This window comes from Chenopodium quinoa, unplaced genomic scaffold, assembly GCF_001683475.1.
Source record: "Chenopodium quinoa cultivar QQ74 unplaced genomic scaffold, ASM168347v1, whole genome shotgun sequence".
Classification (NCBI taxonomy): Eukaryota; Viridiplantae; Streptophyta; class Magnoliopsida; order Caryophyllales; family Amaranthaceae; genus Chenopodium; species Chenopodium quinoa.
In genome coordinates this window covers 2,239,658-2,311,746 of record NW_018744633.1, presented here as the reverse complement: position 1 = coordinate 2,311,746, position 72,089 = coordinate 2,239,658, and the positions used below count along the sequence as shown (strand labels likewise).

Below are 72,089 nucleotides of genomic sequence, written 5' to 3'. Positions count from 1 at the left end.
CTAGAGTGCGAAAAAATTAAGAGTATTAGTAAATAGAAGGTAAGCTTTCTATGTTTTAATGTGACTTATAAGAATACATGTGCACATAACTCGTATTTGGTTTCTTGCAAAAGTTGCAAGGGAAGGGAGTGCCAACAGGAATGACAGTGCGTTTTCCACAACCAGAGCATCCAATATATGCATGAACCCTATCTAAATCAGGTTCTGGTATTGTCAATTGTATCCAAGAAAATTCTTCATGCATAGTGGTTGTTGGCTGTAATATACAATAATATTAATGATTTAGCCTGAGTTTGCTATAATGTGTATAGAGAATTAATGTTTTGATTGTTATAGTTTTTAATTTAGGTAAAGTAAATGAATGTATACCTTTTTAGACTGTAGGTCTGCAATCGTAACAATCTTTTTCTCAGTTCTTAGATAACGAATGTTAAGAACTCTCTCTTGTCGCTCAAGTAGCAGTTGTGGATTCATCTTGGCCCTGGAATAGCAGTATATTGAAGGTGAGTGTAATACTCTGTAAAGTGTTTGATTGGGTAGTAATAAACGAGGCTATTTACCATTCATGAAGTGCATCAGCTTTTTCTCCTTGTGGTTCATGAATTAATCGAGTGGACATGGTAGTATTTAGAAAGAATACTGGGAAAATCAGACATTTGGTGAGTTAGGCAATGTATAAATATTTATCGTTTTGTGTGAATTGTGAAAGTAAAAGGTTTACCTTTTGTTAGCCGACTTTTCAGAGCGGTGAACCCTACGATATGGAATTTTTCAGCCTAATTAGTTAGAGGCTCACATGGTTTCCCCGCGAGATCATTCCATGTCGAAAATGTAATGGGTCGTTCTTAGCTAAGTCACAAAAAAAAGGTGTTTAGTTAATATAAAGGGCATTAGTGCATGAACAAGATATATTTAGAGGGTATATGTAATACTGCACCTAGTATCAGTGATCATGATTTCACGGACTAGGCTTTCTCGTCCATGAATGTTAGGAACCATGTGAGGTTAGTCTTCCACAAAGAGCACAACAACAACCACATCTAACACAGAGACAAGGTGGTTCATTTAAAATTAAACACTGAAGAGTAAGCAAAGACCATGTAAAATTTGTTGTAGCGCAAAGCATTTATTGGTGCACGTAGTTTAGTTGTATACCATATATGTTGTCTGGTTCAATCGCTCTTGGAATAGTAGCCAAGGACTGATATTTAGGCAGAACATGACCAATTTGTGGGTATAATCGTTGCACAACAGTTTGCTACCCAATGGTCATTTGATATGGACGTTCTTCTAAGTTGAATTTGTATTGATCTTCAACAACAGTTATGGGTGCTTTGGAAATTTTGTAGTTGGCATCTTTAGCAAAGACATGCTTGTAAGCTTGAATCTGGTCTCCAAATAGGACATAACGCAACTTGTTTTTCTGATATATCAAAGTGGTAAGATTAAGTGTAAGTAAGTGTATCCATACACCATACATAAGATATTAACAAATTTTATATAAAATTAATATATCATATGATCATTTACCTAGAAAGTGATCTTTTTACTTGGAAATTAGAGTTGTATAGAATTTTTGTTGGAAGTTAGCTGTTGCTCATTAGCTATTTTTTTTGAATTTACATGACTTATTTATTTAACTTAGTTGTAGTACTATCAATTGTGACACTGCATATTTCCATGGCAAATTCTATAATCAATATTTTTAAGTTTTAAAGAAAAAACTACATGTGAAACAAAGATGTGCACTTATTTATTTATTTTTTTTATCAAATTTATAGTGCATTGTAATTTTTTTTAGTAATCATGTTAGTGGGAGTGTGATATGATTTAAAGCATATTGTATAAGCAAACAGCAGCAAATGTACTGTATATAGGTTTTTTTTTGTTTTTTTTTTTGTTTTTTTAACAGTTGGGGATTACATGACCGTAAAATAAGTATAGTTGTTGTTATTAAAGGCATCAACTTGGTTTACTTAAGTATGAAATGGAGAGTTAAGTGTATTAAGTAAATGTATGTAAGGTAATATAGCATGGATATGAAACACACAAACCTTCTCATCTTCGAGGATGATAGACTAAAAGGTTACACCAGGTTTCTTAGGCGGAGGCTGAGCACGCCTTTTTTAGCCACTTTGACTTTTACTTTGCAGTCTTTACTTTGAGTCGTAAGTTCATCCAGAGTAACAGGTTCGATTTTCATTGTTCGTGTGTTTGCTACAACAATGTGAGTTGATAGTAAAGAAGTCAAGGCTAAGATAAATGATGAGTAGAAAAGTTTGATGGTTTCCAAGAGATAAAAAAAACCATAGCAATAGTACATGAATAAATTTGTCAAGGCTAATCTGATGCTAAATATTTTTTTATCTGCTTTAATCCTTTTCAGATTGACATGTATAAATGGAGTGGTTTTTTCCATTGTATTTTTTTTTCCCTTTTATGCCTTTCTTAAATGGTAAATTAAAGTATTAAGATAAAATCTTTTTGAAATGGGAATATTCTATAAAGTGTAAAGGTGTTTTACTTGTAGTCATGTATAGAAATGCATTTATATCAGGAATTGTAATAAAAAGCAGATTCTAACTGAAAGTGAAGTTTTGTTATTTGACATGGGACATAACAGAGAAAAGAATGTAGATCGAAAAGCTAACAAACAAAGTATTCATAAAATCTTGAATATAAGTCAGTGTAGATGCATACATAATAAAAGGCTAGTAAAAAAAATTCTCTACTCTATAATTGCATTAAAGAGAAATAAATACAAGAAGTGCAGTGCAGTAGAAGAATAAAATGCCAATTTGAAGGAGTAAATGCTAGTTGTAGAGAAGGGATATACCTTTTAGAAGAAGTATATTGCTGAGCTTGAACGTTGGTGCAGAATGAAGAATTGCCAGGGTATTTATAAGCAGAAACAAGTGTAATACAGGCCACAATTTTTTGCTATTTTTTTTAAGATATATAAAAAAATGCATACAGGGTAGGAAAATCTACACTTAATAGTGCAGTAAAAAAGCTAAGTATGGGCAGGTAGAACTCCAGTACAATTTTTATAATAAATTATATACGTTTAGTTTGTGTGTTCAATTTAGTTTTGCTTAGTCATTAAGAATAGAGGACTTAAACCCCATATTTTGTGGTAGAGAAAGTATTATATAACCATGAAAAAAGGTAGACCACTTGTCAAGCAAGCCTATAGTACATAATTTAACTGTTCAAGTAACAATTTTTCTGACCATTAAATACTTTGCTTAAGCAAAAAAGGAAACACTATATTTGTTGTAGTGAATGAGTTTGCAGGTTACATAGAAGTGAATTCTTTTTATTTTAAGCGTTACAAAATACACTTTATTAATGCAGTCCAATTGGTAAAGGCCTAAGAATAAACCCAATTTGCTAATTACATGTAAGCCATATTTTTAATAGAAGGGCATTGTGAATTTATTGGTTGTTGTAGATCTTCTGAAAATTAATTCTGTCTAATCAGAATATATAATGAACTTTAAAGTCCATGATGAAAAGGAATTCATTAAAGAGTATAAGTTTCAGTAGCTCTTCATTGTAACAAAACTAACTTAGGAAGGCTAAAAGATTTGTTCATTATATTATTTGCAAAGTGCTTGTAGTATCTAAGTACCAACTGATTTAAACAAAATGTCAGTTTGTTACCAATAGGTGTATAACCTTAGTCACACTTCTAAGTACATTTACATTGTTATAATTCACTTATTACTATATAAAATTAACAGGAATAATACCTTTATCTCATTCTTGGTATTAATGCCTTAATCTCGTATATGGCACTACTAGCAAAAATATCCATGATCTTGCTGAATATTGCTGAAAAGGCAGTCTGCATAATGAATTCAGAACATTTGTTGTGATTAATACATAAATGTCAAATAAAATCAAAGTAATAGTTCTAATATTTTTTTTAAAATAGGCATGCAGTTAGAACCTTACTATCAATTGCGGGATTCCTTAGACCTGATCTTGTATAGGCTCTGAAATGATACCTGCTAACTGTAAAACTTCATAGGAGACAACATTCTTGACAGCGGTAGGTGAATATTGATCTGGTGGTTTTACAGAGAGAACGTAAATATCTTTTTCTTTCTTGGCTCGAGACAGTGCGACATATAATTGTCCATGAGAAAAACATGGTCGAGGAAGATAAATAGATACTTGATTTAGAGTTTTCCCTTAAGATTTATTAATGGTCATTGCAAAACTTAATTTAATTGGGAACTGCTTCCTTTCAAATTGGAATGGGTAATTAACTGAGCTTAAAGGCCTGAGATTAAACCTGTGTATGAAAACCTCATCTCTTTTGTAATGTCTAGTAGGTATGACACATTGAATGACATTTGGGAAATTTTTTTTGCAAATAAGACGGGTTCCATTGCATAAACCTGCTGAAGGAAGTAAATTCCTTAATAATATTACTGGGTAATTTTTTTTTAAGAACGAGCTCATGAGGACTCATGCCTCCTGGACATAAGCTATTTTTGAATTCTGTAGGATATATATTGCATGTATCATTTAGCATGATATCAAAGCTTTTGTAGGTTACAGGATCCCCATCAAAATTTTCAATCATGAATAAGTTGATAAATCCACATCGTCCCGGGGGAATTCCTATCGATTTTCGATGGACAACACATCGGTGTTGAAATTGCCCTCTTTGTGAAGATGTTAGGGTAAAGGTTACCTTGAATCATTTCAAGAAATGTTGATGCAGTCAAATTACAGATTAAATCTGTTCAGTTTCAGATGAGTGTGTAACTGTACTTGGCAACTGCACATAAGCAGATTCAGTGTCTTGTAATTCACCATTGCCTAAGGCAAGCAGATTTGTAGAATACGGTGTATCTTCTCCAGCTCTAATGTTTTTTGTCAACTTAAATTTGATGAATTTCGACCACATATATGATGTAACAATACTTTTTTGTACTGCTTCTTTCATTGTTCGGTGAGGGACAACTAGTAGAAACCTGTTTGAAATCACCTCCGAAGACCACAATTTTACCTCCAAACATGCTTTCATTGCCACATAAGTCTTGCAACAACAGATCTAAGGATTCAATGTTTTGTTTCTTTTCCATCGAAGCTTCATCCCATATTATTAATGTGGCTCCCCTAAGAAGTGTTTCCAAGCTACCCTGCTTAAGGACATCACATGCTAAAGAAGCTTCACTGTCAATCGGGATTTGAAATCTTGAATGAGCTGTGCGACCTGATGGGATATTTATTGCAGCAATACTTGATGTTGTTGTAGGAAGCAAAATCTTGTTCATGAGACAGATTTCTGCATATAAAGCATTGTACAGAAATGTTTTGTCGGTGCCTCCAGGGCCATCAATGAAGAATGCTCCTGATTTATGTTCCATAACATGTTGCATTATACTTGTGAATGCAACGTTTTGAGCATCATATAATTTGGAACTACAAGAAAGACACTCTTCTGGAATATGTGCATCAAGAGAAACAATAATGTCTTTGGTCCGCCTGAACTCATCATCAAATTGGCTATTTAAATGGTCTAAGCCAAAGGTTGATAATGATTTCTCCATTGCTTCTAGATGTTGTTCTATTGCTCTGACAGTAATCTTGTGGACTTTTTTTGAGTTGTTTGGAAACTTATGGTGGAAATATTCAGACAAAAAAGGATAAAACTTATGCCATAGAGATTCAGGATAAGGTGTCTGGCAGAATAGTAATACGGTTGCAAATAGGTGGCGCAAAGTAACAAGTATTTGCACAGAAGATGCTTCAGACAATGTTAAATTTGGTATGTCATCATCTTCTAGCATCCCTAGCTTCCAAGCAGCATCATGAAAGGTTGAATATATTTGGCCATTGACAGTTCAAAGGTCTTCAAACGATGTAGGACTTCTGACATTCAATAACAACAGCCTTAGGAAGAACCTTTCACCTTCAGCAGGGAAGACAAATGCTAACCGGCCTATAGAAACCCGATCATAAACTCTTTCTTTCCATTCTTTACTTCTCTGATCCCACCTAAAATGTTCACATAATTCCCCATAGAGATAACCTGTTCCTCCTTCCATTGTTGCATTCATTACGAAGAACTCAGTCAATTGAGTACGTGAACGCTAAGAATTAGAAACAACAGCCTGAAGCCTTTCATGTGGATGTAGATGCACAGTCTACATGTTAGGAAAATGTATTTGTAGAGGAAGAACAAGAGGATTCATTTCAAATAAATCAAAGTTAAAGATTCTCCATGCAGCTTCACAAGGAGACACCCATCTTCCTAATTGATATTGTTTAATCTCATCCATAGTATTCTTGTCACTGGCTAATACACTATATGCAATTTTATCATGACCTTTGTATACGTATTTATATAGATATTTAAGTGCTTTGATTGTGGAACAAACTTCAACATTTATATGACAGTCAAATAACAAAGAAAAGTAAGGGTTATAAGGAATAACCCATCTGTTATCCAGCTCTGCACCTCGTATTTTCACCGTCTCCCCAGTCTCCCGCCTTCTATATATAGGGTAGCCATCTTTGTTGGTTGTTGTTTTGGGTTCATATTATCATGGAAATTTACTCTTGCAAGAGAATTTCAATCCATCTGGCCGCATGCATGAGCATTTTGGGTTTAAATCACCACAAGGACCATGCATCATATATGAAAGTATGATTTTTCGAAGGCTCATATTATTGGCAGGAGGTATTTCAGCACACACGAACTTATCATAGTCAGCTAGGCATTTCATTTTGAATTCTGGTTTGAGAACTATTAAGAAGTGAGCATGAGGTAAACCTCTTTTTTGAAATTCGACAACGTAGACCATTGCAGCAACCTCCCCAAACACCTTTTTCTCCATGATTTCTTTTTTTAGTGCAAGTAACTTTGTTCTAAAGATTCTTTCTACTAAATCCGGTTGATCTTGTGCCAATTCACCAACACCAAGCTCTGCTTTTATATCAGGCCAATTAGCATTGCAAGTGATGGTGACAAATAAATCTGGTTTGCCAAATACCTAAACTAAGGCCATAGCATTAAGGTAACATTTCTTCATATCCCGGGGACCTCCAATGAAAGTTAGAGGTAAGATTACTTTACGACCCACGTTGTAAGCAATAGATTCTCCATAATCCAATGAATCCAAAATACCTTGATACAGATCAACTATAATGCTTTGCTGGTTATTGTGAAAAAAATCGAGCCTTGTGTTTTCAATCTTTACATACATATCAACAATATATTTTTGAAAACATCGACCAGCTCTCAACAACATATTGTTTGTCCGCATTTATAACTTATAAGCGTAATACTCCCTTAGTGAAATGAATCTGTCCGATCGTGTATTTTTCTTACATGCACCTACACAGTCAAACAATAATCAGGTTAAATATCTGAATTGCAAGATAAAGAAAGTAGTACTACACATTATAATGTAAGGCAAGTGGCATTCATATGTTTCCCTTCTTCATCCAATAATTCTTCAGCAGTGTGTACATCACACGATCTAATAGGATTTGGTTGTGGGATTGCCTTTCTGGAATCACATTTTGAAATAAAAAAGGATACTGAAGTGGATCATAGAAACCATAGTTATGGTACATGCGATGAGATGTAGCTGATTTTCCAGAGACCATAATGTGAGGACTCAAGCTTTCGCTAGATGAACTACTATCTGACAAAATTACAGCAACATTATCTACAACAAGAGCATTGTAAACACGCTGATCAAGGACAATGTTCTTATGAAGAAGATGAAGGAATTATGTATTTGATAAGTGAAATTACTAGATATATCAAGGATCACGATTATGGAAATAATTAGTTCATTCTATAAGGTCGTCAATGTTTGGTGCTAGATATGACAATTGATCTTTGGGCTAGCTTAATGGTCCAAATCCTTATAAATTGGATCCTAAAAGGTCACACATAAGAGTATTGGGTTAAACAAGTTAGAGGCCCATTATTAGGCCTCATGAGTTTATGACATACCAAGTTGATAGTTGGGCTTGGATGGTTAGAAGAGTCTAATGGGTTTTGGACTTGACATGGTTTTATTTCTAGATATGATCTATAAATATAAACCATGCGTAGGATTGCATGATATAACAATAGAAATACAGTGAATTGTCACACAAGTAACCAAGTTTCCCAAAAACCCTAACTCTCTTTCTCTCTACTCGGCCCTCTCTCTCTCCTCCCTGTCCGTACGACCCTCCTCCTTGGGTGGCGCGTGTGGTGGCGCGTGGGTGGTGTTGTGGTGTGTTCGTGACTCAAATCTCCGTAGAAGGTTGATTGAAGTATTCAATCACAACTAACTAGCATTAGTGGAGGTTTAATCCGTGCTCGTGGACTAAGTAGAGGAATCACACGTGGGGTTATTTATCTCCCATTGTTCTTGCTCGATCGCACGTGGAATCACGCTTCAAAGGTACGATTATATGTTCTTTATGTGTTATGCATTAGATCTTGGGATTAGGTACTGTATGAATATGATTCATGTTTTCCGCTGCGTAATACCTATAATTATGTTTTTAATTTTTTTTTCTATTTTTTTCAACCAATTACATGTTGACACGTGTGCAAAAAAAAAATCAGAAATGTTTACCTGATTTACCAGTTGCAGGTCATTTGGGTGCAACGAAAATTAATACCCCCCAAAGTTGGGTGCAATAGATAATAAACGAAAGTTGGGATTATTTTCGGCGGACGAGGCAAAGTTCAGATTAATGGGAGCAATTTATTAAAAAATATGAGATATTTTGGTGTCATGTTTCCTTAATTGTGAACATTCGGTGTTGTAGTTTAGGAAAGCATGATGAGTGATTTATTATGTGGCAATTTTATAATATATGATGTTTATTGCTATATAATGACTAGTATGGCCCAGTAGATTGCTAAATACGATCTACGCATCGTGATGTATTTTTGTAATCTTAGTACGGTCTACGTACCGATAAAGTTTTTTTGTAATTTTATTTCATTTTACTTTAGTAGATAAAATAGAGTAAAATTACAGGTTGAAGTTAATCCAAGAAGCCCATGAAGTGAAGGCCCAAAGGAGTAAGGTGGATGAGATCCATGATGATCCAAGTAGGAGCATTTACTTTGTTAGTTTTCTTAGGAGAAGGGGCCATGCTATGTCTTTTTTATGCATTCAGTTTATTATGCATGTTAGATTTTATTGATGTTTTGTGATGATGCGCTAGAGTTCACTATTTAATCACAACATAATAAATCTAGGTCCCAGTAATATTGAGGTTTATTTTCCAATTAAAAACCCGATGAAACCTTTGATATTTATGATGGGTCATGCCTCAGCTGGGTGTCATATTATATCTTTGGGGAGTGGGGTAGATCACGTTCTACACTTTTGATTGGTTATACTCAACAAGGTTACCTAAAGAGTTTAGAACCTTGAAACTAAGGGTGATAATTAAACATGTGATGATTAACTATTCAACCAAGATTTACAAAGAGTTGTAATCATACTATCAAATCAACACACATTGACTTAAGGAATTTGAATATTGCACACTTGTCTCAGACAAGTGGGAGATTGAAGGAGTTATGTCTTCGATAAGTGCAATTACTAGATATATCAAGGATCACGATTATGAAGATAATTAGTTCATTCTATAGGATCGTCAATGTTTGGTGCTAGATATGACAATTGATCTTTGGGCTAGTTTAATGGTCCAAAGCCTTATAAATTGGATCCTACAAGGTCACAGATAAGAGTATTGGGTTAAACAAGTTAGAGACCCATTATTAGGCCTCATGAGTTTATGACATACCATGTTGATAGTTGGGCTTGGATAGTTAGAAGAGTCTAATTGGTTTTGGACTTGACATGGTTTTATTTCTAGATATGATCTATAAATATAAACCATGCCTAGGATTGCATGATATAACAATAGACATACAGTGAATTGTCACACAAGTAACCAAGTTTCCCAAAAATCCTAACTCTCTTTCTCTCTACTCAGCCCTCTCTCTCTCCTCCCTGTCTGTACGACTCTCCTCCTTGGGTGGCGCGTGTGGTGGCGCGTGGGTGGTGTTGTGGTGTGTTCGTGACTCAAATATCCATTGAAGGTTGATTGAAGTGTTCAATCATAACTAACTAGCATTAGTGAAGGTTTAATCCGTGCTCGTGGACTAAGTAGAGGAATCACACGTAGGGTTATTTATCTCCCATTGTTCTTGCTCGATCGCACGTGGAATCACGCTTCAAAGGTACGATTATATGTTCTTTATGTGTTATGCATTAGATCTTGGGATTAGGTACTGTATGAATATGATTCATGTTTTCCGCTGCGTAGTACCTATAATCTCCTACAGAAGGATCTTTGTGTCCACACTGATTCTTCTTTGTTTCAATGACCGGAAGAACGTAACATATGGATTTTGCTCAGATATACGCATTAGAATGTCTATCACATCTTGTCTTAACTCAGGAAAGCAACCTAGCCTATTTTCAGATTCATGTTGTCCGTCGTAGAAATACAATTGTAAGTACTTTGGTCTGCTATTCTTAGGTAATAGGTCAGGGACATAATGATACAACCGACCATGTAACTTGAAGACATAGATGCCTTTGTATGTGTTTGCATCAAAATTCCCACCTAAAGAACTAAATGCAAATAAGTTATTGTTTAACCTAGCATATGTTCGGAAATGCATAACATCTTCTTCCTGCGATGTGAACAGCCGTGCAAGTTCAGGAGGATATTCATTTACTGCAATCTCTATCTCTCCATCACCACAACAAAAATGCAAGGACTCATATGCAAATTTCTTTGCACCACACTTTTCACAATAAGAAGGAACAGGTAGCCGGAAAGGCTCTGTTAGTAACTGCTTTCCAATAACGGCATCAAGCAGGGCTGTAAAATAAGTAGAAAATTTATGAAACTAGGTTAGGTCCCGTGCCATGCACGGTTAATTTCAGTATTATTGTAAAAAAAGTATAAATTAATTTTTTTGAAATATTTATTAAAATGAAACATATTTATGAAAAAAACCAATTAGCTAAATATGTACTTTAAAGTTAAACAGTTGAGCATATGATTATTTTTTGTATTTCTATATTTGTGGTACTGTAATAGTGTTATTTTTCTTATTAACTAAATGAAAATTTTTAAAGCTATGTGCTAACCCTGTGAATAAATTTTCTTTTTGTGCACGAGTAAGATCACCCTATTATTTCATTCAAAACCATCCAATCTAAAATAATATTATTCTAAATCATTATTCTAATAACATCTTATTTTTTATTCAACTCTTCTCCTACTATCAACTCTAATTCAAATATCAATGTATTTGAAATTATATTTTGGTACTATATACATTATATAATAATTAATAGTTATCAAACTATAAATTATACAATTATATATTGATTGATTATTTTTACATAGATATTGAGTATCAAGATAAGTTTCTTGACAAAAATAAGTAATAAAAATCTTATGTTGATAATTTATATGATTTTTTTCCCTAAAGAAATTATTGTTTATTTATTCTATCTATAATTAAAAATCTAGATGATAATTAATTTCTTATAATTAAGGTTACTTACATTTTAGATAACTTTTTTTTTACCTCGTTTAAACTTTATTTAAAAGAAGATCCAAAGAAATAAAAAATATATATATTTTTAGGACACACCAGGCGATGACACATGTCATTGCTGGTGTGTCTTTTAGTATATATTAATTATTGATAAATAACTATATATATTTGTAAGGAATTTGTAATAATAATAAAAAAAAAAGGTCTTGAAAAAGGAAGCGTTGCTTTCACACTCCGAGGGTTTTTTTAAAAAATTTTGGGAGCCTTGGATCTATGGTTTCCTGAAACACTATATAAGTGTAAAGAAGTATGAACAAGGCATTTGTTTTCAAAAGTGGTTTTTGAATAGTAAACGTTGTATACCTATTCATAAAGAATTCAGTGGCTCCTTCAATACATTGACTTCTTTTAGGAACCCGTGATTGGATTGTGGTTTCAACTCGACATTGACTATTGCATACAATGCATGTATGTTAATAAACACTCACACAGCAGCAAAGAGTAATGGGAAGTGAAATTAAAATGCAATTGGTAATACCTTTTAGTAAGTCGATTCACTGCATTAGAATGTTTTTGAGACAAACATGGCAATTGACCACTGCAGTAATGGTTGGACATATGAGTAGAATGTTTACCATGAAATGAATAAAGGCTAAAAGTAAAACACTATACCTAGCTCTTTGTTCCTTTCGTAAGTTATTAATAGAGTGGCTCCTTTTTGATAGTCTAGTGAGAGGAGTCTGTACAGCTTGCTTTTGATTGCCCTTTGTTGATGAGCTGTAGGAGTAAGTCAATCAACCTTAGCAGAAATGGTTGGATGTATAAGTAAAATGTTTACCATGAAATCAATAAATGGGAAAAAGTAAAACACTATACCTAGCTCCTTGGTCCTTTGGTAAGTTATTAACATATGGCTCCTTTTTGATACTCTAGTGTGAGAAGTCTGTACAGCTTGATTTAGATTTCCCTTTGTTGATGAGCTATAAGAGAAAGTCAATTACCCTTAGCATTTCATAATTAAGTTTCAGAAAGAAAATCAAAATCCTGGTAGTCTAAATTTTGGAGCTAAATTAGGTATTGACATACCTAATAAATGCCGACTTTGATGATCGTTGGGCAGCTTGGTTTAGTCTGTTACAACACTTTTGAGATAATCGGGGAAGGCCTATATTGAATGTCTGTCATACAACAAGCAGGAAACACTTAATAATAAGGAGAACTCTGCTATAGCAGGAACGATATGTACTAAACAATATACTGGTATTCAAATAAACATCTATGAGTACCCATTACTGGAGGCAGTGGTTAAAACTTGTAAGTATGATAATTTAGAGCAAGTGATGTAATAGTTGACACAATTAGAAATCCATGCACACTGTGCAAGAATAAAGAACAAATAAGAAGCATTAAAAGACCAGGTTCTGTATCCAAAATTTATACAATTGCAGCTGAAAAGCATATTTGAAAACAACTATAAGCTAATTGCTAATAGAAACAACATATAACAAAAAAGTAAATGCTTGATATATTATTGATAATAAAGATTTCATTACAGCAAAATAAGTAGGCATACAATTGGTACTGCACAACAGCCTTGTCTACATGACCTAGCTCTATAAATTTTAAGTAGTTGTGTGCTAGGCCTACATTAGCATAAAACAAAATACAATCTGAACTACAACTTGTTTAGGTACTTAACATCATTTAATCAAACTTAGCGCTCTTAAAGACAATTTTTAATTCAGGTAAATTAACAACAAGCTGTCCTGAAGTTCTTTCCCCATTTCCTTCTCATGAGCCAACTGCAACATCTTTTTCCGCTTAACAAGAAACTCAGGCGGATTAGTCATGACAGGAATATGTGCTTCTTCATCATTTGGAGTCACATAACCCTCATGAAGGACAGAGTTCAGAGATTCAGGCTGTTTAGGAGCTGCCTTTACTTTTTCAACATGTTCTTTTAAAATAAATATTTCTCTCCTATTATGCAACATTCTCTACTCCATTTGGCCGCAGTTCCATAGTTAGCATCAATAATTTCAATGTTGTATCTACAGGCTATACGGAAAGCAGCCTTCTTTGAAACTCTCTGCTGAGCAATGCTTGCCTTAGAACAAGGCTCACTAAAAATGCACTCCATGCCAAAATGACTACGAGGACAAGTGACCATCACCCAAGAAATGTAGTCCTGGCCTTCTACCCAAGTAGTTACTATAGCAGTTGCAGAAACACCAGTTCTCTTCACGATAACCTCCAAGAACTGTGCATAGTCAATTAAAACATGCACAACATCTACTGATAAACTGCTTCCTGAGTGTTGTCCATCATCTGACCTCTGAACTCCCCTATTCTCTTGTAGCATTTCTACACATTTGTGCTTAAAAAGCCTCACACAAAGCTGGTACATCTTAACACGGTCATAGGTAAAATCAAATACATGCACCCCAAACCGAGTAACTAATTCTTAACGGCCTTATGGGCACGAGAGTCATGAACTGAAGAGGCATCACCACCATAAAATAAGAACTTCCCTTGGCTATTTGGTCGACTAATACGAATAGCAACATTACTCCTAGCATTATCTACAACTGCATGAATAGGTGGTGGAAAACGTAGCCATGTAGTGATCTTTTCCAACAGCGGCTCAAAAGGGATGAACTTTGTTTGGTCGGGTTGACATAACCTGTAATTAGAATAGGCATGTTTAGGACTATGGATACTTAAGAGAGGACAAACTTAGAAATGGACCTTTAAAACACTCACGAATCCCGAATATCAGTTCCTCACATAGCGAAAACAAATAATTCAAACATGTCGTCTCACATTAACAACCTAATAACACCTACCAATACCTTCCACCTTAAACTTTAATTGTAACAAAACAAGGAATAAACACTCAATTTTTCTAGCACTATCTACAATCACATAAAACAATAGTAGGAATCTTTTATCTAACATGAAACAAACAAGTGTCTAATTGAATTTGTAGAAAATAATACCTTTAAAGTAGGGCAAACAACTCATACACTGCTTCAACTGCAGCCAAAACACAATGACGAATGTTTTAATGACACCTGTAGGACAAAAGGAAAACCAAACGCGTCGAGCCCTTTAAGAGTGGGATCTTGAAAATAAAACGAACAACACAATTATAGCAAAGACAATTGCCACCAACACACCAAAAACCGCAAATCTGTTTAAACAACAAATCATAATGAGATCAAGAGAACACCCTAGTTTTAAATCCATAGGAGAACTGAATTAAACAGACTGATTAGTAATTTAGGACAGATTTGTCTTAAGCACTATATGTACCATATAATAAATATAAATATAAATTCAATAACAAATGACAGGTAATGCAAATTAGTTAAATTGCTTAGCAAAGCAGATGTATTTTCATGTCAACCTATAATTCCAGAATAATTGTCCAATGTAGATTAGATTAGATTTGTAACAAGAAAAAGCAGAATTCGCCAATGTAGATTTATAGTAAGGTATAATTCAGTTCAAATGTTCAAGAGTTTGGATTTGTTCAATTAGTTCAAAAGATTGTACAGTTAAATAAGCAAAGCAAACCCCATGTAAAACCAACCTGTTATCACCCCGAACCACCTCAATCACAAAGTTTCACAAACCCTCATAATACAACCCTTACCCAGAACACCATTTGCAAATGTATTGACATATTTATATAGGAAAGCATTCATCCCATTAGCAACCCTTTTATCACCGACCTTAGAAACAGAAGTACTACTTTAACAGCTTAGCATACACCACAACCACAAAAAAATCCAAGCCTATTGTCAAAAGCTAAGAATATGTAGTCAAAGAAGAAGCAGGTACCCTATATGTACAAAATAGGGGCTACAACTCGAAAATAACCCCCAAGACACTGACATGAAGCTTTAACACAAAAAATAATCAACAAATAAATGTAATTAAGGTATTGTTAACAGGAATTCTGAAAAACCAAAGCTAAATTAAATAAGCCACACAAATGAACCACTCTAATCCACAATAACAACTACACAAGCATGTATAAAGAAAATATTCACCATCACTACAATTAAGTAAGGGTAAAATGTAATTTAACACCACTATTAACAGGAATTATGCAAAACAATAGCTTATTTAAGTAACCATCTAAAAATTAACCATTCTAATCCACTTTTACATCAACCAAAAAGAATGTACTAAAAAAAGAGCTCACCAGAAACAATAGAGACGATCCATTGACACCCAGAAGACAACCATCACAAACTTGGACAACACCGAAAAGCCGTACCTTCCATCGTGAACATCCCACCAATTCACAAATTGAACAAAGCAAAACTCTTGAACACCGTACCCACTCAATGTGACCATCTGCATTTTAATTTGTGAAATGCTTAACTACAAAAGTAGCCTAGCTAATTGGCAAAAAGGAAGCTGGTAGATAGACACATGCATGCAAGGGTATAAGTGGGTAACCGTTGAAATTAGGGGCAGCAAGGTAAAAACGCCACTTTTCATTGTTCCTAAGCCAAAGAACTATAGATAAGCACAGTCTTTTTCGAATTGTATTTTTATAAAGTTTATAGATATAGATATGAATAAGGTGAGATCTCATTTGTTGGTTAATAATATGTGATTGCATTTAAAGATAAAAGATCAAAGACTTTGCAGACAATTAAAGAGAACATAAGGAAAAAGGTTTGAAAAGAAGAAGAAAAGCTGAATCAACCCGAGGCCAAAAAACAAAAATTTGTAGTGACTAAGAAGAAAAAATAGTTGTAGAGTTCTAAAAGTAGATAATATGGATTAGTATTTTTTTGGTATGTAATGACATTTACTCGTGTAATGTCTAAAAATGTAATGACATCTATATAAATCAATTAATCAAGTTCATGATATTATTTTAGTGTTTAACAACTTATATATGATTATATAATATTAAATATGATAATAAGTATACCAAATATGAGTATATAAGACGAATAGCTAACATATACATTCTACATAACTAGAACATTTTTCACCTATGTGGCCACTTTCTTGTTTGATTTCTTTCTATTTTTGCTTTTCTTTAGCTTTTCCATAAGCCTTGACCAATCTTGACACTCCTCTCCCAGTCTTTTTTGTGCCTCTGGTACAACAACATAGCTGCACAAGCATTACTACAAGGGTGACTCGGCTTTGATGAAATATTGACTCCTATTTTGGTCACTATATCATAAATTTAAATTAATAAGAAAATGAAGAAAATATAGAGAGCATTTTACAAATTAAAATTAAATAAGATAATATGAAATTAGTGATGATTATACCCAACCAAAATGGATTATTAACTCAAAACTAATTATACCAATACAAAACTGATTATGCCAAGAATAAACTGATTATGTCAAATCAAAACTGATTATGTTGTATATGACATAAAAAGTTAATAAACCAAAAATACTAAAACAAATGAACTTTTGGAGTTGTAGAACTAAATTCTTTATGTCTTTTTCCCCTTTTTTGTTGGCTTTTTGTATAAAATATAATACCCCTTGATTCTCTTGATATCTTTCCCTTTGGTAGTTGCTCTATTGGGATCCAATATTGTTAGTCCTGATGATGACGATGCTTGATGACTTCTATAGACACCTAAAAATGTCACCCAAAAACCAAACCTAATAATGAGCAACCTTTCACCGCTATTATTGGTCATGTTGAGGATTTAATCCCGGGAGTGTTTTGAATCCATATTCAATCAAACCCAGCTCACAAAATATTCAATGGATCAGTCCTAATGTTTAGTCAAAGCATAGTCCAATTTATATTTTGGCCCGAACCTTTTAAATACATTCATTTATATTTATTAATTGAGCTCGATTAATGAATAATAACCTGAATAAAACCTGGAACTATGAAACGACACTTAAAAATACAGATTTTAATTATTAAGAATTAGGTTAGGAATGAATTTAGACGCATTTTGGGTAGAATTGTGCACCGCGACACGACGCTCTGTACCGCGCCACGGTGGACAATACTGTGACACATTGTCCAATAATGTCTACGATACAAACACTGTGTCACTGTGCCCAATTAGGGTTTTTCCATGGCGCAAATCTTTTCTAGGGTTTCGAATGATCCCCCAGTCATTTCTTCTATAAATACACCCCTCATTTTTGCAGTTCAGGGCATCAAATAATTCTCTCTTCTATGCTATAGCCTAAACACTAGCCTACCCTATTCTCTCATAATACTTCCCCCAAGCACTCCAATGAGTCCATAATTTACCCAAGGTTTTGTTCTTAAATCAAGGCGTGAAAGGTAGAACTATTAGAGGGTTTGACCCCAAATCAACTTAATTTAATTTAATTCCATTATTGTTGCTTTAATTTCCTTGAAGTTACTAACGCGATTATCATTTTGTAGTTGCAAGCAAATAAAATCAAAGTAAGGAATCATGTTCCTTTTATTTCTATTATGTTTCTAACAATTTTTATTATGTTTGTCATACATTAATTGTTGGATTTATTGTTAAAATGCTTCCAATACTAACGTTTATTCTATTGTTATAATGATCACCATATTGCCTGTTAAAGGGAATATGTAATCGAAAATCACGCCTAATAAGATAATTTGGACAACTGGGTTAGGTTCCTTTTTAATCTTGTTATTAAATCAAGTGATCACAACATTTTAGAGTTATATGTTGCATTAATAATTAACCAGTTTAGCATAATTATAGTTTGGAGAAAATTGATTATTTATTTGCATGCCTTTGAGATCGCAGGAAATATTTTTCACAATAAGAATCAAGTAGAGGCCAATACGGACGAATGTGACTCCATGACTCACTTCGTATCATTATCCCCGATCCCCCTTTTGTGGTTTCGAACCATATGGAGTTAGTAATCTCATGGATTATGAATGAGGTGAAACCTTCACGGGTCAATCGTTATTGCCTATCATTGTCCCTTATTCGTGGTTGCTGATAAGTCTATTTTATATATATTTTTATTCCCCGTCCCATGGTCATATTTGTGCTTATTTGAGCTCTACGGAGCTATTTTTACTACTAATATATGTTTCCTAGTGTTTTTGTAGAGTTGGTATTATTTTATAGGAAATTTTGCAGATTTATAATAATTTCTTAGCTTATCGAGCCACTACAAAGATATTGGAGTTTGATCATATTTTATGACCGGATATTTTAAGCCCAAGGCCGAGTTAGGAAACTTTAATTTGGTGATTAAACGCTCAGTTTGGTGAAGGATTAATTTACAAGCTAAAGATCAATTGCATAAAACACAAGATTAAAGACCCGAAGACAAAGAGCCCAATCGGACGAAGCACTTCAGTGTAGGGGCGTGATGTTTAAGCAGTCCAGTTTCTTATGGGTTTGGCTTGATTGTTTAAGTCGGTCTACAATTCTACAAATGTTGGCAGAATGATGAGATAATAGGAGTAAAAATTATCTTCTTGTATTAGCTTTTAAGATAGGTTTTGTCAGCTTATGATTGTTTGGATAATACTTATAGTTTGAGTGGGATTAGGAGACTTTGATTTTTTTTTCTTACTTATAAGGAGGTAGTACATAAGTTTGGAGGAGGTAGATTAAGTAGTTTTAGTTTTAGCTTCTAGATTTTGTTCTTAACTTGTTTAGCTTTTTCTCTTTATTTAATTATATTTCTTATTGCTTTTAATTATTTTTTATTTAATTGTTTTGATTAGTTTAGTTTTAATTATGTGTGAGTAGCTATTTCTAGGGTTTGTGGGGATCCATAAATAATATGAAGGGGTAATTTATTGTTGTTAATTATCAATGCTAGATTAATTTCCTATTGATTGATTTAATACTCTGTGACTAGATTTTCGCAGATATTTTATGCATGAGTTTGACAATATTGATTCGAGATTCGACAGATGAGAATTAATGTTTATGTCTAGTTTTAATAGGCAGGTTAATTTATAAATGGTTAAGTCGAGCTTCGAGAGATGAGATTTAATACCGGTAGATTAATTGTGTGATTGTAATCCGTAGCGAAAGCCCTTTATGATCTGATTAATGTATGCATTGATGATTGATTATTATGTTTTACCCTGAAATATTATTTATTGGTGAACCTATACGCTAGGCCTTTTATTCATTGTTTTCTCCTTATTCTTAATCTTCGTAGTTTAGGTACCTTTGATTACAATATATTGGTTACTTTATAATCTAGATTATATTAATTAATTAGGAATAGAAAGACTCGTTTCTTTGTGGATTCGACCCATTTCCCTATCTACATTAGTTAGAGGATTTAGGAATTACTTTTGATTAGGTGATACAACTTTAGCCTGCCAGTTGCCTTTTATGATCCATGAACGGTTTACAAGTTCTTTACAAACTTGTAGGCGGCTCCCTACTTTCCTTGTCCCTTATCGTTGTCCCTAATCGTGTATGTCAATTCACACTACCTAAGAGTGCCAAGCATATTCACACATGCTTAACGTAGGCACACTTCGAACGACGCCTACAATTTGGTGACTCCACTGGGGAGGATTCTTGATTATTTATCGATTTGAGTGGTTGGTATTTAATTAAGATGAGTGGATGAGACTTGAAATATTCTTGAAAATTATTCCTGTGATTAAATTGACATTTTTGCATATACATAGAAGTTTTAATGTCATATTTTAGGTTCGCCCGTAAGAAAAGTTGAATAACCTGATTGCGAACGAAGAAGACAGAGGCACCGGCTAGATTTCCTGACTGCCGTGCCACGGCATGACTGCTGTGTCACGGTGCTTCCTGCCGTGTCGCGGCAGTCCTAAAATCTTTCCAATAACTTTTTTTTTATCACAATCAGCTTCCTTCGATTTTTTTGAAAAACTCTATGTGTTCTACATGCGTTTTAGCCCCGGGGAATTTAAGCTCTATCAACCGAAAAAACGCTCATGGCAATAAGGGTTCTTCCGAGTTATTAAATTCACCTAAACCATGGAGTCGAGTCCAATTTATTCACGAAGTTGCGGAGCCGCCCATTGGCATACACCCTCAAAGGAGGTTGCCTTGACAACACGTCCAAACTCTTAATCATGGTACCCTTTGACACCAAAAATCTTGACCATAGTTGAACATAGATCTTAACCTTGGGTTACGAACTTTTTATTTGCATCATCGTGACTAAGTGTTACTTGGTTAATTTGTTGCTAACCATACATGTGTTTGTTCATTTTGTCATTTGGACTAATCTGTGACCGAGGGTTTTTAATTCCACATTGAATTTAGCACGAATTTAAAATCGAATAAAATTCATGAATTGGACCAAGGACTGTCCACCGTGTCACGACAGAAATGTCGTGCCACGGTGTTCAGCCCCGTGCCGCGGTGTATTATGCACCGTGTCACGACAGTGGCACCATGCCCAAGAAAAGTTTCTATCAGTCTTTTTTGGTATTTTGTGCGTATGTATGTGGTCAGTATGTCCTGTTTAGTGTCATGTCTAGCTGTAAGGTTATAACACGCGTCTATAACTAGGGGTGTTAAAAAAATCCGACCCGATTATCCCTTTCCGATTTCCCAGTAAAAAAAATTAAAAAAAAAAAAAAAAAAGAAAGAAAGAAAATCTACCTCAAACTGAGCCCAGTCAGCCGCTCAGCCCACCCCACACTCCCACATAGACCAGTTACTCAATTAGGGTTCTCTACTTCTTCTCTCTCAAAACAAAAAGCGCCGCATAATGTTCTTCTTCCTTGAGTTTTTGTTTTTTCCCTGATTCTCTCTCTCTCTCTTCCTGCCTTCCTACTTCCTAGCTTCTTCCTTGAGTTCCTTCTCTGGTTAGTGGTCAAGCTTCATGGATTTCTGGTCCTTCACGAGTTCACGGATCTCTGGTCCTTCACGAGTTCGAGCAAGTTCAAGCCCTTCACGAGTTCACTCGAGTTCAAGCGACTCAAGCCTTCAATCTCATGTAATTTATGTTCTCACGCGAGTTTATTTAGGGTTATTTTGAATTCATGTAATCTAATTGATAGTATTACCGTTGTAATTGGAGTAAATCCGTAGTGTATTCCTTGAATTCGTGGTATTGCGTTCTAATTTATTGATGTTAACCTGTCATTTCTTGTCTTCTCCTGTCAAGTATGGAGGCTGATATTGTTCGGATTTTTGCAATAAGGGAATAGAGGGGTTGGACTTAGTGTTGATTATTGATGGGAAATGTTTAATTATTCTAGTATCTTATCTGTTTTGAATTTGGTTGTCAAAGTATTGTGTTAATTCATAATTTGAATTTTACATGAAACTTCATAACTTTAATATTACATCCTTTAAATCCCTATTTTAAGCATTTTTTCTTCTTGTTGTTGTTTCGTCTTTTTTAATTTATGGGTTTTAAGGGTTTTGCTGTAAATTAAAAGAAATCCGGGTGCCCGATGTCCCGACTCGAATAATGGTCCGGACATGGGATGAATTACCAACTACCCGAAACTCCGAGTACCCGAAACTGCGGGTACCCAAAAATCCGGGTACTCGGATTTGAACACCCCTATCCATAACCCCACCTAATCACCCACAAGTCAAGTCCACACACTTTTTTTTTCTCGAGTCATACACCATGTAATTTATAACCGTACTTTAGGAAGGTCTTATACCGTTTTTCCCTTTTTTTTAAGGGTTAAGTTGGATGGTATCCTCCTATACATACTTTTATTTTCTAAAAAAAAAACTTTTTGAAAAATTTCTTGCCTTTTCTTTTTCCGAATGGGTCTAGGTTGAATCTAGTCATTAAAGGTGCGTTTGTATTTAATATCGCAGCACTTGGTTGAGAAGCAGAGGTAGATTTTTACGGTTCGAGTTACTGGCGTACAAGGAAACCATCGCAATTATCTCCACAGAATCCATCTTCATATCCAGTTCATCTTGAATTCATTCCAATGGCTACTAGTGGCGGTGAAAGGTTGTTTATCATCGAATTTGGTTTTGGGGAGATATTTTTAGGTGTCTACACTCCTGAATCCTCTTTCTCTTTCACCAACCATTTCTATCCCTTCTTCTGTTCTCTTCCTCTTACTCTTTGTCCCTTTTCCCTCTTCCCTTTCCTTCCATTTATTCCCCATCGCTTTTCAAATCTATCTATCACCTCTCTATCTCTTGAATTTTAAAACATGATACTCTGTTTTTATTTTTATTTGCATCACTTTGGATTGTATAAAATTTTAGGAGAGTCATTTAATATTGTGAGTGGGTGAATAAATTATTACAATAAAAGTAAGATGGAGACCATGAAAGAGAAAATATGTGATAGATGATAGATATTTTTATTATTTTAGTGGGGACCATATAAGAGAGTGAAATGATAAAATAAGTTGAGTAGGGTTTAAAGTACGAGAGAAATGATAAAATATAGTATAAAGTTACCATATTTAGAAATGATACAATTTTAAAAAATAAAAAAAATAAAAAAATAAAAAAAAGAAAAGTAATGCAAATAAAAATATAAACAGAGGGAGTAGTACAGTAGCGTAATTCTAATCATGGAATCTGATGCTGATTAAGCAATGGTACCTACAAATTCGGCAGCTTATATAAGGCAAGAGCATCACAATCTCACATCGACTCAATCACAAATTTCAAATTATGATCAATGAAAGTGTCGTGCTGAAAAAGAAGAAAGGGAGTGAGAAAATTCAGAAGAGAAACATGACAAAGATAAGAAGTTAAAGCATGGGATCTCAAACATGGAATTATTTATAGTTAGTTTGGAACAATTTGATCTTGCGAGAACCACATTTATCTGTTCGTTTCTTAAAGTAGCAGGTCAAAAGAGGTCAAAAGGCCTGTTACAAGAAAATTGATGTCAAAGGTGGGATTATTTTTGGAATAATCGAATGTGATATTGTTTCGGAAGACCAAGCAAAGGGGGGATAAGTCTTTTTCAATTTTCCAAAAATAATTTTGTTTACTTAGAATCATCACAAACTCAATCATACCTATCCAATCAAAATCAATACGAACACTATTTAAGGGGCGTTTGGTTCGGAAACTGGTATGCGGGTTGAATCAGGAATGAAACCATAGTGGTATGGGTTTGGAACTTGATTCTTAATACTATATGTTTGGTATGATTATGGAATACATTTTTTTTTCTTTTATTTGATACCTACAAGTATGGAAATGAGCGAAATCCACCTCTCCCGCCCCCCCTCCCAAAGGTTTCTAAACCCCATACCTTGGGGTTTGAGGTATGAATTTGAAACTTTTAAAATCATAAAACAAACATAAGGTATGTGTTTAAAACATTCTAAACTCATACCTTATACCTTATTAAGTAAACCAAACACCCATTATTTCGTTAAACGAACAATAACAATCTTGTGTTTCATAACATATGATTCCTCTCCACACACAAAAAACATATCTGACTCTACTTTTCTCTGCCTCTCATTCTTTAGACATTTCAGGTTAGCTCAATACAATATCTTAATTATCTACACATTCTAGTGAAGGACTTTACCACAACTTATGTCAAGTCTCAAACAGAAGTAAAAAAGAATGCAAAAACATTACAGTCTAGCAGATCATAAACAAGAAGTCTGAGTTAAGTGTCCATACCCAAATATTGAAAAACAAGCTTGCCTTTCTCAGCAACTAATTCCCAAGGTACTATTGGACATCGGATGATCAAGACATCATCTAAAATTACAACCCAATCAACATTCTTAGCATCCTTAGTGCAATGAACCCACTCCCACAACCACCCGTGACACTCACCTACAGTAGGCGTTAGAGAAGGCAGCAGGAGCAGACCAACAACAACAACAAACCGTGGCCACCGCAAGGAGAGACAGAGGATTGTAACCAGTAGACAAGCAACTTTAGGCTATTTGTTTGTAGTGTGCTAAAGTGGAAAGAGGATAAGAGTAGTACTTGTAGTAATTAAGGCCTTGTTGCCAACTTATGAAATGTAGTAGTAGTATAAATAGGAGTAGTCTAGAGTGGAGAAGTTTAGGCAGAATATTATTGTAGTGAGTTCTTGGAGAGTGATGGCCTAAATCCATTAACGAATGTACGCAAGCTTTAAGCTTAATGTATCCAAAACAACCTTCCGTCCATTTTATTTTATCGCACCACGCTAGTTTGTTGCAGTTGGTATCAGAGCCGACATGCCTCCAACGGCGTCGACAGTAACCGTGGAACGAGTTGCAGCCCCCGAGGAGCGTTTAGAGGATATCAGCGATAAGGTAGGGGATGGAGAGAACTCCATTCAGCACATCTTGATGATGACGATTCGTGAAGGAATGGAAGCCATTCAAAACACTTTAATGGATAGATTCAACAAGAATCAAGAAGAGGCGGCCCGCAAAAATAGAGAAGCCATTGAAGAGTCCAACCACAAGAACATGGCTGCCATTGACGAAGCAATCCAGAAAATTGAAGGTTGTGGGAACCGGTTCAGAGATGAACAGAAGCAACAAAACGCACTTATGAAGAACAACCAAGACAAATTTTTGATGAGATTAGAGGAATGATGGCGACCTTGGAGGGTTGAGGGAAAACACCGATCGCGGTGGACGAGGAAATGGAGCAGTCGCTGAGTGCTAGTGGTTTCAGGGAACCACCGCTGGGTGCAGGTGATTCTACCACAGGGTGTCGCTCAGTGGTAGTGGTTTCAACGGCCTCAGATTCGGCACTTGGGATCCTGGTGCTGATGGAGGGTATCGGAACCATGGCGAAAATCAAGAAGGATGGGGAAATTGGAAATACAGGAAACGTGATATGCCGATCCTCGACGGATTTGACCCCGATGGGTAGATACTCCGGAGTGAGCAATATTTCCAATTTTACCGCTTATCGGAGGTGGAGAAACTCCGGGCTGCTGCGGTGGCTATGAACGGCGACGCATTACAGTAGCACCAATGAGAAAGCCGCCGCCGACCATTCATAGGCTAGGAGGATCTCAAGGGGCCAATTTTAACCCAATTCCGGCCCATTAATGTTGGCCGCCTCCACGAGCAGTGGCTCGCTGTGGTGCAAACGACAACGATGGTGGAGTACCGGCGCTTGTTCATGGAGAGGGCTTCACCTTTACTTGACATCCCGGAGAGTATCATGAAGAGTCACTTCGTGAACGGACTCAAGGAGGAGATAAAGGCGGAGTTACGGATGTTAAACCCGTGGACCCTTGAGGATGCCATGGATCTTGCGATCCGGGTGGAAGAGAGAAATCGGATCAGCCACTTGAAGAACCCTAGTGGAGCATTTTCCAAGTTTGGACCCTATTCTACTTGGAGCTGGCCGACCAATCCTACACAACACACAACCAGCCTTTTAACTCCCAAATCAACCCAACCTCACAATATAATCCAACTGAAACCAACCCACCTTTTAACTCCTAAACCAACTCAACCTCACAAAGCTCTATAGCGTCAGTAAACCAACCACCCACCACCAACCAAAATCGAACTAACCCCAGCTCCTCTCGTTTCAGCGGCGAAGTACGGAGGCTGACTGAGCGAGAAATTTCAAGATAAGAAAACAAAGGTTCTGTGTTTTAAGTGCGACGGTCAATGGACCGGAGGAAAACCAGGAGGAGTTCACATAAAAAATGAAGTGTACCAAAGGGCATTTTAGGAAGAGCACTACTGATAAGCTGCAGTAGGACTTCTCATATTGACAAGGGTTTTACACGCACGCACGCGCACGCACGCGCACACACACACGCACGCACGCACACACACCCGTGTGTATATATATATATATATATATATATATATATATGTATATATGTATATATGTATGTATATATATGTATATATGTATGTATATATATACACACATATATACACACATATATACATATATACACACACATATATATATATACATATATATATATATATAGTAGTGTCTGTGATTTTTGTTGTTTTGTTTTTCATTCAAGACTATGTAATAAGGTAGCTCATTCCCTAGGTAAACATTCCCTTACTTTGAGTGAGGAGCAGCTGTGGATGGAGGATTTCCCATCTGTGTAATCCCCTGTATTTTTAAATATTTTATAAATGAAAATTTATTTTATTTATAATATTTAATTGTACTTTTTCGGAATTTAATTTCAAAATTTCAAATTATTAATATATATAGGTCTGAAAATTATTTTAAAACACTTAAGTAATCTCTCTTTTAATGGGTAATCAAACCCCTTTCATTAAAATCACAACACTACTTCTTTAAATAAAATTCCAGCAATATATATTTGATTAAAACTCCTTAAAACTTCCTTTAAAACATATTTTTATACTTAATTAATCATTAGAAATGCAATAGAAACAAAGGCCCCAAATTAATTGATCATAAGAACCCTAAAATCCCAATTTAAATAAATTGAAACCCTAGGTTTTAAAATTATAAAATCTGAAAATTATAACAACAATTATAATCTGAAATTATTAGTTTAAAACATCAAAAACATAATTTTGATACTAAAAATATAATCTTTATACTACCAAAAACAAAACCCAAAACAATTTAATAATAAACATGACAATAGAACAAAATAAAAGGAGGAGGAAGGTGAGGGTGGCCACGGTGGTTTGCCGGCGAGCAGGGGCGGCGGAAGCGCCGAAATCCGGTGGCATGGGTGGCAGTCCGAGCAGGGCAGCAGGCGGCAGGGAGGGCTGCCAGCCTTCCTCACGTAAGAAGGAGGAAAAGAAAAGAAAGAAAAAAAAAGAAAGGAAAAAAAAAAGAAGAAAAAGGAAAAGAAACGAAAAATAAAGGAAAAAGAAAAATAAAGGGATAATAAAGAAATAAAATAAGGAGAAAAGAGTTTACTAACCTTTTAGTGTGGGGAAAAATTTGGGGATTTATGGGCTATTTATAGGAGAGAGAGGGTGGTGTAGGGTAAGTAGTAAGATTGGACCTCATAAAATTAATGGGTTTCATTCGTTGGTTTTGAAAATTCGTTGTAACTCTATGTACACTTAATTTGGTTTCATTCGTTGGTCTTGAAACTTATTTATATAACTGATTTAGTTTTTCCGCTGCTAATTTCTGATATAGCCTTAACGTTTGAACATGTGGCAGTAGCACGCCAGTAATTTTCTTGAATATTATTCAGGGTCCTCACAGGTTTAAAGAGAGAATTATTGGGGTGTTACAATCTGTGTCTTTACCCTTTGTCGCCTCCGAAAAATAGGCTATTTTGATAATCTAAATGCAAACCATGAACTAGTTAGATAAAAACTCAATCTATAAAAACACACGGGAAACGTGGCCAAAATAATTCTAATGTGATAAAGATAATAGACAATAATATTGGTCAGTGGCGAAAAAAAAAAGATACAAAAAGAGACTGCCTGATCTAATAGGCGGTCTCTTAGATACTGTTACCTTAGGTAATACTTCCAAGCACATTTTATATGCTAAATATCTATAATTGTGTAAAAGTAAAAATTATAAAAAGTTGATATTGTGAAAGTATTTTGTGAGACGAATCCAATAAGATCCCACATGACTATAATTAGCTAAACGTATAAATCATATTATATGGTTAAACAAGAGTGATGAATAGTGAAAAAAGTCCATTGTTGCAATATTAATAGAATGTAGGAAGTATTGTTTATTTTTTCCAACTTATAGACTAAAAACCTTGTTGTCAGAAGATAGGGTGCATAGTACACGCAAATACTAATACAATAGTTAAATGGTTTATTAACTCAAAATTTAATTAAGAAAAAATTATTACGCTCCACATATTAATAGAATGTAGGAAGTATTGTTTATTTTTTCCAACTTATAGACAATCTCTTTTTAAAAAGATATTTCGTTACTCAATTAAAAACCTTGTTGTCAGAAGATAGGGTGCATAGTACACGCAAATACTAATACAATAGTTAAATGGTTTATTAACTCAAAATTTAATTAAGAAAAAATTATTACGCTCCACATATTACTTTGTATTTTGTAAATTTTTTTACTAAAGTTAATTTAGTACCACCCATTATCCAAATCCTAAATCCGCCACTGATATTGGTTGCTACAAGGCTAAGAAGGAAAAATAAAGCTACATATAAACTACATTATGCTTGACTCCATTCTACATTGATGTTGATGCCAACTTCAGCTCCTTCAATGATCACTTCATCACAAACACCAGGACTAATTTGAAATCGTTTAGTCTCCTTTAAACGTTCAATGAAACTTGTTGTTTGACAACTCAAATCTATCTCAATCTGCAAAGAGCAATTGTGTGGAACAGAAACCACATGTCTCCAAAGATCGACATCAAAATTCATGCATGGAAATTCTAATGGATTATCTTCAAGCCTCTCAAAAAGAACATTCCGATAATATAATTTCTCATAAGGTGTTTTACACCCATATTTATCATACAAAGCAACCAGACTCCCATGTATTTTGCAAAAATCATCAGAAGAAGGTTTACCTTTGAAAAAGAAATGAACCTTTAGTGTAGCCTTCAATGCATGAGAAAGGACTGTGTAATGAATAGCAGCAAAACTACGATCATGCCTACCTTTAACAACCCCACACAAGAGGCGATTAAACCAAGCTTTCTTATGTTTATCAAGTTGAACACTCAAGGGCACAAACCCTTTGATTGACACACGACCATCAACATCCTCAAGCTCAACAGACATCCAAAATGTATCCGCAGGTATTAGAGTGTCATCAGGGCCTTTTAGAGGTAACAAATTGCTGCCAGGAGGCAAAACATAGGGATCATTCTTATCTCTTTTGAAAAGACATTTTTGACCCCGAGAGCCATCAAAAGTAACCATCCCATAAAGACTCAATTGTTCATCGTTTTGGCGGCCGATAAAGATTGAAAATACCTCTACAGCATGAGGTGTCTGAACACAAAAGGAGCAACATTAGATAGGGAACTAAAAAAACCAAATTGTAAACAAGTTGATGATAACAATATATATATATATATATATATATATATATATATATATATATATATATATATATATATATATACCCAAAAATGAAAGTGAATCCCCCATTGTACTTCATCTTTTTTGGCAACCAGTCGACTCAGCAGAAATGGTTCCTCCCAATCAACAATCACGTCAGCATTTACAGAATTTAGACCAGTAATAATTCTATGATCCCATTCGTTGCAAGTTTCAGCCTTATAGCTTCCTTGGACAATTAGCACCTTGGTAGCACGATTCCATAACTCTACTTGGATAGTGAGGGATGAATACGCAGGCACAGCAACCACAGATCTAGACAGGGTAATAGGAGATCCCAGTGTCACCAATTCAGAATCATTAGAATCCTCAGTAATCTCATAAAGCATAATGCGATTAAATTTACTATCAGAATAATAAAGACCATAACTTGCTGAAACGGTCCCATAAACCTCAAGTTCGTCTAGTTTATCCTCTTGTAGCTTGTTGTTCCCACTTCCCTCCACTTGTTGCTTAAACAGTCGAACCTCGATAGGGACAAAAACAACAAAAGTAAGTGCGAGGTACTCCACCTCAGCTGAACAACTAGTGCCATGAATTATAATTTTCTTGAATTGTTCAAACGGATGATTTTGTTGTTTCGCGGTATCAACTGTCTTTAACAAAGGAGCACTCTCACATATGATGGTTTCACCTGTAACCTTGTCGCGAATATCAAAACCAATCAAGGTTTCTCCATTGGCATTATATCATCGGGTCCTGTGAGGCTTAAGGTACCACCAACATCCAAAGGGATTATCTCTGGCTCATCAAATTCTTCGTCACGGTCATAAATATCACATCTGTGATGACTTGTAATATCATACACATAAATTTTACCAAAAATCTCCCACGAACCCTTGCTGCTGCACGTGTTATTGTTTCGGAGAGTCACAGATAAAACCTCAACCACTGGTTCAGATCTAACATCCACACGATGCCATTTATACCAATCATCATCGAGTATAGAAAACAACGAATCCCTCATTCTCTCAGAAAATGCATCTCTGGAAACCATCGTCTTATCCTCTTCCATGTCGCACAAATCAGCCATAGCAAACGATACAAAACAAAGTGGCACCTAAACATAATAACAGCAAAATTATTACTCTTAACATTAAATTTAGTCTAAATGATAAAGTGGTTCAAAAAGTGCAACAATTAAACAACCGAAGAGTTCAATAATCCAAACCCTAAATTGGCGATATTGACAATCAAATTAACGATGATGTAAAACTAAAACCTCTAAATTGTGCAATTGATATACGATGATTTAAAAAATCAATAATAAGAATCTTACCTGAGAAGCTACTTTAATAGAGGCGAAAAAGCTTAGAAGGCGCTTCAATGGAAGGAAGAGATAGAGAGGCACAAACACTATTAGTGAAACACTCTTTTTTTTTTTTTTTTTTTTTTTTGGTAAAGAGTGAAAAACTCTTTTTTTTTTTTATGGTAAAAAGTGAAAAACTTTTTCTTTTTTTTTTTTTTTTTTTTTGGTAAAAAGTGAAAAACTCTTTTACTCTTAAGGGGATTAATGAGTGAAAATCTGTGTGTATCTAAATAAGGTCCATGACACACACTATGTCATGATAACCGTTTGATCTAAATAATATCAACGGCTAGGAATTCATTCTCATAAGTTAAGTTTTGAATTTATTTCAAACCAATAGTTTTTACTTGTTGGCTTATGTGTTTCATATGTTGGTCGATATATTTTACTTGTTGGCTGATATGTTTTATGTGTAGCTGATATATTTCATTTGTTGCCTAATATGATTTTTTGTGTGTTGGCTATAATTGCATAATCGCTATATTCACATTATCAAATTCTAAAACCAATCGCATAATTCGCATATATATCGTATATCGCATAATACCTTGAGCTTGTATTACATGCAGGGGCGGATCCAGGATTTTTAAGCTAGGGGGGCCGACGGCTCAATACACCGAGTAAAAATATATAGTTTGCTATTATAATAAATTTTTTTTTCTAAATCGCAATGTATGATATTTCATATTAAAATCAATGTCAATAATAGATTACATGTTAAAGTTATTGACAATTAATTTTCCTATATACTACGTATATCGGTATATGTATAAAACTAGTGTAAAACCACTTGTTGACTATCAATCACTAACTTTAAAAATTTAGAGTTTTGTATTAAAAAAAAATAAATAAATAAAAAAGTGATCAATAGAGTTTTTTTTTAAGACGATCTATAGAGTAATTATTACTGAACAAATAGACAAAAGTAAAATTCGAGTTTTATAAAATAAAGGCGTAATTTATAAAATAAAATGAAATAAATACCCAATCGATTACAAATAAAAGATTGAAGAAATGAAAAGCTAAATCACTGATAGAAAAGTGGAATAAATTTAGTATAAAATTTCGGCAAAAAATAGAGGAAAAAATTAAATGAAAGATCTAATATCGTTGGATTTATGAAGAAGATTTTGAAGACACTTTAAAAAAGAAAAGGAAAAAGGTACTACAACTGAATCAAACCTTAGACCTAGAATATAAGCCCAACTACCGCTAAGCCACCAGAATTTCGATATCATATAAATGAAATCATCAGTTCATGTTCTAAAAAACTACAAGGGCCAAATTAGTAAAATTAAGGGTTGCGAGTTTGGGCTACAGAGGTCGGGCCTCTGCCAACCCCCCCCCCCCCCCCCCCCCCCCCTCTTGTAGCACCACCCCTAATTACATGTTGATCATTATGATCCTTAACTTCAATAATAGTTTGTTCTACATTTACAACAGTTTTCATCTTCTTGTTCAAGTCCGAATTGAATGGGATGATGATACAAGTTTTCTATATTTGACAAATCAAACAATGATCTATAAATTTGCACAATTTGATCAAAATCAAATAGATGATCAAGTAGCTTTCGATTTGAGCTTCATTGTTCAGATCAAAATTGACTATGTTAATATCAAAGTTTTCTATAGTATTCTGTATATTTTGAATGTATAGAAGAAGTTGCCATGATTTTTGCAGAAATTGGTTGATTATGGAGAAATTATAACCCTAGAATAAAGGAGAGAGGGAAAAAAAATCGAGCTTTGATGATAAGTTGTTAATGACGCGAATCACGTGATGTTAAAGTTACGTTGCAGGGTAAAGAGATTTCATTGTTTTTTCGTTAGTGTGCTAAGCTGGAAGAATTTCAGCGTCTTTTGCTTGGGTTTTGGCACGTGAAACTTTTGGTCCAGGACTGGGTCCACCCAATGAATTGTCAATTATTTATTATTCGTTTTAAAATAATTTCTAACTTTAATTATACATGTTTGTCAACGAGTGTGAGGGATAGCTCAAGTGGTTAGAGCTCCCCTCCGATTCCCGGTGATATTGGGATCGAAACTCATCACCCGCCCTTGTGGCTCTCTAAACAACAAAAAAAATACATGTATCAATTTATTATTTGTCGTGAGTTTCTTTTTTAGCTCTGTCACCACCTGTTTGATCCATCACCGTTCATTCATCTCCATAAGTTGTTTAGCTGGGTTTGTTCTTCATTTTTCCCCCCATGAAATTTACTCCGTAATTAAGATCCAAAGTACTTTTAATTTCTCAAATGACATAATTGTAATTTGTTCAATGTATATGAATGAAATTAAGCAAGAATTTCTTACTTTTGACTGACTTTTACCCTTGACCCTCACATCTAATGCATACGAGATTCTTCTCTTCATCTCCTAATTTCTTTGTAGTCAGGGGTAGGAGTCTCTTCATCTCCTAGTTTCTTTGTTGTAGTCAATTTGCAGCAACACTCGCTCCAATTTCCTAGCCCTGATTGATATCCTTAATCCTCGCCATTGGTTATTTAGCAATGCGCTTGAAGTTCAGGGTCTTCGGTAGGTCATACTTTGAGATACCCTGGGTCTTACGTATTTTTTTTTTACATATATATCGAATTTTTATTACCTTCTACTTCTGCCTATTGGTTCTTTCCTTGAGATTGGGATAGGAAACCCACTATCTTCTTTTCGTCAAGTGACTAGTGAGGAAAACCACTATCTTTTTTGGTTCTTTCCTTGAGATTGAGATAGGAAAACCACTATCTTCTTTTGGTTTAGTGACTAGTTCTTTCCTTGAGGCCGTTAGGTTATATACCTTTCCTCCTGAAAAAATATATACATACTAATAGGATATGATATAGGAGAATTTATATACAAATGTTTAAAAACTAGTTTGTGACATTTCAAGAAAGACGAGGTACCAAAAATACAAGTCCATTACCAACATTCAATACTGTAAATGCCCATATACACCTAGAATACCAGTTATGTAATGCTTTAATAGTTTAGTTCTTAGATTAGTAAGGATTTTAAGAGCTCACAAGAGATCATATCCATCGCACAGCTGATATAGGTATTGCCTCTTACAGATACAACGAAATCATGAGTGCAGAATGATGGGCAATTGGCCGCGCAAAAATTGTGTCCTGCATAGTGCAATAAAACACCATTTTGGGAGGGGAAAGGGATTAGGGTAAGGGAAGAAGTCCCTTTTCTATAAATAACTCAACCCCATAAAACATTTACAGGCTATAATGCCACCAAAAAATATGAGGCTGGTATATTTTTGCAGATTGCAGATACGAGAGGAACCCCCCTCTGTTACTGATCAAAGGTCATAAGCTTTGGAGCTCAATAATTCACATCTAAATTCCACCACTAACCAAATGTACTAGACTAGACTTGCTTCTTCATCAAAATGTATGTGCTACTATCTTTCAAACCCTGTGCCACAATAAAATTAGCAATGATATGTACCGTCCAGCCACATGCGAAGCCGAAAAGAGGTATTCCAGCTCACCAATACCGAGAATGAAGAGGCACTGATCTTTCAGTAAAATGCAGATATTCTCATTTCTGCCCTACTCAGCATCCCGTTCTGAGTTGTCATCCAAAAATGGTCAGTGCAAACCAACTTCAAGTTCTTATTTACAGGCTAGCTTCATGAAGGGCAATAATATTATATAATTGACCCACAAGCCACCTTGAGTCTGGAGCATTATGGTTAGCAAAACCACTAAAACACTTACTCAGAATCAGAATCAATAGAGAGGTACAACCGCTGTCTAACAGAACGTTTGTGCTGAGGAAACGGAGAAGGACTATCTGATCGCTGAAACAAAAAAGGACTGTCTGGTCGTTCTCGAGTTTTGTCAGATTTACTGCCACTAGATCCCAAAAGAAAAGAAGCTGCATATACAGAAACAAATACATGTTAATTCTTATATTATAGGCTGAAACAACCAGTTCTACCAAGAAATGTGCATGTATAGTAATGAGAATCACTAGACTGGAAAGGGTTGAAACCCAGGAAGAACCTATCAAAAACCTGGTTGAACCACCTAGCCTCCCATGTAAGTGCTCAAACACAATACAAAATGACTGCTAATGCTACTCAGCTAAAGTACTTCCAGTGCATGTGACATTTTCACAGCCTACCCACTACCCCACACTCAAAAATGTCACTGGACAAGTCAAGGTTATCATGTGCTAGATGTTCAACGACCTAAGGATAATCACATAAAACTTTTAATTTGTAAAAGTTCATTGTGGAAATTGGAGGCAGCAATCAACTTCTTCAACTTGGGTTAGGGTCGGACCAATTGGATGTATATATAAAGGGTCAATATTGCCTCATCAAGTTTCAAGTATACTGCAGGTATGGACTGGGTCATTCTAGTCAGGTTACCAAGTCTAATTGCGATAGTATATGAGGGCACACCTGCATTTTGTGATTGAGGATACTATAGGCCAAGTATAGTTTGTAAATAACTATTGCTAAAAGATCCATGTCCCAGTTTATTGTTCACACTCTGGTACTCAATGTCCCACGCTGGTGCATGTACAAATGTCGGACTTGGTTATTTTGTGAAAACATGCCATTATGTTGAAGCGAAACTATGGGTCAAAGTCACATCTAAGTGTCAAGGGTCCAATATGAGTACTTGAGGTAAAAGGAAGAGTCCAAGTAACATAAACTGAGTAGCAATTATGTAAACTTAAAAGTTCTAGCCTGGCAGGTATGTCCAGAGGTAACATACTTCATGTGTAGATCCTTCTTTGACTTAACATCATTAACTAGGGGTGTAGGAAGCACACGAGTTATGTTACCATTTAAACAGAGTATATCTGCTGCTAAACTAAAATGCAAAACACCTGTCACAGTGGATGCGATATGCATTCCTTGCAGACGTGTGAATGAGAGCTTCCTAATATCCATCTGGCCAGAATTTACCAGAACTTAATTTAGTTTTTCAAACTAACAGAAGCAAAAACACACATGAGAGTTAAACAGTAACAAACCAGTTTCAGCCAGTGAATCCGTTGCTCCTTCTCTTGAATGAGGCTGCGGTCCAGTATGCAAACCATTCATAGCACCTGACTCATCATGAGATCTGTCACCACCATCCCCAAGCCGAAGAGAGATCCAATCCTCACCACGTAAACCATTAGACATATCTTGTTGATTTCTTGCATCAGTAGGCCCACATGCATCAGAAGGCCTTGTAGGAAGAAATATTTGAAGAGCTGGATCCTCTCCACCAAATGCCAAGGGATTATCAACTAAACCATCATTTAGGTCATTGTATGTTTGACCAACTGAAGAATCTGGCATGAAAGACATATGGTTTATAGCAGTCTCTGGAGGCAACATATAGCCATTCATTGGTGTTGAGCAGTTCACAGAAGTAAGATGTGGATTAGATAATGTATCTGGTCCATCACCATCTGAACCAAATAGATGGAAACTGGAGGCTCCTTGAGTAGTGGTCGGCAATGGCCACAGAGGAAGTCCAAATTCATCATCTGCTGGGTTGAAAAGATCAAGACATGAACTTCCACCAACCCCAAGACCAGGGTCCTCTTGATATGATCCTGTATGTGGATCAACAGCATAATTGACTCCATTATCCATTAGACCATTGTTGTGAATAACCCCATGTACCATCATACCATTTTCTTCATCAGAATCACTAAGCACAATAACTTCCGAGTCCTTTGCAGCTGCCGCAGCATTTTGAGTAGCCAATCCATAAGTAGGATCAAGATTCAAAGAAATAGAATCAAGTTCCAGTCCATTGTTAATAGAAAAATCAAAAGCACCATTTGCATCTTGATTAACACTTGTATCTTCACCATCTCTACCACTAACAGTGGCACTACTGCTCATTGGAATAATCTTTGGACCACCATTCGATAAATTTTCTAGCACTCTATCACCGGATGATAAAGTGTTAGTATCCCCATGTTTACTAACTTCCCATACTCCATTGCTGTTCTTCCTGATTCCTAGTTTCAAACCGGTGCCTTCTTGCTTAATTGGCTTTGAGGCTTCAGGCTTCTGCTTACTTTCTACTTCATCAGGAAGACAGAGACTTCCATCAGGCAAATGCCAATGCCTAAGATCCCTGCGTTCAGTATCACTCTTAACACGCCAAGAGCCATCAGGTTTCACTTCAATCTCGGTTGTGTCCTCACCACAAGACTGCATCTGTAAGAAACCATAAATTACCCATAAGTATAAACCCAACATAAGATGAAGTGAAAGATCAATTGTGGAAACTACCATATTTGCAATGCGATTAAAGTAAGGGTCGATAATTATACTCTCAAGGGAGTAATTCTTCAGACATATTGGACATTGCCACTGCAAAAAGTTTCAAAAAAAAGGCTTCAGTTAGATAAGTTCCCAGGAAGCCAGAGAAAAATAATTAAAAATCAATTACTTGCCTTCCTCGAACGCTGCTGCATCTCAACAAAAGTTTCAAGGTCAAAACAACCCATATGCAGACATAGCCTGAATCTTCCAGCAATCTTCATTCTAGAACCACTCATCTGATTTGAAAAAAATCAATTTCCTCAAATCATAAACATAATCAATGTACCACATTATCTGTCTGTCATACTAATTTTCTAAAGCCAGATTAATAGTCACTTGAATACTAACACACCGTTGAACTCCTTTATGGGCTTTATCAGTATCTAACCTAATAAAAAGGTTATTCTGTAATGGAAACTGTAAAATTAGAATTTTTCCAAAGGTCAGCCAAATTTCAAGAAACTTTGCCTATGGTTTGTCTGCAACATAATTTATTAAGGGAAAGGAGCTCCAAAATGAATGGAGTAAAATTTTTGGCTATGTAGATGTATACACCATTGATGATACACAGCTAATAGAATTATTTCTTCACTCAAATTAAAAGAAAAAACTTACAGGACAACGCAAGTTAACAGTTATGGATTCTGCAACAACTTCCAAATCACTGTCACTATCAGCATTTTCAGTTTCACCACCTCCAATGCAACGACGCACACGAGCAAGAGCATCTTCAAGGAGCTCACCATCTGATTCCTTTGGAATCAAACTTAATATCTACAAAAACATAGAAAAAAAGATTAAAATTAATTTATTACTAAAATTAAAAAAAAAAATAAAGAAGGCTGAAACTAACGGAATATTATAAGTAACAGTAACTTAATCCCAATTTGTAACTGTCGGACAAACAAGCAATTCAATGGAGCAAGTAAAGACCAAATGGATGTAATGTTATACGGGCAGAATGGGTAAAAGACCAAATAGATGCAATCTTATAAGGAAGTAACAATTCTGCAGAAAAGGAATAGACCAAAGGGATATAATATTATGAGGACTTAACCCCCTGTTTTGGAGACCTGGACAACAATAAACAGTACCTCTATTGGACAAGAAAAGGAGTTAACAAACATGAATATTGTTACAACCCAAGGGAAAAGGATCCGCAATAGAGAAAGTGATTTATGAATCAGCATAGGTAATTACAGAAGAAACATATACCTAAAAGCCCCACCTTCGTAAACCAAAATGGCATTCAATTGAACTCACCAAATCATAAGCAGTAAACAGGAAAGACAGCCCATACATTAATAGCATTTGCGTTTATAACTAATCAGTAAAAATCACTTCACATGCAAACATGGAACTATGTAAGTTCCATTGCAATGCATAATGTATAGCATCATGCAATTTATTACATGCAATACATAATGACGATAGCACCATGACATAATATGAGTGTTAAGACAAAGGGATAACACAGAAAATAAAAAGCAGCTTATAACAGGAGTCACTCAAGGATTCTATTGATTGGGGATAGAGCTTAGTTTTCAAAAGCGTGCCTCCCCCTACCTAGGCACAGTGCAATCCAGAAGGGACTGAGAGGCTCAGGCGAGGCGTGAGGAGCTGTGCTTTGTGCACTTTTAATTCAAAAGGCGAGAGAGAGGGAGGGAAGGGATTTGAGTTAAGAAAATAATTCCTGCCCAGCCTTAAATAAAAAATTTGAGCAAACACCTTCTATTGTAAGCCTAATTGTAGGAAACCCTAATACATAATTGGGAAGTGACTGGCAAATTGGTGGTTGCTGGTATAACAAATGAAGGCGGTGAGGCTTCTCCGGTGCTTTCTGGCACCATATCTGCCGTCATCGACTCATCGCTGGTCAAGGAATCCCAGGACCGCTCTCTCTTCCTAAATCTGCTCTTTTTTCATCAATATCTCTCTTTAATCTTCTTTTCTCCTCTCATTCTTTGTCTTCATTGTCCTCTTCTATATTCACTCTTCACTTTTCCTTCTCAGTCTGGAAGAGCTTCTTCTCAGTTTTCTTTCTTCTCTGTTACTAGTAAGATGTTTGATTTTTTTTCTTTTTTTTTGGTCTTCTCAATCTTGATCTATATATATATTTTATGATTTTCAGCTGTAAATGTTGACAGAATTGACCGGAACCACGACAATAATTTAGCTGTTCACAACTTCACACCCCCCCCCTCTCTTTTCTTTTTTCCCCCAACTCTTTTCAAAAAGTTTTTTTTTTGTAAATTTTATTTTTATGAAAACCAGAATAGAAATAATTTTAATATAAACTTAAAAAATAAAGTTGTGGCTACGGGAACCCTATGCAAGTCGGTGTGGCTAGCGCCTTATGACAATAAGATTGATCCAGATTATGTGCATGATACAAGGCTACAGACACTTCAGCCCTGTTTACTTCAACTTAAGAAGTTGATATTCAGTAATTAAAAAGTTGTAATCATTGCAGATAAGTTTAGATTATTAAGATAAGTTCAAACAGTAAAAACCAGTTTAATATTTTACGTCCACTAAAAATCTATAACTTCATATAACAGTAGAGTATTTTAAATTTATAACTAAAATACACTTCTACTAGTATAGAATATCTAAGCTCAAATAAGGTGAAAAAGGAGCCTCCCTCTCTCTAAAAGGTGGAGTATACAGTTAGAACCATTAATTGAGGGATCTGGACATGTGAGAGAGAGAGAGAGAGAGATAGAGAGAGGATACATGGAAAGTACATTAAAGGAGGTTGAAGAAGAGACTTGGTCATACAGTCATTGAGATGAACAGAGAGGAGGGAAAAAGAAGGGGGGAGGGAGGGGTTGAGTTTTGTATTTGTAAATAAGTGCAACTGAGACCCACTCCCATTAGATGAGTTGTGCAAGTCTCCATATTAGTACATTTCAAATAGATTGCCCTAAATATCCACCATTTACCCTTGTGAAACAACGGCAGCGCTCCAGAATTCACTTACTTGGAACAAGTATGGCGACGAAAGTCGAATTACTTTTTTTTAAAGTAAGGCCGGGAAAAGTTTATTGGCAACAGGGGACCCCTTCTTAACCAGCCCTACCTACCCTATGTATTCGAGGGGAAGGCTGTAACCGAAAAAGGCCTGGTTCCACACACATAGGACAGGCAGAAGGTATGGGACGACCTGTTCACCACGAAAAGCGAATTTTATCTTATAGTCGTTTTCTTTGTTCAATAAATGCGCAGTGGAAAAGGATGCTAGTCGGCTCGGCAAAGTTGTAGGCTCTAAGAAATCAATATTGGTTAGGGTTCCCTAACAAATTTTGTGAAAAGAAAACTAAGTCACCTAACAATGGAGCAAGTGTAATTCTTCTTCTATCTATGCTCCAGATATTTTAGTAAGACCCCCCACACATGTTCATAAAACTTACAACATTTAAATATTAATCGAAGCAGGCATCTAAAATTCTAGCTTCATTCATTTCACCAAATTCACATATGCCAGCTACATCACAACAAATAAAAAAAAAATAAAAAGTATAATTATACCTGATGAAGACTACGCCGCTTCACTAATCTAACACCGAAACAAAATATACGAGAATCACATCCTGATATGAAGATCTTATTAATTCCATCTCGGGTGCATTGTGATATCTGACAGAGGAACAAATAAACACGTTGATAAGAAGGTTCAATTACAACATGACAAACTAAAGGTAATTTACCCAACAAAGTTTTTGAAAATGGGGAAAAAAATAAATGAAAAACTCACATTTGGACCATCATCACGACCATTAGCCCCAAGCAATTGTGACCCAGGTCTACTGATAGCTCTGACAGGCATGCCTAAGAAAAGTTAATACACATGCTACATCAACAGTGTGGAAAAATATGTTCAATATTTTCATACAACATATTCTACTTTACCAACAAAAAAAAATACTAATTTATGCCCAACAACAGTATTGTTGAACTCATCAGCTAAAATTGTCAGCCAGCAAGCAACACCTCTTATTCTTTCTTTCCTTTTTTTAAAAGGTGAAAAAAGATAGCATTAAGAACTAATTAAATGCCATATAACATGGAGGGCCCAAATTCAAGTAATACAACAGGATAAAAAAAATTAAGTCAAGTAATAAAAATTGGCATTGCCTCCTTTTTCTCCTTAAGTCTATTTCAATCTTCCCTCATTAACCTTCATACCAGAATTGACTATGAGTACACATCAGATCATTTCCAGGTGGAAGCCATATTATAAACAGCCCAAGCATACCAAACAAATATTTCTACAAAAATCAGACAGATGAATCAAAATCAATTCTATAGGTCTTTTTGCAAAAATTCAACAAGTGCAATAAGAAAACATCCAGATGAGGCAAACACAACCTAATCAGAACAGGGATTTAAAAATAAAAACAAACAAACAAACCAAATCAAATAAAACTAAGAAATTCAAGTATTACCAGATAACAAGGACTTAAAGCCAACACTACCAAGAAATTCTATAAAGATGATCACAACCTCATTGTGAACAGGATCTAGTAAATCAAAATTCTTACCATTGACCTGCAAATCTGCATATTGTGGCCACTGCATCCTAAAAGAAACCTTATCATTGAGAAGCATGCACCAAGCCTGAATGAGATACAAGTGATTAGATCATTAGTTTTCTTCTCCACCATTTTAAAAACTGGAACATTGCCAATCAAGGATGAGCAGTATGCAAAGTTGAAGTGGATGACATGAATTTCTTCATTCCTTACATAGTTACAATAGGTCTAATCCCTCCGTTGTAATAGTACTACCTTTCCATATTGACTTTCACATTTTCCAATGAACTACTTTGACCAAAAACAGGAATATATAAAAACAGATTTATAATGTAAAATAATGTTGGATTGTTGTCAAAAAAAAAAAATATTCAATGTATGTTTTCATATACTTTGATAATTGTTAATTTTCAATAATTTATATCCCGAGATATATATGGTCAAAATGTCAACAAGAAACATTCAAAACAATGGAGGGAATATAATTTTGAAACACAAAAAAAGAGACATGCAAACAAAAGAAAGAGAAAATTGACGAGCTAAATCACATGGCAACAAGAAGACATAGCACATCTGGCAAATCTCCATTATTACTTAAGCAATTCACAAACCTGGACAGCATAATCTGGCTTAGCTAACAACTCTTTGTCAGACCTTGTAAGATGAAACGTTTTCTCCGCACACTGCACAGGGTTTGCACTGTAAATGGGTAGGAAACCACAAATCAGAAAGATCACATAGCACTACAAGTTAAATGAAAGACATATGCAACATAAAGAACAATTAAGCATTACCAGGGAAAACACCAAGGCAAATCAATTAAGTTCATATGCAATATCATCCCATTCAGGACAATAAAATGCAATTTTTATCAAACCAGGAAGTATAATGCAAAACAGAAAGCCAAACTTCAAGGTTCACTTCATAATGCACAACTTGCATGAGGAGAAGATTGGACTACATACCTATCAGTTGGCAAAGTACTAGCCATCAGCTTTACAGATGACAATGGATGTCCCAGTGTAGACCAAAAGCTGCACCATATAAGAATACGGATAGTTGAGAATACAGATTAAAAGAAAATCATAGCCTCAAAAAAACAAAAAATAAAATAAAAATAGAGAGAGAACATCAAGTCATAAAATATTTAAGATAAAATGATCACTTTATGATTTACAGTAACTAACTGATTCTGAGACAATAAAAAAGGGTAAAAATTCAGCCACCAAACAAACAACTAACTCATCCAATTCCCACCACTCAAATTCTGAGACAATAAAAAGAAAAGCATCTAATTCTCTAGATGTCAAGTCCAAGGTATAAAAGGTCAATAGAATATAGGTGAAGATTCCAAAACATAATCTTGGTTCCCATCTGAATCCTATATGGGAAACAAAAGAGATTAAACCCCGATTTCCCAATACATATTATATGGACTGGGACAGGACTTTAAGAGCGACTCCAAAGAAAATTGCCATAACAATCATAATCAAAACTAAAACACACACATAAAGCAATAATGCCTTATAGTGAACCTTTTTTAAAATAAAAAAAAAAAAATCAAAAAAATAATAATAAAAATAAAAAATAAAGTCAAGTTCTTTTCCTCACGATGTCCTGCTATAAAAACCTGACAAGACATCTTCTCAAAAGGATACATCCAAACCATCCTAATCTGTTAGTATTTAGTATCTCCAACACAATTGCCGTTGCAAAAGCTTTGACTTGCTTCAAGATCTCATCACTGAAGGGAAGACTACATTTGATAGCCTTTGTACATTCTTAATGAAAAATAAGCAATAACATACCAGTGAAATTGGCAGCGACACTCACCTATCCAGGGAATCTAGAAACACTACTGAACTCAACAAATTAGCAAGTTTATGTCATCTAATCTCAATCAAGGATCCCTCGTTGAATTTTTCAGCAGTAGAATTATGATATAATTTCCCGTCAAAAAAGCAAATGATAAATAGATGGACATAAGACATCAATAGGCCTAGGAAAAGATTAGAAGAAGGCTGCTTCCATTTCAAAAGGGCCAAGACATGTTTGAAAGCAACAAGACCCTCATTACTTAACATATGTCTGAGCAGTGGGAACACATAAACTAAGAACAGTGACACATTTTACTAGGAACATTATAAAAAAAATCACTCCGAATCACTTTCATCAGGCACTGTGAATAGCCTTGGTAGTTGGTATAAGACAACATTATACAAAGAAACCAAAACATTCCAATCAACTAAGTAAGACCCTTGTTACTTATCATGCACAATATAAGACTTGGAGGTTGTCTTCTTTGGAAGTAGAGCCTATCAAATAATAAACACCAGATCCAAAGAACAAACATGAAAAGTGAGGACATAGTATATTCTGCAGGATGTCAATGGTACATACGGATCAGCTCGATTGAGACGGCAAACTTCACAATAGAACTGGGAAGGAACAGGTGGAATCCCATCCATAGGCTTTTCTGGTATAATTACACAGCTAATATGCTGCCATACTTGACACCTTGGATCCTCACACTGAAAACCAAATTCCAGAAATTTCAGAAACAAGAAAGTAACAACAATTAAGTTAACAGGGACAAAATCATGACCACAGCCATAAATAAGTGTGAATATATTTCAGGATGCCCCAGAAACTCATGTTAATACCACTCCAAAGATCTATTGCTAGTCACAGGTTAGAGATATACACACCAACTTGCATACAACACCCCCCCCCCCCTTTCCCCAATAAAAAAAATCTTTAGAGCTGACAGAAGGTCAGATACACACAAAAAATAAATATGAAAAAGCGCATTAAGTTGACATAACATTTACAACAGATCTCCATATAGAGAGTGAGTTCTTTTTACTCTTTATTTAGTACCTAGAATTTTTTTGTATTATAAAAATTTTAGAAAAAATAAAAAAAGGCAATGTATTGCTAAAAATACTGTTCTGCTATCAATTATTTTACTTGTAACTAAGCTTAAATTCACCAAAAATTTACTTTCAAGTGTCGGCCATAAAATTGTGAGTATATGTCAATGCTAATTACACCCCCCCCCACAGGCATACGCTTCTGATAAATATTACAGCCACTCTACAACCACATTATTCAATTCATAGACTTCCCTACAAATTAATAAAAATTCCTAATGTTAAATTAATGGATTAAAGATTCAAGCTCTGATTTATCTGACACAAAATCAATATATGACGAAGTTGCATCTTGAAAGTTGAAACAACACACATTTTCAATTCTCCAAAACTCATTATATCCACCCTGTATCAATGTATTGTATATACTTTGGCTAAAGTGTTATGTATGGAGATGGAGGGAGACAACAAGAGTCTTTACTCAACTATAAAAATCTCGCTTGACATAATTGAAAAGCCAGCAGATTTTATAAGGAAAACAAGCACAAACCTTGATCATCGACTCCGTAAGCAGCGAGCTACCACAAGGGCACCGAATTTTCATATCCACATGCAAAGAGTCATCAACTTCCTCTTTGGGTTTCAAGGTAATGGTAGGCGTAGCAGTATCCGACGTGCTTTGTGCTTTTGAAGCCAAATCAGTAGCACCAGACCCCTGCATTTTCCTGGTAACAAAGTATAAGGTGAAAGTTTCAAAGATGTACCAAATCTAGTAGTTACAGCCAAGAAACGAACCAGAGTGCCATTTAAGAAAACTATGTTTGTGCTTGTGAATTTTGTTCCTCTTGACCTAAACTAAGGCTTCTTGTAACAAGAAGACAGCATTTAAAAAAAGAGAATATTTTTGCTCCTCTTGACCTAAACTAAGGCTTCCTTGTAACAAGACGGCATTTAAAAATACAGAATGCAGATAGATCAACCTTCAACGAAATTTGGGTAACATTTACCATAGATAACAACAAAAGATACCTCAAGAATCTAGACTTAGTAAATTAGATTAGAAAATTTGCCAAATAACAGTTATCAGAAAGGATGTATATACATGGATATAAACATTTCACCATGAGAAAAACAAAAGTCTAGTCATAACACCTGTAAATATCATCCACTAATCTTGCTAGTTCTTCCTTTGAAAGTGCAGGTCTTTTTACCCACATCTTGGAAGCTGCAATACGAAAATAAAATACCACTAGTCAAGCCACAATACACAAGTAGAAGAAAAACTTTCAACATGGCAGAAAACCATGGAAATGCGAAGTCAAGCAATTTGCATGAAAAAACATCACACAAATAATAATAGACATGCAGGCCTTTCCAGAAGTTCAGGACTGCACAAAAAGTGAAAATGTGGCAAAAAAAAGGCTCTGGGATAATTTACAAAGGCCCATAAGAAAGTACATCACAGATCAAATCAGAAATGAATTTGTCGTAAACATGGAAAAAGAGCTCAAGGAAACTAAAATCTCTCCCTAACATACATTATCAAGCTTCACAAGATAATAATTAAATAGCCTACATGCACCAAGCCCGGGAGTTATTCTTTTCATAAAACCATATAAACTGGAAAATTGAATTGAATTGTATCAAAACGATTTAAAATGTTCTATGCTTGCATAACTAGATCACTAATGAGAAATGACTCCAGTAAAGAAGGGTTGTACAAGTTTAAAGCTTCAATATACAATGCTACACGTGAAATCCTGAAACAGCCAGTAAATCCTTGAATTTCTTTTGAATTTCTCAATTGAGTAGAGCTATATTGTGACTCCCACATCCAAGGGATCAAAAAGAAGAGATTAGGCATCAAGACAAAATAAAAAGCAAGGGAGAAGGGAGAAGGAAGAACTGAACTTATCCAAAAAAATGTACTTCGTATATGAATAAAAAGTCTGAGCAAGTCAATAGAAAGCTGCAACACATGCTCAGCAGACAAAGGGACCCAAAAACACATGTCAGTACTACATTGCCTTTACCACTTCACATACTAAAGCTAGAAACACTCGAGAACAGATAAAAACATTATAAAAAATAAAAATAAATAAATAAATAAATAAATAAAAATAAAAAATAAATAAAAACAAACTTCATCAACTAGGAAGCATAAAACATCAATAACCAATAAAGACAGAGGCATCCAAGTTCCAACCACAAAAGACACTTAGCCCTTGTTTATCTCAAACTTCAGAAATTCATAAAATAAATCATGGGTAGTAACTAGAGCACCTACCTTGATCATCAACAAGAAAAGCCAAAATTCGATCAACGAGTTCCTGCAAACAAAATTAATAGATAAACACGTAAGCTATGCAACAAAATCATAAGGATCGATCCAAAATACCCTAAACCCTTCTGAAAGACAAGTCCTTACAAGCATTTTCTTCTACAAAAATAACAAAATTCACTTTCCACACAACAATATGTGGTGGTTGAAACTTAGATTCCAAACCAATTTGCGAGGGTTCTAGCATGACAAGTGCTCCAGAAAAAGGTAATGCATGCTAATACAGCATATATAGGTCACTAAAAAGTTTACTTCTGATACATAAAGGTTAATTACTGAGTGTTTTTATATATTCAAGAGTAATATAGCATACGAAAACAAATCAAACAAAACTACTTCCAACGCATAGCAACATCCAGCTGAAATATAGAACAAATATCAAATCCTTAGTCCAATTGCAAACATGTTTGAAACAAGTATGTTGTCATTAAAACAAGGTTTTGTTAAAGCAAATGGCCTCACCTTTCTACACCCATGACATGAAACAAAATTGAAAAAAGACTTTGGAAATAATTTTCTAGTCAAAAATCAATTGTAAATCACTTTACATCCCAAATATACCAACTCCATCTCACTCCCTTGGGTTACATCCAACAAACACAGCCAAAGAAGCTTACATCTAGATAGACAATGACACAGAGATGGGCAGGTGACAGTGGCCATCAATGGCTGCTTTGAGCAACAATTAGTCATGGCTTTTAGTAAAGACAAATTAATTGTGAAAGAGTATGCATCTCAGCACATAGTAAAGACAACTTAAACCTGAATCAATACGCATCTCAGCACATAGCATCTTCTATGCAGTACAACTCTAGAGACACATGTCCATGACTGAATCTGTCTCCATGTAACACATAACTTTCTTGGAAAGCATGCAAATGTAGCCAAGATGCATAAAAAAACATTTATAGACTTCCACAAGATGGGCCACCCTTCACACAGATAAAAGAGCCACTCTTTGATAAACATTGACCCATGATGAACTCCAACTTCATGTTACAGATAACAGGATGGTTATAGTTGTATAGTTACAGAAAATTGCATGAGACGGTTACTAACTGCAGGACATACAGTTAAAGCAGAAGCCAACCAGAGCTCAATCTTGCAGTAAAACTACTCAATACAAGATTCAGAATCAAGCTCTGACTCCAACACCAAGCTTGAGTTGCTCTTGCTCAAGTATTGAGCTTCAACTAAAAATACATGTTTTCCCATCATGATGTTATTTATTTTAACTTATTGATAATACTTTCAATATCTCAAAGGTGGTATTCGGAAACCGGAAATCACGAATTGATTGATATGACGGAATTTCATTTCGGAATATAATAACTGTACTATTAATTTTAAATATCAAGTTTGGGAATTATTAGTATTTCAATTTCTTGAAATTCAATTCCACTATCATGTTTAGATAGCATAATTTTTTTTACAAATGGTCAATAAATACTTGTGATCTAGAGTGATAACAATAGAAATATTTGTTTCAAAATAACATCAAAAACTTGAACAAAGCAAATGTAAAATTGGCACTTCAAATATCAATTAAATGGGTGGCAGCAGCTATGGATGTTGTAGCTCTGGCCTCAAATAAAGAGACAAAAATATAAGGGTTGACGTAGATGATCAGACGTCTGACCACAAAAAGAAGAGAGAGAAAGACAAAAGGGGGACATGATGAGGTCTGATTTTTGCATGAACAACTAAGGAAAAAAAAATGACAGATTTAATCAGTAATTTGACATTCTTCTATCAAAGGAGAGCTTATTTGGATCAACCCAATTCAAAATCTTTGATTTGCCTAGCACTCAATTTGGTTCAATCATAGACTTTTCTAATGAAACCAAAGTTCCAAAACAGACCAAGAAAATATTCTTCTGAATTTGATTATTACACATGAAACTATAACTTTCATATTATGCTTACTTTATACGTATCTAAGCCTGCTCACGAACTATCAGAGGTGAGCTTTGTGCTAAGCTCGGCTCGTAAAAAAATCAAACCACGTCCAGCTCTAACTGAGCATTGACTAATTTGAGCTTGAGTAACTCTTAAGAAGGCTATATCGTCTGTAGTTCAGCACCCTTAGATACAACTCGCAAGTTCACTCAAAAATTCGACAAATGGACAAACTGCTGCAGGACTAAATTCTCTACATCTTTCTGAGTGATTACTTTTCTACATAAAACTTTTAGTAAATAATATTATGATTCTCACAGTCCATTTTAACAGTCATACACAGGCCCATACATTTAAATAAACCAGGATGCATAAACACCAATAGATAAATGAAGAATATATTAGCAACTTTGTGGACTATCCCTTCCAAAAATACAAGGCAAAATTGCCAAGCATACTTACCCTGATTCCCTATTTGCCCTTTCAAATTCTCAGGTTTGGCAGCAACTTCATGCATGTCAGCCACTGACAAGCTGATAGCACAACAGCATATTGTACAAGCCACTGGACAGCCAAAAATGCAGCTCTTTTGCATCAACTTATCAAGGCAAAGTTGTATGATTTAAATACTTCAAAACTTGCCTAAATAAGTTATTAGGTTATTTTTCAAATCATACATCTTATTTTTATCTAAACCCACAATATAGGACATGAAATTCTTCAAGCCAGATCTCAAAAAAAATCTAACACCCAGTAATGAAACACAGTTTTTGCAAATAATTTTAACCTTGCATTCTTTCAAGCCAGAAATTCTCACAATCTTCAACCCCGACTCTTGTCTTCAATTTAACTACCACACTACTGAATCCCAATTTTCACTATAATCAGCCAACTGTTGCCACTTCTTTTATACTTCCTCTATTCTATTAATATTGCAACAATGGACTTTTTGCACTATTCATCACTCTTGTTTGACCATATAATATGAGTTATACGTTAAGCAAAATATAGTCAAGTGGGATCTTGTTGGATTCGTCTCATAAAATAGTTTCACAATATCAACTTTTTATAATTTTCACTCTTACAAAATTATAGATATTTAGCATATAAAATGTGTTTTGGGATGCGTATTTTCCTCCTTGTTGCAATATTAACAGAACGGAGGAAGTATGTTTCTGTCCTCCCTTCCTTGATGGCTTGAGTTATTCCTTTAAAATCAATTTTATATTTGACCCCTTTCAAAGGTGCTTGTTTCAGTTTTATATTCCCTTCTTATCTCATCTGTTTGTATTTGAGCCTTCCACAATTGGAACTTCAGCCAAATCTTGTAGAGATCCATCAAAAGATTTTCCCGCTCTTCTCAAACGTTCCCTTATCTAATAAGTAATTTTGAAAGATGACAAATATCGATAAAACAATACTTCCTCCGTTCTTTTTTAATCGCAACGTTTGGAAAATTACACTATTCACACACATTCCATCATCTTTTGTGATTTATATCTTAGAAAAAATATAATCATATGGGATCTTGTTATATTCATCCCGAAATTTACTTTCATAATATTACCTTTATAATTTTTACAAAAATACAATTAAAGGTATTTAAATTATAAAATGTGCACTGAAAGTGTAAAATCCCCAACGTTGCGATCATAAAAGAATGGAGGATATATGATTCAGATTTCAAAAACAAGAAAGGTTTATTAAAGAAAATACACAATTTATCTTAGCCTCACACCTATAGCAGCTTAGCTCCAAGATCTTTGATCCTTTACTTCCGAAACACATAATACTGATAATAGAACTCTACATAGAATATGGATACAAAATTGTGAGACATTTAGTTAGGTTTGAGTTTGTGGGAATCCCAAATGTAATCAATATGTATCATTATATATCACTGAAGCCCAATATAATGTCCATGTGCATGTCCAAGACAGGCGATATTTACTAACTCTGAACAGCAAATACACATAAGAAACTCTTCTCAAAAAGCAGAGTGGCCAGACACCTAACAAAACATAAATGGCGGATCCAAAGCAAACATGATTCACCCCAACAAAGTAACAATCATCCTACAAACCCTTGGAATAGATTGAAATGAATTGTTTTGAGGTCAGAAGTCAATTTCGAAATCATTCATGTAATGACATATTCTAATGCATAAGCCTCTACAACAAATGAATCATTTTTTAAAGCAAGTAAAGAAGTGTAACAGAAACCACTAATCAGCTATCTCTAAAAATGAAAGAGATCAAAACAAAAGGTATAAAAAAAAAATTTGAAGTCTTAAATGTCGTTTTACAAAAAGGTCACAAAGCATTCAAAACACTAACATTAAAGTCCTCCACATTTAGCAATGCAAACAACTATAAATCATTGCACACCTGCTTCTTTCCTTGTTTAGAGAAACCTAGTTGAGTCAACACATCCTTCAGCTCCTTAATTCTAAAATACTGCAGTTTGTCCTACAAAACATTATCGCATGTCAAAGATATAAACCAATGATAATAAAATATACAAATAAAATAACAATAAGGTTCTAAAGAGAAAACAAGTACAACTTAGCTCTAAACAAACCACAAGGCGATGCAATTCGCATCATGTTTACATCATAAACTACACAAATGAGGGCTATACTACAGAAATTCTTCATAATTTCCTTCATGTACATTTACACAAGTATCACATAGATAATAGAGCCTCAAGTCATCAAGTGAAATTTAAAACAACAGCCTCTACCTATCCTATAATTACTGCATTTCACTGAACATGAAGTTAATGGCTTGTTCCCCTAAACCACCATATAGAGTAGGAAAGACATCATACAACAACAGTCTTCCAAGATTACTGGAGAGTTTATCTCATGCTTTCTATGGACTGAGACAAAAGACCTAGTCCAAGTCTCCAACATAGATTTTCTAGACGGTTAATAATTTTTTAATAAGGAAAGACCCAAGAGGATTCGCACGGCTTAGCCAGCAGACTTAGCACAGCTACACAGATGGAATGCCCACTGCAGTATAAGTGATGGTGAGGCTTGAAATTGTGACCATGTTGGGTTTCCCACTATCTCCACAGTTTGCTTAGTCTAGACTTTTGGATGATAAAAATTTAAGACTTGAAAAACATATCAAATTGGCATACTAGAATGTCCACCAGAAAGAGAGAAAATAGAGAAGATATGTACAGCTAAAAATTCAAGGACTCATAGGAGATGCTAAAGTGTCACATGAAATTTCCCGGAAGCCAATTAACCAACCAACTAAAACAGCAATAACTTTTTACAAAAGTAAAAATAGGCATTATTCCAATGTAATTGTCAAAAAAAAAAATATGTACCAAAGAACATCCATTAAAGAGGCAATTATCTAGTTTCTTTTCCTCTCTTGACCTACATATTTAAGTTCTATCTATACATCATGCAGCATGATACCATAAATTTCTCTTGGTCTCTTCTATAAATATTCTAATTTTCCAAGTCAATCTAGATCACACTTCGCTTGGGAAGACCATGTAAACCGTTTATATCTATCTATTTCTAAAATTATTCCTTTAAATCATCAATAAGTGTGAAATCTACAGTGTTCCCTTTCTAAAAAACCAAAATTATAAGACAATGGCACACTATGACACTACTACTCAAACAACCTCACAACTCACGTGAAATATGATAGTTTCAAACCCTCCAAACTGAATTTTAATACAAGCGTACATTTTGGTCAGTTGCCCTGCCTTTACAAATGAAAACTAGCTCCCTGTAATACCCAATATTAAGCCCTTCACCATGAGGCCAAATCACATTCTCTACGTTAGCTCCCTATAGGAATTCTGGCAACATTACAATAAAGTAATACGACAATAAAAGGAATAAACTACACCAAGGCAGCTTGTTATGCTCCCCACCTCTCATAACCCCTCAGCCGCCAAATACGAAAAATAAATACATTTCAATGCACCAACCCTAGACACCAAACAAATAAGCTAATTTACTTCAGTGCACCAGTCATCGATAATTATCAACAATATAGTGCGGCATTCTAACCATAAAAGACGGCCTAGAAATGATACACAGCCATAAATAAACAACATAGCCAAAAAAACTAAACTCCTCCTTACTGTCATTTCGCCATTGAGTGTTGCAATCTTATAAAAAATCAATCAAATTCAATCACATAACACAATATATAGTGACATATACACGAAGACGGCGAAAAATGTATACCTTACAGCTAGCCACCAAATCCATTACTCAGCTGCAAGATCCACCACGACGTATCTACCTCAACTGCTACACAGAAAGCCAATAAGCACACTAACGACTGCAGCTCATACTCAAGTAACCTAAATTTTCACCTAAATCACAACAAACAAACAATCAAAAATTCATAAATTAATGTTCATCATACACACCATTAACAAAACCAAAATTCGAAAATCAAACAAACCAATCAATCAATAACCTCATCAAAAATATAAAAAAAAATCACAATAAAATCCGCAAATTCAACTAAAAAAAGCCTTTAAAAAATCACAAAAAATAAAAATCTAAAAAAACCTAGAAATTCACCTATTAATACCAAAAAAAGGGGAAAATCACCAGAAGATTGGGGAAAGTCGTCGTCGTAGTCAGAGAGGAGAGAGAAAGTGCAGATGAATTAGAGAGAGAAAACGCGGAAGTTGTAAAGATGATTTTCTCTCTCCTCTTTTGTTGGTCTAACCTTCTATGGTGTGTAAATGTCAGTGTAATCGCGATTGAAGGAATTCGCTCTTTTTTGACGAAGGAAGGAAGAAGAGAAATCCAAACAAAACGCCTTTTTTTTTTCTTTTTTAATTTTTTTTTTTTATTTTAAATTTTTGTTTTTTTAATTAATTTTAATTGAATATTGGGTTGTGTTTTTCCACAAGGTTCGGACGTGAGGGTCCATTGTTAAATAGAGTTAAGGAAATGGGTGTTCAAATCCGGGTTATGTGAAATTTGGAGTACTCGTACAGTGTACTATCCTGGCTTTGGTAAGCAAGCAGTTGCGTCTTTCGTTTGCGTATTGTGGAGGGTGGTCCCTCATTTTTCAATCAATTCTTTTTCTTTTTTCGGAAAATGCCAACTTTTCTTACAAAGTTACATTTTTTTAACTTGTTTGGTATACGGGGTAAAAAACTTTATACTGGAGTACTTATACAGTCATACACAATATGGAGTATGGTTTTTTTTTTCCTCCTAATGTACGCCTTCAGTTATATATTACTCGCAATAAAAAAAAAATTATGTCGTACAAATAACGTCTCTTTATTGCGAGTAATATGCAACGGAGGGACTATAACATTATAATATCTATATATACTAGGTTGGTTAAAATTATCGTACTATGCACAGTTAAAATTAACTTTTCTTGTAATCTATCTATACTTAGAGCAAGATTAGCCATATCTAGTCTTAAGATTTTAATTAATTGCTACATCAGATTTTATATTAAATTTAATTATTTTTTTTAATTTTAATTATATTAAGACTGCTTAAGACTCAATCAGATTTATCTCTTCAATCCTAAGACTTATTTTAGATTTCTTTAAAATATTTATTAATTTTTTTTGTCTTTTAACATATATATTTCAATATATATTTTTTCGGAATACATATATAATTTTAATATGATATAAATATTCACAGTGGGGTAACAAATTTCTAACCCAATTTAGATGTCATAGTTGAAAAAATAATAGCAAAATGATCAAGCAAAAAAATCAATTATAATGAAACTACATGAATTTAATTGATTTTAAAATGCATGAAATTTTAAAATTACACATATTGCATTAAATAGTTATAAATGTAAAATAAAAATGACTAATGTAAAATTGATTTGAATTCAAATATCACTTCCCCCAAAACGACTCCACAAATGTTCAACCGAATCATGTTGCAATTGATGATGTCTTCTCCGATTTCTAAGTCTTCGATGGTTCTCAAAGTATTTTTCACGATTGGCATATAATTTGGAAGGAGACCAGCCTGCACTTGGGGTCCATCTCCTTGACTCCTAGCTCTATCATATGATACTTCTGCATCTAATGCTATGTCATTTCTTTCATCCTCGATGATCTTATTATGCAATATAATGCATGCTTGCATGACATCTCCAACCTCATGTTTACCCCAAAGACGTGCTGGGTTAGAAACTATTGCAAATCTTTTTTGTAACACCCCAAATGCTCGTTCGATATCCTTTCTTGCACCTTCTTGAAGTCTTGCAAACAACTTCCTCTTCTCTGATAACAAATCTGCCCGAGGAATGGTTTTTACAAAAACTGGTCATTCTGGATAAATCCCATCTGCAAGATAGTATCCCATATTGTATATTGATCCATTTAAAGTAAATTGAACTTCAGGACCACATCCTTCAAGAAAATTATTAAATATTGGCAAGCGATCCAACACATTGATATCATTGTTAGATCCTGCAACTCCGAAGTATGCATGCCAAATCTACAAATCATAAGAAGCTACAGCTTCAAGAATCATAGTGGGCTTACCTTGATCACCTCGGGTGTACATGCCTTGCCATGCGACCGGACATTTCTCCCACTTCCAATGCATACAATCGATGCTACCAAGCATACCCGGAAAACCACAACGCTCCGATTCCTCAAGTATGTTATGAATGTCATCAGTTGTATGGCTTCTCAAATATCTCATTGATACCAATACAAAATTTTTTAAGGCACTCAATTGCCGTGTTTCCAGAAATCCTCACATAATCATCTATAGCATCGCCTGAAACCCCATACGCCAACATTCTCATTGCCGCAGTGCACTTTTGAAGAGGGGATAATCCTTTTCTACCAACAGCATCATATCTTTGTTTAAAATACTCGTAATGATCTTCTAGATTATTTACAATATGAAGGAACAAACTCCTCCTCATTCGAAACCTTCGCCGAAATTGATCATCTAAATATATAGGACTGTTAGAGAAGTAATCATTCCATATTCTTAGATAGCCTTCTTCACGACGCCTATCAGTGTCAGGATTTCGTTTTTTCTAGTGTTTTTAGTAGAGGATGAGACAACTTGTGTAATTGCAACGTTGATACTTGTTAACATATCAAAAGTAATAGTATCTTCTACATATGAATTTAAGAAGCTCTCAATGTATTTGTCAATTATTTGCTGGCCATTGACGACATTTGACATAGTTCCCAATTATTAGGTTGAAAAAGATGGTATTAAGAGTGTTATAATTATTCAAGAAAGAGAGTATGTGAGTTGTGATGGGGGATAAAATTTATATATTTCTAACTTATAGCCTTTGTTCAACAACTTTTCAAAAATTAAATACTTCAACGACTATTTTTTAACTACTATATTTGAAACTACCAATATCTAAACAAAGTTTGATATTTGAAATTTAATTGTTATTTTATAATATGTTTAATGAAGCATTTGTTGAAAGTAGTAGTCAACGAGCTACAATTTTACTCGGATATGTACAAATTGGAAATAAATTACGTTATTGTTGTATTGTAAATCATAGATATGTACAAATTGGAAGCTTGAAGTTAGGCTACAAATTAAATTAGCTTACTAAAATATACTAAAAGTTAAATGTTTGACAACTAACTAGATTAGCTGAACCATTTACTAAAAGTGAGGGAAGTAAATATAAATTAAGTAAATTAGAAATATACAATTGTTAAATATACGGGTTTTTCACCATATGCCCCTGAGTTTTTTGTTTATTCACCATATACCCCTGAACTTTTGTAAATTCATCATATACCCCCGAGTTTTTACAAAGATACACCATATACCCTTGATGACTAATGATTTTTAATTTTGTCAATCATTAAAGTTAATTATGAACCGAAACCATCCTAAATACATTCCCTTACCTCCAAAACTACCCACATTCCTTTTTCCCACCCCCAAACCACCCTAAATTTACTTTTCTCATCCTCAAAATCAATCATACAAATATGATTATGGAGATTTGGAGTGGTTTAGGGGGTTGGAAAAAGAAGAGGAGTGATTTTGGGGGTGAGGGGGAGAGATCTAAGGTGGTTTCGAGGTATAATTAACCAAATTCCACTCATTTTATTTTCATTAGGGGTATATAGTGAATTTTTGTAATAAGTTAGGGGTATATGGCGAATTTTAAAATTTTCATGGGTATTTGGTGAATTAACAAAAAACTCAGGGGTATATGATGAAAAAACCGTTAAATATATGGTACATATTTGTATTTAGTCAAAGTTGATAATTTCTCTAAAGATTATCTCCCTAGTTTATTGCTTCTGTTATACGTTTTTAGTGTAATTAGTTTCCTAGATTATAGCCTAGGATAGTGCTAAACTCTTGCATAATCACCGTAGCATAATCACCGTAATTATATAATATATGATAAATATACGTAGTATACATAATCACCGTTTGCATAACTAGATAAATACAACTAACTAGATATATAATCACCGTATCAATCAAATCTTTTAGCAATTCTTTCTAGATAGTTCCTTTAAATTTTTAGTATAGTAGTTATCCTTGTCGTTGTTTGTGTTTTAGGTTAGAACAAATTACTATAATTATGCAAACGGTGATAATTAGATATATACAACTAACTAGATTAGCTGAACCACCGTTTGCATGCCAATATGTGAAAGGATCAAAGGTGTTTTGTATTGCAATTCAAGAAGTATCAAATACAATTATAATTACAAGAGAGTTAGCTATAATAGAAAAGAAATAAAAACGTTTACAATAATAATGTAGTACAACTATACTATAATATTATGATTGATATAAGTTAGGCATAATAGGCATGCAAGATCAAAGGAACTAATCTTATATGATTAATCTTGTCGGCATTATAGGAGTGATACATGATGAGAATAATATCAAGATATTCTCCTGATATTATCTCTAATACTATCCTCACCAAAAAAAAAAAAAGAACTAATAATTGTTTTATTCATTGAAATCAACTTACATTATATTTGATTAGCAAAAAAATAAGCAAAAGAAATCAACCAAATACATAAAAACTAACAGAATAAAATTTACTTAATTGAATTGAAATAAATAAATAAATAAACTAATCATCGACATTCAAACCATATTTCTCAGCTATTGCTTGCAAATTCTTCTTGTTTCGGGGTTTTCTGATGTCCTGCGGGAGAGTTACAATTCCGAGACTGGAACCGGACGCCTGTACCTGCAAAACAACGGAGACTCCTGGTGGTGGGAGCTCCGCCTCCAACGGTCAAGTTAGTACTTGATTAAGGAGTAATTAATGCGGAAATTAAAGTGATTGGGTCTCTCTAGGTGAGAGTGTTTAATGTAGGTAATCTGCTTTTTTAGCGTGATTAGCCTGTTATTCATGTCATCTCCCTTAATGAGGATTAAGGGAGGTATTTATAACCTTGGGAAACGTGCTAATCCTAGGTTTAGGTTAACCTAGGGCTGATTGGGCTTCCCTCGGAAGTTGGGCCTGGGTAGCCGGTTTCTCCATTAGGCATGGAGTATGCCACGTGTCATGACATAATAGGTCCAAGGTGGACAAATAAGCGGGTGCCACGTGGCAAGCCCTGACAGTTCCAACTGAGGGACACTTGGCAGGACCTGATTGGCCCACGTGGCGCATTCCGATTGGTGGGAGCAAAATCCCCTAATCATTTGCCCCTCACAGGTGGCACGTGACTGGTCACGTGTTACCTGTGACAGGTGTCGCACTGTAACAGGCGACGACCTGCTACAGGTGTCACTCGGCGAAAGGCCGAGAGATTCTCCCGCCCAAATTATGAATTCTGGAAGTGACCCTTCGCCTTCTCACTTCGCCTATATATAAGGGAGTGTTGACTTCAGTCATTCACACTTGAGAACTTTGTGAGAGAACATTCGGACCCCTGAACTTGCTCTGACATTTTGGACTCTTTCTGCCTACCGCCTGCTCTGACAAGCCGACTGCAAAGGATTTTCAGAACTTCATCAACCGTCACTCGTTCAGGTAACCGTCGGTTCTCTTACTCTTAATTTTCTCTTTATTCTTTTTTGAAATGGCACCACGGAAGCACACGACACGACCTAGGTTAGTGATCAGCCGGTCACCGGGGACGGCTGAATCTAGGACTAGGAGTGCCGCCTGCCCTTTTCTGGACCCATCTTTGCCCTTTATACAAAGTCCGACTGTATCTGTGTCTATGCAGAGCATGATGGCCAGAACAAAAAAGACAGTCAGGATCTCAAATTCAGACGGCTCCTCCCACAGGGTGCCGATTAGTGAAACATCTGACCAGGCGCCAGATGCGGAAGTGAAACAAAGCGGCTTGAAAGCCGGCAGTTCTAAGGGAGGAGTCAAAGTGACCCCTTCCCTTTTTACAGTTGACAATTCTTCATTCTCTCCTGCTCCTTTTAAAGGAGAGGAGGCGGGCCCCTCCGGGAGAGGGGAGGAGTCGTCCTCTTCGGACTCGTCAGAGGACGATTCCGAGTCTAGCTCTTCTGGCCATGCTTCTTTGGACACATAAGAGAAAAACAGTCGCCTGCAAGAGGCGAGACTTTCTCACGCAGTTGAGAAGGGGGACGATTGGGCGGAGCCATCCGCCTCTTACCGAGAGCAAAATACCCCCTACTACTACACGGTACCTCGGGGCCGAATCACGGCCATGCAAGAGAAAGTGGAGAGCTTTATCGCAAACCACACAATGGCCCCCGGCTTTTTAGTGTTTGTGCCGGATCCAGAAGACACAGTCGTCTGGCCGGCTGGTACCAGTTATGATAGTGCCTGCTTTGGCTGCTACGAGGCGGCCATCAAGGCTGGGCTGCGCTTCCCACTACATCCGGCTGTTCAGCGGATCTTGGATGGGTATGAGTTGGAGTTATGGCAGTTAGCCCCGAACTCCTGGGTCAATGTACTCGGCTATGTGGCCGGGTGCGAACTGCACGGGGTGGAGCCAAGCTTCGAGGCTTTCGCCCACATGAACTACCTCAGCCGGACCCCTAAGGCAGGCGGTACCGGCTAGTATCAATTGACGAGCCACAGGGGCTACCTCATGACGAGAGGTAAAGCAAACAAATGGAAGGACTATCGGAGCACCTTCCTCATCATTGAGAGTTCAGACACAGAGCTGAACAAGCGCTTCAACAGGTGGAACAGGAATCTGCCCCTTCTTGCAGGCGGCCGCAGCATGCCGCCTGTTCCCCCCAAGGCTAAGAAAGAGATCCTAGATAAAGGACTCTTCAAAGTAGAGTCGAAGGTGCACTCTACTTCAGGGGTACGAGAGCAAGTACCCCTGCACTGCGTCCCGAGCTTCAAATGGCTCTACGACGAGTACTTTTTGGCCGCCTGTGGCCTCAGCAGTCGGTGCTCAAGAGGTAGCCGGCCTGTCGAATACTCTGTTGTTCCATGCATTTCTTGTTATGACTTTTATTAACTTTGCTATTTGTTTTTGCAGCGGACGCCATGAGCAAAATTACCGCCTCTAAGACTGCGGCGGCCATGTTGCGGGCCTCCATCATGCAACAAGCTTCAACCGACTCCCCCAACAAGGGGGCACCCTTGGTGGGCTTCGAACCTTTCACCCTCTTTTTGGAGTTGTTTATGCATATACTGACTTCTTCTTTTTTAGACGGGCGCTCCAAGAGCTTCTTCTTCCCAACAGCCGGACCCCAAGGCTCGGAGGACGACTGTTGTGAGCTCTCCTGGTTCTGCCAGGAAACATGCGGCGGCTGAGAAACAGCCGGCCACTTCTTCTAAAACTCCAGCTGGGCCGCCTAGAAGTATGAAGTTGTCCTTGTAAATTTTAGACTTGCTCCCTTTTTTACTAGGTCTAATCCGTTTGTTTATGCTTGATGCAGCCGGCCCTCAGGGGCCTGACTTGGTCGAGGTGGCCAAGTCTATGATCAAGGCCGTTCCTCCAGCTGAAAGGGAGGCGGTCAGGGGTGTCGGCACCCTTGACCTAGACGGGATTGCAGGGGTCCTTGCTGAGGTATACTTAGCATATTTTTGAGTATTTGAATTCCAGGACGCCTGTTTTCTTTTTTGTTTGGAAACTGACGCCTGTTCACCTTTTTACTTAGGCCCTGCTCCGAGTGAACGGCCGTCGCAAGCCGCTTGACCGGAAGAACAAAGAGGTAAAGGCTGCAAAAGCTATGGCCGCCTCTGACTGTGATAAGGCAATGTTTCAAATTGCCCAAAATGAAGTTCTGAGCATTGATATTCTTTATTATCAGGCGCAGGCTACCGCCGCTATCCGGGCTCAGTTAGAGGCGGCCCAGAAGAGGAATAGCGAGCTGGAGGCGACCATCAACAATCTCAAGGCCGAGCTGAGACCTCTTCGCCAAAAGATGTCCTCATACGAAACCTTGGAGAAATCCTTGGCGAGCGTAAAGGTACGCCTGGTGACCCAGGAGAAGAGTCTTACTCAGGAGCTCTCGGAAAAGGCCGAGCAAGAAAAGAAAGAGCTGGTCCGGGAGATGATGGAAGACTCTGCTCAAATCCAGCGCATGACTTGGGGCCGCCTCTTCCCCAATGCCGACTTTGCCTCATGGGGAAAAACGTACCGCCAGTGTTCTGATATATATAATCAAGAGATCCTGGCGGCTGCTGAGGAAGAGGCGTTGGAGGAGGCGTTGGAGGAGGAGGAGCCGGTAGTGGCGCTTGTGCCGCTTGGGGGTAATGCATCAAAAAAGGATGCAGCTGAAGCCGAGTCCAGCAAGAAGAGTGCTGACCAGGCGGCAGCTGCTAATATTGAAGATCTGCCCCCTTATTAAGTTTTATGTCTTCTTTCCACGGCCTGCGTGCCGTTTGTTTTGTATTTACCCGGCCAGGGGGCCGGGGCTCTGAATAGTTTGCAGGTCTTTAATGACCGGCTTCTTTTTAATGAATTTTTTGTTTTGCTTCAAATTTGTTCAAGTATTCTAATATCCAATTGTACACTATACCGACTGTTTTACATGGCCGATATTTGCAGACAAGTACGGATAGTTAGTCACGCCGCCTATGCCCCTAAACGACTGGTTGTCTGTTTCCAGGCTAGACGATCAGTCGGCCATTTATCCAATCGGTATTCGAACCATTTTAAAGACTGGATCCCCTTTAGGCAGGCGGTCCTGTCATTTGTAAAATTAACCAAGTAGGAAAGTGGTTTGACCAAGTAAACATGATTGTTACCTAGTCGCCAAGTAACTGAGTAGTAGAGGTATCAAGCGGTGGGTACCGGTTGTTCCCCTTTATTCGCCAATGTTTGTTGGCTTTTAACTCATAGGTTGTTAACCTAGCAGGAGTAGTGGTTGAGAGCCCCTGTTTGCTAAAAACAGGCGGACGACTCATACCTTTTAGGCTCCATACTAAGTTTGAGAGAGTGACTATGAGTTAACTTTGGTGTTACTCAGTCGCCGTCACTCCTGCTTGAGTAGTAAAGGTACCAGGCGGCGGAGGCCGACTGAACCTTTTGATTCGCCAATGTTTGTTGGCTATTAACTCAAGAGGTACCCCCTGCATTTATCCCAAGTAATACAGGAGGTCATCTGACTCAGATGTCAACTGCTACCACTGGTTTGGTTAGTGATAGAGTTATCCTTGTCTCATAAACGACTACGTGGTTGCCCTTGGGGACAGTCGTATAGGTGCCGTGTAATTAGTTTATAGAGCAATGTTCCACCCAAAAGGGAGCTGCTCTCTGCGACGAATTTCATCCGGAGGGACGCCGCCGGACGCCTGCTATGATGTTGGGACAGGTCGTATTAGTTTTGAAGATTTGATCAGTTGGCTTGGCGCCTGGTCTGATCATTCGGCCTGTGGCCTTGGTTAGTTCTTGGTGAACGTAGGTGCTAAGTAGAAGGAGGGTAGCTGCCTGTTAGGCACAGGGTCGGCCAGGCCCTGATCATTTTTAGTTTAGGGGGGTGGCCGTGTGTTTGGAACCAGTCGGCCCTCTTTTATGGAGAGTAGCCGACTATATGTCCAGACGGCATGCCCCTATGGAGAGTAAAAACTCAATGGAGAGTAGCCGACTGTAAAGGTACAGACGGCATGCCCCTCTGAAGATAGAGTAAAATACTCTATGGAGAGTAGCCGACTGTAAAGGTACAGACGGCATGCCCCTCTGAAGATAGAGTAAAATACTCTATGGAGAGTAGCCGACTGTAAAGGTACAGACGACATGCCCCTCTGAAGAGAAAATTATACATGGAGAGTAGCCGACTGTTTGTTAGTAGGCGTGCCCCTCTTAGTACAAAATTGAATATTAAGTACACAAACTTTTATTAAGTAGCCCTTGACTATTTACATTATTCAAAAGAAATATTTCTTAAGATTATCTACATTCCAAGTTCGAGGCAACGGTTGTCCGTCTGGTGTTCCCAGACGGTAGGTACCGTCCCTGACCTCTTCACAGATTCGGTAGGGTCCTTCCCAGTTGGGAGTTAGTTTGCCAGACTCATTAGCCCTACCAACTGCTTCCATTTTTCTAAGTACAAAGTCCCCCACTTTGAGTGGACGCCTGTGTACTTTTTTGTTGTATGATCTAGTCATTCTCAGGCGGTAAATTTCATGGCGCAAGACGGCATTGCCCCTCCTTTCAGGAAGTGAGTCTAATGCCAGGCGCATGGCTTCCCAGTTTGCCTCTTCGTCATATAGCATAACTCGAAGAGTCGGCTCGTAGTGTTCTATTGGAAGAACAGCTTCCGCACCATAAGTTAGGAGGAATGGAGTTTCTCCAGTCGCCCCTTTTTCAGTCGTCCTAATGGCCCAGAGAACATGTGGTAATTCATCCGCCCATAGGCCGCCTGCTCGTTCAATCTTTTTCTTGAGACCGTCTGAGATGATTTTATTAAAGGCTTCTACCTGGCCGTTTGCTTGTGGACGGCCGACAAATGCAAAGTAGTGTGCAATTCCTTGGTCACCCAACCAGCTTTTGAGAACAGGCGTATCAAATTGGGGACCATTATCAAAAACCATAGACATGGGAACCCCGAACCGAGTGATGACATTTTTCCAAATGAATGAAATTACATCCTTCGTCTTGATTCCCTTTACAGCCTCTGCCTCTACCCATTTAGTGAAGTAGTCGACGGCAACAAGTATGTACCTCCTTCCGCCTGTAGCAGGCGTATATGGACCCAGAATATCCATGCCCCACTTAGCAAACGGTAGTGGGCTATGAATGGTAGTGAGGTCAGTAGCCGGACGGTGAATTAGCTTGCCAAACCTTTGGCACTTGTCACATTTTTTCACCATCTCCATTGCATCTGCTTCTAAAGTAGGCCAAAAGTAGCCCTGCCGCCTTGCCCGTTGAGCAAGCGTCCTACCGCCTATATGGGAAGCACAGTAACCAGAGTGAAGATCGTCTAGTATCTCTCGTCCCTTTTCTGGAGTAACACACTTTAAGAAGGGTTGAAGGTACCCCCTTTTGTGAAGTTCTCCCTTTATTATTTCAAAACTGGTTGCTCGTTTTTTCAGTGCTGCCGCCTGTTGATGATCATCCGGCAGGGTACCATTTGCCAGATATGCCCTGATTGGATCCATCCAGGTTGAGCTTCTGTCTAGGATTCCAATAGGGTCTTCCTCGATGCTTCTCTTCTCCATTACTTCCCAAAAAACAGTTCGAGGAGTATCAGAGGAGGCGGATGATGCTAATTTTGACAGTGCATCCGCCTGGTTGTTTTCTGATCTCGGCACTTGGATCAGATGGAAATCCTCAAGGGAGCCAACTGCTTGTAGGACCGCCTGTAAATACTTGATCATGGCCGGATGGGTTGCTTCGTATTCGCCATTGTACTGACTCACTATCAATTGTGAATCGGAACAGGCGTCTATTTTTCTTGCCCCTGCCGCCTTGCACATGCGGATTCCGGCTAGTAAAGCTTCATATTCTGCCTCATTGTTTGAGGCCTGAAAACTGAAGCGTAGAGCATACTCGTACCTGTCGCCTTCCGGCGACTAACATATGACGCCTGCTCCACAACCATTTGAAGTAGAGCTTCCGTCCACATATACCTTCCAGACTTGGTCTGGAACTTGAGAGTCAGGGGGACGAGTCATCTCAACAATAAAGTCAGCAAAGGCTTGCCCCTTCACTGCTTTTCTAGGCTCGAAAGTAACTTCGAGGCTCTGAATTTCTATGGCCCATTTAATCATTCGGCCTGACGACTCCATGATGGTCAGTGGCCGCTTGATAGGTTGGTCTGTATACACGACGACTACATGTGCCAAAAAGTAGGGCTTCAATTTTTTAACAGCCATGAAGAGTGCAAGACCAAATTTCTCCACTAAGGGATACCTCAACTCGGCATTTTTCAGTACGTGACTGACAAAGTAGACCGGGAGCTGACAGCCGTCTCTTTCAGCAAGGAGAACAGCGCTTAACGCATGATCAGAGACGGCCAGGTACATGTAGAGTACTTCTTTGGGCAAAGGGCTGACCAGCCTCGGCAAGGAATGCAAGTGAACTTTCAATTTCTGGAAGGCGGCCTCAGCATCCGGCCCCCATTCAAACCTTGCCTTTTTCTTAATTGCCTGGAAAAAGTATAAGCATTTGTCGCCTGATCGGCTTAGAAATCTTCCCAAGGCCGCCAGACAACCTGTTAACTTCTGAACCTCTCGGATGGTACGAGGCGACTGCATGTCAATGACCGCCTGCACCTTCTCAGGGTTCGCCTCTATTCCTCTCTGATTGATAAGGAATCCGAGAAATTTCCCAGACTCAACTCCAAAGACACATTTCTTGGGATTGAGCATGACATGGTGCCGCCTGAGTGTGGCGAAAGTTTCTCGGAGGTCCGACAGATGATCTTTCTGAAGTTTAGTCTTGACAATCATATCATCAATGTATGCCTCGACGTTTCTCCCAATCTGATCAAAGAACACAGTGTTTATCATTCGCTGGAAGGTAGCCGGGGCATTCTTAAGACCAAACGGCATGACCGTGTAACAGTATAACCCCTGATCAGTGACGAAGGCCGTCTTCTCCTGATATTTCTTCCATAAAGGAATTTGATGGAAACCAGAGTAGGCGTCCATAAAGCTCATCAAAGCATGGCCGGCTGTTGAGTCGACCAGGTTATCAATTTTAGGCAGAGGGTAACTGTCTTTGGGGCATGCCTTGTTTAAGTCTGTGTAGTCTACACACATTCGCCAGGTGCCATTCGGCTTTTTAACAAGCACCACATTTGCAACCCAGTCTGGGAAGTAACATTGCCGAATGAACCCTGCATCAAGTAATTTTTTAACTTCGGCGACTGCCGCCTGACTTCTTTCTTCGCCATGGTTCCGCTTCTTCTGCCGTACCGGCTTCTTTTTCGGATCCACGGCCAGTTTATGTACCGCCAGATCAGAACTAATGCCTGGCATTTCATGGACTTCGAATGCAAAGATGTCCTTGTATTCTTTCAATAGTTTGTGAAAGTCGTCACCTAGGACTCTTAGAGCAGTCGTCCCAACTTTGACTGTTCGGTCAGGACGCGAGTCGTCTAGGATCAGATCCGTATGCTCACCAGCCGGCTGAGGGCGGAATTCATCCGACCGCTCCTCTGCCAATGATTGCTATTTTCTGTCCTTTCGTGCGGCCCCTGTCTAGGATGCCTTTCTCTTCTTGCCGCCTGCTTCTTGAACAGGCGCACTCTCCTTGACATTGTCAAGGTCTGTTTTTCCACCACTTGACCCAGTGGCCATAACAGTGGGCTTGACATCCGAGAGATAGCACTCTCGGGCCATCCTCTGATCTCCCCTTAGGGACCCGACTGTTCCATTATCCCTCTCAAACTTGAGAAACATAAGAGATGGGATTATAACAGCCTTGGAATTATTCAGGGTTGGTCGTTCCAGAATCATGTTGTAGGCCAAGAGTTCTTTTACTACCAGGAACCGGACTACCATGTGTCGTCCTTCCCCTTTTTCGCCCAGGCGGATGGGTAAATCCACTCGTCCCACTGGGTGGACGACTCCTCCTCCAAACCCTACTAAAGGGTGGGAGGCCGGATGTATGCAATCAGTCTGATATTTTAGTTTTGACAGACATTTGCTACTGATGAGATCTGAGGAGCTTCCGGTATCTATGAGGATTCGGCCAACTCTCTGGTTGGCCACTTTACATTCAATAACGATAGGGTCGTCATGCGGCCCTCTTACCCCTCCTAGATCTTCTTCAGTGATGACAATCTCAGGAAATGAATATTTGGAGGGCCGTTCTTGGTGAACGGAATTTAGATCTAACCGCCTAATATTGTCTTTGTTGCCCCTAATAGTGGGGCCGCTTCCTGAGAAGTCGCCTGCAATGGTGTAGACGACTGCATCATCTGTATCGGAGCTGTCGGCCTTTTGATTCTTTTTGGCCGACTGCTTTTTTGAGGAAGTGTTCCTCGTAGATTTCTTGACATAAGTGTCAAGATCACCTTATTCAGCCAGGCGGTCCAGATACCGCATGAGACTGATGCATTCATTGGTGTGATGACCAACATCTTCATGATAAGCACAAAATTTATCTTGGTTCCGGTTGTTTGCAGAACCCTTCATGGGGACCGGCTTCTCAATTGAGATCCGTCCCTTGATTTCCTTTAGGATAAACTGGCTATCCTTGTTAAACGCATACTTTGGGGAGTATGGTTTGAATTCTTTTTTCTTTTTCTGGGCCGGCTGTTTAGAGGAATCAGCCGCCCAGACCTCTTTTCTTTTCTCGTCTTTGTTTGACGACTGTTTCTGTCGTCCTTCTCTTTTGTCAAACCTTTTCCCGTCCGACTGTTTTCCCGTACTACAAAGATCAGTCGCCTGTATATAGGCTTCCGCTTCAATCAAGGCCTCTTGAAGAGTCGCCACCCTCTTTCGGACCAAATCAAATTTGAAGGTTGACCCGTCTTTGAGACCTTTGAAAAAGTCAGTATAGGCTACTTCATCCGGTAACCCTTGAATCTGTATTCTCATCAGGTTAAACCGCCTGATGTAAGAATGAAGCCCCTCCTTCTCGCCCTGCTGAATTGTTCCTAAATCAAGGGTCGTCTTCTTCGCAGGGATGTTCATGGCGAAGTTGGAGGTGAATAAGTAAGCAAGCGTCCTGAAGTTATTTACACAACCAGTCGGCAGGTTGCCGAACCATTGTTGTGCGATTCCTTTGAGAGTCGCTGGGAAACACTTGCACCAGGTGGGATCATCCAACCCTTGAAGGTACATCAGGTTGGTGAATGCCATCAGATGGTCTTCTGGGTTAGTAGTGCCGTCATAGGCGCCTACTAATACATTTTTCACTTTGGCCGGCTAAGCGGCTTCAGTTATTTCCTTGGAGAAGGCCGACGGCTGTTCACCAAGTCTAAGCAACCGTAGCTTCCAGTCCATAGGTTGGACATTTTTTGCTGCATGTCCACCAAACGGAGGTGGCTGTAAGAAATACTGTTGTTGCGGTACAAACGGTAAGTTTGGTACCGCCTGGTCGCTATGATAGCCGGACTGACGGGAGGTGCCGCCTGACTAACTCTCATGATACGACTGAGTATGCCTCATCGAGGTATTTCGCAGACTGTCTTGGAAGTTTGAAGTAGAGGCCGACTCTGACAATCGGTCACTCTTCTTCTGCTCTAGCAGTAGCCGAGCGTCTGTGTATGTTTTTCTCGACCCGTCCGCCTGAATATGACGAACATGTTTCCTAGTTCCTGGAGTAGGAAAACGGTATTTTGTGAAATCAAGGGCAGTCGGCTCCCGCTTCCTAGATTTAGGATGAGGAGTCGCCTCTCGCCCTTGAACTGGCTTCCTCTTCTGTGAAGTGGAGGGTTTCTTAGCCGACTGCTCCTTGTCCAGAGCAGGCGGCTTCTGTTTGATCAACTCTTGAATTTCTCCCTTGAAGTCCCTCATGAAGGTCATGAGTTCGTTCCTTGTGATGGGAGCAGACCCATCAGTCGGCTTCTGCCGAACAGGCGGTGCGCCTGCTGGCTCACTTCCAGTTTGAAGATGTTCCCGTTCTCTCCTTTCGGTCTGACGGGTACGTCGGGCCCTTAGGGTCCCGTCTGAAGCTGTGTGAGCTTCAACTTCAAATTCATTCTCAGTATCGTGGTCCGACTGACCTTGAGGGTCGTCTAGGGGACGCCTCTCTTCAAGAGTCGGTACAAACGTGGATGCCATCTCAGAAGTACTCTCCCCACAGACGGCGCCAAATGTTTCGGGGTTTTCTGATGTCCTGCGGGAGAGTTACAATTCCGAGAATGGAACCGGACGCCTGTACCTGCAAAACAACGGAGACTCCTGGTGGTGGGAGCTCCGCCTCCAACGGTCAAGTTAGTACTTGATTAAGGAGTAATTAATGCAGAAATTAAAGTGATTGGGTCTCTCTAGGTGAGAGTGTTTAATGTAGGTAATCTGCTTTTTTAGCGTGATCAGCCTGTTATTCATGTCATCTCCCTTAATGAGGATTAAGGGAGGTATTTATAATCTTGGGAAACGTGCTAATCCTAGGTTTAGGTTAACCTAGGGCTGATTGGACTTCCCTCGGAAGTTGGGTCTGGGTGGCCGGTTTCTCCATTAGGCATGGAGTATGCCACGTGTCATGACATAATAGGTCCAAGGTGGACAAATAAGCGGGTGCCACGTGGCAAGCCCTGACAGTTCCAACTGAGGGACACTTGGCAGGACCTGATTGGCCCACATGGCGCATTCCGATTGGTGGGAGCAAAATCCCCTAATCACTTCTCGTTCATCTTTCTATGTAAGGGGTTCATCTTACTAACATCGGCATAAATGATTTGATGTTCAATCTCTTGTTGTTTGAGTGAAATCTCTCTCTCTTTCATTTCAACTATTTGTTGTAAGTTGCTACTACGTAATTGTTCAATGTTACTAATCTCGGACACAATAGAACTATAATCAATTTGTATATTTTTCCTTTTTTTTTACTGCCTCCTTAGCTGCTTTTTGGCCAATGGGTCGACCCTCATCGATTTTTTCTAAATCATCAATATCTTCACTAGATGATTTGTGTTCTCCTTGCTTGGAATTACCAACATTCATAACTTTTCGTTTACTGTTTTCTTGTTTCCATTTATCTGAGTTGCGTACAATACTCCAAACATGTTGGTATGAGAATGTAGTATTGTACTTTGTTTCATACAAAGAATGAGAATCGGAAATTTTTAGTGACTCATCATACCCACTTTTATTTTCATATTGACTATAGCACCCAACAAATTTATTCACTGCTCCATTGATAATCCACCAGTGTTGCTTGCATTAATTTGGTTCCCTTGGAGCTTGATCCTTCTCCTTATTCTCATTGAAGAAATCTGTCACTTGTATCCAATAATCATCCGATTTTTGTGAATTACCGGTGATTTTATTTTTACTACTATGTAACCATGCAGTAGCTAGGAGACAATCATCTTTAATCGTCCAAGGAGTCGATTTTCTTTTTCGACCTTGAGTAGTCGTAGGGGGAGTTTGTACTTCAATACTATCCAACCCTTGTTGGCTAGAAAATTTATGGAGTTGGGATGAAGCTTGGAGAAAATTGGCTAAATTTTGGACTTGCGTATTTTGAGAATTTTGCATTGGTTGTGAGGGTAGATTTTGATTATTATTGCTTTGAATCAAATTCATAAAAGATTGCAAATCAAAATTTTGAATGGGATCCATATTTTGAAGAAAGCTTTTGAACGTGCAAATCAATTATTGTACGTTGTTTATATTTTTTTTGTAGGCTTTTAAAGAAGACAAATAAATGATAACCAAATCAATAGGATATTTAGCTTTTATAATACATAAATAGAGTAATTTAATTATGACTAGGTACACACATGTTAAATATTAAAAACCAACAAACAATAACAAAAAATAGGATTATTTAAATACAAGATAAATTGTAATTGTTATGATTGGTATGTATTTTTATTTTTATGCAACAAGATTAAGTACATAGTTAAGATAAAATAGAACAAACAATGATTTTTGCATATAAAAAATTAAAACCAACGTACAAATCTATAAAAAAATTTTGGAAACAACGTACATACATTTTTTTAAAAACAATGTACATAGAATTATTATTTTTTTTTTAAGAAATGTACCAAGATTTTAATGTATTTAAGAAATAAAAAAAATGTTTTTTTTTATCAAAACACTGTGTTTTGATGTATATATAGGGAAAACACGGTGTATAGTATGCAGAGTTGAGTCTTAAGTTGAGCCTTGAATTTTCAAGACTCCACTTCAGATTTTGTTAAGACTTAGCTTCTTAAATGCATTAAAAAAACAAAGTCTTATCTTAAGATCAAAAAATCAAAAAATGATGATGTCGCCCTGAGTCTCAGGGCTAATCTTGCTCTTAGTACTTAAAAACACAAACCATAATTTTTCTTAAGACAAATGTCATCCCAAGTCACTCACTACCACATATAACACATGTTACCCCTTTTAATCTTTTTGTTTAAATCTTTATACATTCTATAACTTGCAAATTCAATTAAGAAAATGAAGTATTTCATTTCCATCATAATAAAATAAAGTTGAACCAATTAATATACATCACATAAACATATGAATTGAATTATATAAAAATTGTCTTTTCAACTAATAGACTTAAAATATAACTTAAACCAATATTTCATTTCATATCCTACAATCTTCATGTACATATACGTAACTAAATTCCTTATCTTTTTCCACAGTTCTACCCTCATTCTATTTTTCCTTTTAAGTTTTAGCAATGAAACAATTACTTCGTATTTCATATCAAAAGTTTCAACTATTGAAAAAATACCTACATATGAAATAACCTAGATAAGAACCTGTGCATCGAACGGGCCAAAAGGCTAGTTTATATTAAGTTGCTTTACATTGTATATGAAGATTAGAATTAAATATAAAAATAATTTACTTACATTTAAGGAAAGTAAATAAAATTGTAACCACAATCAAACATCAAACAAATTAGGTATGTGAAACTATAATTTAGGAGAGAAACTTGGTTAATTGAATTTTATATAGACATCTATGCATTAAAGTCAAAAGTATAGATGAAAAATAAAATAAAATCATTAATAATTGATGACATTATATAAAATTGGAGGGAAAAATTTAGGAAAAATTGCCCAAAATAATCCCATTTTTGGGTCGTCCGCTAAAAATAATCCCACCTATGGATTATTTTTAAATAATTCCACCTTTAACCCCCTTCTTTTTTAATGATCCCAACCGGTCAGTTGACTTATAACAATTTAATTGACACGTGTCGGCACCCAATTAGTCCAAAAATTTAAATTAAAAAAAGTTAAAAAAAACATTAATTAATTTATAAACCACAACTAGCCAAACCACCTCCCTGCCACCGATCCCGCACGCC

The 72,089-nt window shown here is 36.7% G+C and overlaps 3 protein-coding genes across 5 annotated transcripts; all 3 read right to left on the bottom strand.

Annotated features, from left to right (window-relative positions):
- Positions 1–28,376: 28,376 nt before the first annotated feature.
- Positions 28,377–30,925, bottom strand: LOC110700950. Its single transcript, XM_021878514.1, has 3 exons — positions 30,810–30,925; positions 29,536–30,590; positions 28,377–29,401 (listed from the first exon to the last, which is right to left on the bottom strand). Exons 2-3 carry the CDS (start codon positions 29,857–29,859, stop codon positions 28,610–28,612), a joined length of 1,116 nt encoding a protein of 371 aa, XP_021734206.1. The 5' UTR covers positions 29,860–30,590; positions 30,810–30,925; the 3' UTR covers positions 28,377–28,609.
- Positions 30,926–33,693: 2,768 nt separating this feature from the next.
- Positions 33,694–53,633, bottom strand: LOC110700948 (E3 SUMO-protein ligase SIZ1-like). Of its 3 annotated transcripts, XR_002507302.1 has the most exons (18): positions 53,389–53,633; positions 53,014–53,144; positions 51,176–51,256; positions 46,836–46,878; positions 45,701–45,773; positions 45,099–45,273; positions 44,076–44,206; positions 42,641–42,709; positions 42,287–42,374; positions 41,685–41,760; positions 40,898–40,971; positions 40,672–40,779; positions 37,756–37,914; positions 37,272–37,376; positions 37,108–37,188; positions 35,844–37,032; positions 35,697–35,760; positions 34,609–34,730 (listed from the first exon to the last, which is right to left on the bottom strand). XR_002507302.1 is itself a non-coding variant. In XM_021878513.1 (17 exons), exons 2-17 carry the CDS (start codon positions 53,035–53,037, stop codon positions 34,567–34,569), a joined length of 2,640 nt encoding a protein of 879 aa, XP_021734205.1. In that variant the 5' UTR covers positions 53,038–53,144; positions 53,359–53,633; the 3' UTR covers positions 33,694–34,566. The 3 variants fall into 3 exon arrangements, 2 of the variants coding, with proteins under 2 accessions (XP_021734205.1, XP_021734204.1); XM_021878513.1 differs by lacking the exon at positions 35,697–35,760 and having other exon boundaries at positions 33,694–34,730; positions 53,359–53,633; XM_021878512.1 differs by lacking the exon at positions 35,697–35,760 and having other exon boundaries at positions 33,694–34,730.
- Positions 53,634–55,098: 1,465 nt separating this feature from the next.
- On the bottom strand, positions 55,099–55,711 carry LOC110701567. The gene is made up of 2 exons (XM_021879200.1): positions 55,520–55,711; positions 55,099–55,272 (listed from the first exon to the last, which is right to left on the bottom strand). The coding sequence occupies exons 1-2, from the start codon at positions 55,709–55,711 to the stop codon at positions 55,099–55,101; spliced, it is 366 nt and encodes a 121-aa protein (XP_021734892.1).
- Between the last annotated feature and the right edge of the window lie 16,378 nt (positions 55,712–72,089).

Bases quoted from the DNA above. Each gene is read 5' to 3' on its own strand.
- LOC110700950 (XM_021878514.1), bottom strand. From the start codon at position 29,859: ATGCTTTATGAGATTACTGAGGATTCTAATGATTCTGAATTGGTGACA. The intron at 29,402-29,535 runs GTATATATATAT...TTTTGTGTTCAG, and splicing joins GGATTCACTTTCATTTTTGG to ACACCTCATGCTGTAGAGGT.
- LOC110700948 (XM_021878513.1), bottom strand. From the start codon at position 53,037: ATGGATTTGGTGGCTAGCTGTAAG. The intron at 42,375-42,640 runs GTATGTAGTCCA...ACCCATTTACAG, and splicing joins AGTACTTTGCCAACTGATAG to TGCAAACCCTGTGCAGTGTG. The intron at 34,731-35,843 runs GTTTGTTACTGT...CTGTATATGCAG, and splicing joins GGATTCACTGGCTGAAACTG to CTTCTTTTCTTTTGGGATCT.
- LOC110701567 (XM_021879200.1), bottom strand. From the start codon at position 55,711: ATGAGGAGGAGTTTGTTCCTTCATATTGTAAATAATCTAGAAGATCAT. The intron at 55,273-55,519 runs GCAATTGAGTGC...TATGATTTGTAG, and splicing joins TGAGGATTTCTGGAAACACG to ATTTGGCATGCATACTTCGG.